The 72,089-nt window shown below is 34.4% G+C and overlaps 1 protein-coding gene across 1 annotated transcript; it reads left to right on the top strand.

Annotated features, from left to right (window-relative positions):
• The first annotated feature begins 28,096 nt into the window (after positions 1–28,096).
• On the top strand, positions 28,097–61,392 carry LOC129226327 (monocarboxylate transporter 13-like). Its single transcript, XM_054860929.1, has 7 exons — positions 28,097–28,234; positions 39,083–39,329; positions 42,536–42,679; positions 44,232–44,496; positions 46,314–46,587; positions 57,159–57,729; positions 60,848–61,392. Exons 2-7 carry the CDS (start codon positions 39,131–39,133, stop codon positions 61,009–61,011), a joined length of 1,617 nt encoding a protein of 538 aa, XP_054716904.1. The 5' UTR covers positions 28,097–28,234; positions 39,083–39,130; the 3' UTR covers positions 61,012–61,392.
• The last annotated feature ends 10,697 nt before the right edge of the window (positions 61,393–72,089 follow it).

Below are 72,089 nucleotides of genomic sequence, written 5' to 3'. Positions count from 1 at the left end.
TCAAAATATAAAAATCGTTTTCATTGCGATTGATTGACGAAGCATTCGCAGAAATATATTTCCAGCATTACTCAATGAGCAAAGAAGAAGCAACCATACGGCTCCTCATGGTATGCCACCAAAACAACTAGTATGTTGTGGCCATCACGAAACTTTCTTCTATATTTTTCTTTTTTTTTTTCTGATCCCTCCCCATGCTTGACGAGGAAGCAATATTCCCAACAAAAACAAAATTACACATGCAAAAACTTGACGACCATCCCAATGTCTGAATTATTGCAAAAGCAAAGCAAAGAGCGAAAATTGAAAGTTATTTTAAAAAGCCTTGCTTGAATTAATTACAAATATTTTATTTGTTAACAAACATAAGATGGCAACAGTTAAAAATTTTAAATCATTGAGATAATATTTCCGATCATTTCCATACAATTAAAATCACGAGAAATACGCAGACGACAATCTATTACGATTTATCTTTCTTATTGTTGCAATAATAAAGCTATTTTTATTCGCAAAAAAAAATAAAAATAAAAAATCAACACCTCTTGAAGCGATTGGCGTCAAAATTGAACCAAAGCCTGTTTACGTATGGATTCACATATATTCCAAATTTCAACCAGAACGTAGCATTACTTCTTGAGATAGGGCACTCACAATGGAAAAAAAGAACGGGCGATTGCGCTACCCCCTTTTTAGCTGTTGACACCAAAATAAAATCAGCTCTTATACCCACTAAGGGCTACTTACCGATAAATTTTTCTTTCATTCCGTTCATTATTTCTTGAGATACAGCAGTCACAATTGAAGACAAAAAAACGTTCTATAGCTCAACCCCCGTTTGAGTTATTGACACCAAAATTGAATCAGCACTTGTTCATGTTAATGGCAACATATGGACCAAATTTTGTTTGATTCCGCCAGTTACTTCCTGAGGAATAGCAAGCACGCGTAACTCAAAAAACGTCCCATTGCTCCACCCCCCTTGGAGGAATTCGCGCCAAAAACCAATGGGCACAAGTTCACATACGGGCACATATGTGTACCAAATTTCGTTCGATTTCATGCGGTAGTTTTTGCTGTAGAGCGGCCACAAAAAACTGGTCACACACAGACGTGACACACATACATACACACACACACACACATACATACATACACACACACACAGACAGACAGACATTTTCCAAAAATAGTCGAAATGAACTCAGCACACCTCAAAACGTTCGAATCCGTCAAAATTCGAAATTCGAAAATTTGCACGAATCCAATACTTTCTTCTATATGTTAGATATAGAAGAAAATAAAAACATACAAACCAGATCAAAACGAAAACAATTTTTACGATTGCTGCCGCATGATTTTCTTAGAGTTCATTATTTCACATTTTTTGTTTTACTTTATTTTTTTCCCATAAAATAAAGTCTCGTTCTGTAAAATATTGTTATCGGCTAGAATACGGGACTTAAGCCGTCCCGCATTGAAGTTCTCCGGGACGCGGGACAGTTTTTCAAAATACGGGAATGTCCCTTTGAAATCCGGGACGTCTGGCAACCCTAGACCCACTATCGTTATAGACTGCTGCTGTGCAGTGGCGGCGATTGGGGTTAATAAGGGGCCGAGGACAAAAAAAAAAAGACAACTAAAAGTCGTGGCACTTTTAGCGGCAGCAAAAAGAGTACAAATTTTGTTCGGACTGGTTTTAAAAGTATTGAAGCTCGAGTGGAAATTGATGTAATTCTAACAACTTAACTCATGTTTTTCTTAAGATTTTGATGAATTTGTACACAATAACTGTGCTTAAATAAACACTTAGACATGAAATAGACTTACATTATTATCGCAAAGTATTTTGAGATATCACAAACACTTGGTAATAATTTCATTAAACAAGTATGGCCTGTATAAGTAAAAGTATTCTCACTTTTTTTTTCATGGGGGAAAAGTGCAAACAAAAATGTTTTTCTAACAAAATAGTTTTTATTTCATAGATAAAAGTATTTTCCATCAAATAGATGAGTAAATAAAAGAATGAATGAGAATATGAACTGATAATAAAATTTTTATGGTTCAAAAACCATATGCGGATGCATAAATAAAATCATTAACCAATTTACGGGAAAAAAGTGAATTAAATAGCGAATTAATAGAAAGTAAGTGAATGAGTGATTAAATAAATGAAGTATTAGATGAAGGAATGAAAATTAGTTGATACATAAATACATAAGTGATTTAATAAGTGATCTAATAAGAAAACTAAATTAACTATTTTGCTTTGTCCCATCCACTTTGCCTCACATGCACTTGACTAATTGTGCGAAATATTTAAAGTAAAAATAAGTCTTATATTAAACAAATAAATACTGAACTGAATACTAGTAGGTCTGAATCAGTATTTAAAATGTTAATAACAAGAACTTTATCATAAAAATAATTTTTGACTCGCTACAAAACATGGTTATGAATATAAACTTTTGAAAATTGCTTGTATAAGCATATGCTTTGATCTTCAGAGATAGATTTTTCCTGGGTGGAATAGACTACATGTGATGCAACATGGTTAAAATATTACCAGATAAGTGGAGCTAAAAACAGAGTAAATATTTCAGCATTTAACTCTTCTCCTTTATTTCACTTTACCCCACATTCCTCAACTATGTTAAACTTGCGAAGGATACGTTTACCATTTGCATTATTATTATTATTATTATTATTATTATTTAGCGCAAGGAACTGCTTCTACCCTAAAATTTTAACATTCTTCTACCCATTTTTACGACAGTTTGACCACGGATTGTATGAAATTGGCAAGCGTCCAGTTAAGACGAGTCTGTCGGAATGAGAGGGAAATGTAAAAATTTTTAATGCGCGTGTTCAGCTTATTTGAATGTGACTCGCCTTAATTTAGAGACTAACATACATCTGCAAAAGCTGGCATCCCTGAAAACTAATAATGCGTCCATTTCCACCTCTAAACCGGACAGTTGCCTTTCTATATAATCGGTGGTCAAACAGTAGCTATTGCATTTTTATTGCCATGTAATTTATCATTCTTGATTTATAATAAAATATTTATTCCAATGTTTGTTTCATTTAGATCTTATACAGGCGAAGCATCTCTGCCGACACCATTCAAACTACCGATCCACTGCAACTATCCGCCTGCAAAGAAATCCGCCAACTCCTCCAAGCTCCCATGTTCTACATGATAAGCCTGTCACTAATCTCATTCATCCTACTCTTCGATCCTTCCATAACCGTCATCATCGACTACGTCATAGACAAAGGGCTTAACGAAAAAACTGGGACTTACTTCATCATCACGATGTCCCTTGCCGACTTCTTCGGCAGACTCTGCTTCGGATGGGTCACTGACGGTGGATATTTGTCCTTGGCGTCCTTCATGGTCCTGGTGCACATCATCCAGGGGCTTTGTTTCATCCTGTTGCCTTTGTTTTTCATCTTCGAAGTACTGATGGCTATTTTCATTGTGTATGGTATAGCGGCAGGTTCAACGCTTGTCATGTACCCCATTCTAGTCGCCAAATACCTGAGCTCTGTTCAGTCATTGGCGATTGGCTGCATTTCTGTCATCGGTGGTGTTTCCGCTCTTTTGATTCTTCCGCTTATAGGTAAGAAAGTAAAGATGGTTACTACGATTTTATGACCATGTAATAACTATCATTGAAGCCCAGTGGTTTAGTAGTAACATTTTTCTCTGCCACTTCGCTGACCCGGGTTCGATTCCCGGATTGAGCATTATCTACTCAAAAGGGCCGTTTCCATGACCACTTTCGACCCCGGAAAAAACCTGCTTTCCACCGCATTCCGGTTATTAGCGGGTTTTATGTGGAATCTTTCTTCTCCTGCTAGCTTCTGGAGTGAAAGCGGTGTTTTTACCCGGAATGCATTACGCGAAATAAGTTCGTCTACTAGCCGCTATAGTACAGTAAAAATAGGGGTCGGACCCAAACATCCAAAAAAAAAAGCTAAACCTGGTGCAAATTGTTTATTACCCTCCCAATAAGAACAGGTAAAAAGTCCCACCCCATTGTGCGTCGGGTTTTGGAATGAAGGGCATCTAAAAATTGCAGTTTTGAGTATTTTTTCAGAATTTTTAGAATAAATTTAAAGTGAGAATATTATGTTATACTAAATTTAAAAGCATAAAATTAAAGGTGTTTGTCCCCCAAGAGGGATGACAAAACCCACAAATGCTACAAAACCCCCCTATCCCCGTAAAGCGAAGCAGTACCCCCCGAAACCCCCTCCATACGTTTCATATGGAAACATTATTTTATGCTAAGAAAATTGTTAGAAATCAAGTGTGTCCATTTTCCAAGAGCGATGGTGCACCTCCTCTCAAAGCTACAACACCCCCCTCCCCTCTGCCGAATAAAATAAATCCTCACAACCCCCCCCCCCCCCCCACCTTTTATTTCAAGTCGAAGTATTATTTCATGCAAATCTAAAATGCATAAATCAGGACTGTTCACCCCATAAGAACAGTAGCTCACGTCCCAAAACGAAATTATGTACTAAAATATTATCCTCCCCCCCCCCACCCCCTCTGATGGTGCACATTTGATTAAATGGCCAGAAAAATAACGCTGAACTGTTTTTTGCTTTCAAATGATTTCTCCTAAGCTTGAAACAAAAAGTCTTTGTTATCAAGATGTTTTTTGGAATCTAGATCCTCAGCAAGATCGTTATTGTTGCAGCTATGTCTAACAAAGTTTGTGCATATAATTGAGCACTTCAGTCTACTTTCAGACTTTTCAAACATTCACTATATCCAATGAACCCCTCAGAGCAAGCACAAGATTTGAGACGCAGAAAGTCTTCTAGAGCAGAAGGCTTAGCTGTTGTAATATGACTTCATTTATATTTCTGTGGTGCTTTCTTTACACCCATCAAAAATGACACTAGCTTTCCCATACTTACAAGTGACCTACACACTGCATTGCTGGCATATTTCCTTGAAACTTACATATCATTACCAAAAATATGTTCAAGCGGGTATCTTCCTTCTATTACATATGAGGCAGTGAGAAGCAAAGGGCAAAATTAAAAATTTGGAGATAACCAGTACAAATGGTTGGTGAACCTCTCCTATATCTTGGGGCAAGAAATGGTCCTAGTAGACCTGGTAGTTGCTTCTATACAGCATGATTTAGAAAAAAAAAACAATGAAAGTCTACCTAGGATCTTATCTTTAAACGCGTTTTATTCAAAACTTGAAAATGTCCACTTACATCCCTTTGCTTCTCACTGCCTCATATATCACACCAGCTGTTCGTTCTGTGATTTTGGATGAACCTTTTGCTTCAGATAATAGTACTTTAACGATACAGGATTTCTTTCCTTCTGAAACCAGATTCATCGAATACTGATGGAGGATCAGCGCATAACTCGTACCAGAAGTTTTTAGCAATTTGTTATTCCATCTTTACTGTTCATACCATTCGGTGTAAAAGATGGTTTGGGATTACACATCTTTACAGATAGTAACTACTCTCGTAACAGAAGCTAAAGACATAACTGCTTACCTCCTTTACAAAGAAATGCCACAAAATTGTTTGACTTCAATATGATTTGATGTTACTACCCGAACGTTAAAGGTCTTATCGCAACTCACCCTATCATCAGCGAGCAATACCCATACCAACTTGAGAGGGAAGAAACTTCTGGGGCTTTAGAAACGGATTGAGATTTCCAAACTGGGAGACAAAAAGGTGTAAATATTTAGCATTCTATTGATGTATTGCTCATTGCTCTCATCAAGACTTGTTCTATCGTTGAATCACTACAGATTCTAGACCACCTGAATTTGTCACTGCGTTAGATCGATGGATAGCTGATGTTTGATGTGATCAAATTTTTTTTATCGCATAATGTACTCAAAAGTTTCAGATAGAGTTGCAAGTATATGTCCGCATATTTAGCAAAATTCACATAACCAGCTGCGTAAAAGAGAGGTAGCTTGGTGTTTGCAAATGAGAACCCCCACCGACTTAGAGGGTGCAGAATTGCAGCATTGCCCGTCTCACTATTGGCAATTCCGGTTTGTCCCACCCTTATGGTGATGGCAAAAGATTGTAGAAAAGTTGAAGTAAGTTAATCAAGAAGAAGTAGGGAAACTTTGGTCAATTTGGACTTTTTTATGCTGCACAGGAATTTTTTTTTCCAGCGCTCTAAACAGTTTAATAACTCCAGTCACAAATAATTTGGTTACTGAGCTCGCTTAGATCTTTTAGAATTATCATTCTGACATTACCATATCATTGTGAGGCATTTTGTACTTCGGAAAAGTTTAAGTCAGGGAAATTTTTTCGTGAACTTCACTGCAAATGTGCACTCACTGTGATTTTGGAATGTAAATTCAGGGTCCCCCCCCTCAAAGCGATGGCGCACCCCTTAAGTGTGACGGAGTACCCATCAAGAATAAAAGTCCTCAATAAAGAAAATACCCCTTGAAAAAACTGCCCTAAAAATTCCAATGACGCAAAGCTGCTCCATGGACACCCCCCCCATTCCCCCCTACCCGCCTGTACACCCCGGTTAATTAGAATTTTTTTATGTGAGAGTTTATTGTTTTACTATTATAGAGTGGTTTCTGCGAGGTTTAAGAATTTTTTTCAAGTAATAGAATTTTTTTTTATTTAAATAGAGGATTATTTCGTCTCCCCCCCCCCTTCCCCCCAAAACCCGACGCGCAAAGTGCTGGGACTTTTTACCCCTTCTTGCTGGAAGGGTAAGAAGTAATTTGCAACAGGTTTCACTTTTTTTTTTTTTTTGGATGTTTGGGTTTGGCCATTTTTTGGCCTAATTTTACTGTACTACTAAGGATGCTGGGTAAAAACCGCTTTCTCTGGTATAATGGGAGAACCTCTTTTTGCATAGAAACGGGGAATTTTTTAACCGGGTTTTTTGCGGAGCCAGAGCGGGGATTTACCGGGTCGAAAAGTAAGTTGTGAAGGCGGCTAACTTTCATCCCTTCAGCGGGTCGATAAAATGAGTGCGAAGCGTGCTTTAGAACTAATGACTAGTATGGATGGGGACTTTTACTATTTATTATAATCTAATCTGGACTTTAGATTTGGTGATAACGTTGTAAAAAAATGGTTGACGCTGATGTGGGCTTTGAGGAACTGACGTCGTTATTCTAATGCAGACTTTTCTCGGTGAACTTATTCACAAGGGAATTTTCTGAAACTTATTGTTCCAATTCTGATGAAGATTAATAGAGAGAATGCTGAATTGCTGATGTTATTTGAAATTTTTACCTCATTCTGAAAGGGATTTTTAGAACTAGTTTCCTTATTCAGATATTTTTAGAGAGATTGTAGGCGTTAGTTGAAAACTACCCCTTATTCTAGGATAGATATTTAGAAGTAGATATCCTTTTTAAAAGAAATAACGAAAGAATAAAAATAATTTTAAGGATTGTTTTTCTTTTCTTAATGCCGAGTTAGGGGGATTAATAGGAGCATTTTGGTGCTATTGTTCTTACTCTGATAGGAATCTTTAAGGACTGTTGTCCTCATACAGTAAAGGATTTTTAGGGACTAGAGACTGTACTGGGGATTTTGGGGAGCTGTTCTTTAAATTTTAATGAGGATTCAAATGGTCTGTTGACACTATTGAGGGACTGTTGCCTTTTTTCAAATAATTCTTTCTATATTTATCCTCATTCATTCGGGTATTATGATTTTCAAGGGAATCTAAATTTTATTAACGAACTTTTCTCATTTAAATGGGAATTTTTAGGGACTAAGGCCCAAATTTTAACGAAATTTTAAAGAACTGTTGCCATTATTCTGACGGGAAATTTTACAGTATATATTTTTTTTCTTTTATTTAACGCTGATTGTTGAACATGCGTCTCTTGACGTAACTTTTATTTTCGAACAGACCGTGCCTTCGAACGGACCTTTTTTTCTTTCTTTTAAAACTTCAATGTTGTTCTATAGAATTAATTTTCACATACATTCGCTAAAAAATCTTTCACATCTTATTATTACCTAAAAATTGAAAACTCTGGTTTTTCTACACAAAATTATTATTATTATTTTTTTTTACGTTTCTTAGTTAACTAGAACATGAGTAATATGCGTTTTTGCCTGATTTTTTGAAGCTTTTAAATTTATATTAGATCAAATAGTAATTTAAAAAACTAACAAATTGTTCCACCACAAGATAAAATGTAAATTAATCCTCAGCACGTCCCTGAGCGTTATATATCTCAAGTCAGGGGTGGCAAATACAGTGGTCGAGAGGGGCCGGTCGCACCCCCAAATTTTTTGAGAGGAGTGATAAAAAACGAGCAAATTCAATAAAACAAATCTTGCTGTTTCTCCGTAATGGTTGAAGAAACTCGACATATTTTCAGACATGAGCAAGTGTTTTCCGTGTTTTCAAATAATTAGAAATTCATCAAGCCTTTACCGACCTTTTCAGAACGGAAAAAACTGATAAAGGATCATGGTTAATTTCAACTAAAGACGTAAACCTCATATAGGCTAAATATTTCATTCTTGTATGCTCTGTGTAACGACGGTTATGAGAGATTCGTGCAGTGGTGTGGCCGCATGATTTTCACTAAATGCCTTGGTATTTTACATTCATTATTACGCTCATATTTTAAGTGTGTCTATTTAATGAGTGTTCATCACTTTATTCTGGTAGAAACACATTTCAACTGCTCATTGCATTTTATACTTTCATAGATACGTATTAAAAATAAAAGCTGTTTTTGAAAAAAATATCTCCCCATCAACAAATATCTTTTCTGTGGGCTCTTCAACAATGCAATCTCAGGGGGACACAAGAAGGTCTTCAAGAGACAATACAAGATGGTTTTCTAAACCTTAAAAACCCTTTTCGATAATTTCAAAGCAGTGGTTTTGGAAAACAACGCTTTCAATAATGAAGAAGTTAATGTCCTTTAACATGTCTTAATATGAATTTTTATTCGTTTTGTTTGTATTGCGGAGAGTTTTTGAACAATGCTTTACTCTATCAAAACATCTTCAATCATAACCTTAATTTTTGGACTGTTCAAGCTTCAGTTTAAGCTACAATTGAAACTATTAATAAATTTCACGTGGATGTGTATTTGAACCAAGCGTTGATCTTTTAAAAAAAAAAAAATCTTACTCCAGAGAATTTTTAATAGGTGCAAAGAATATTCAAATGAATTTAGAAGAGGTGACCAAAATGCACATGATGATGTAAAGTCAAACCTTGATTTAACGTATTGTCTAAAATAATAGATTCAGTTTCTAATGAAATTAACACAAGATTTGATGATAAATAGTTTCCTGTATTGTAGGCTCTGTATTATCTGGATTGGATGTTGAAAACAAAAAATAAATTGTTTTAATTATGTGTAAAATTTATAGCTTGAGGCAAGAAGAATTGTTTAGAGACTAGCCTAGAATAGATCGTTCAATGAAGAAAAATGAAGATCATCATAATTTTTAAAGTTATCTGGGTGATTTTGAAGAGCAAGATGTGAAAGGTGTGTTTTCATACGTAACTTTGCTACTTCAATTATTTTTCAACTATTCCAATCAGTTAGTTCAGTTCGTAGAAAAGAATCATTTTCGTGTTTCAGAAGTTTAGAGAATTATTTTCGAAGCACAATCGGGAAAAAAAACTTAGCTGAAAAAAGAGCATGACACTTGGCATTGCTGGATTAGTAACAAGATTTCCTGTTCTTCCATGTTTTAAAAATCAATCATCAAAACTTTGTCAAAAGGTGAAAACTGTAGTTCCAAAACACTTGGTACGATAACATATTCTAAAACGAACTACAAATTTTGTCATAAAAATTTAAATTGTTTTTGAACACTTATTTTTATTAATTCTAAACCCATATCATGATTACTTGCTGTTAGCCAATGTGTGTTTTGGTTCCATACTGAGGTAATTCATATTTAAGGAACTCGAACCCCCAAATGAAATGCTGAAATGCCGCCCCTGTCTCAAGTGGCCATTTTTCTCGTACTGACCGTTACTTTTCCCTATAAAGCTACATATTACCACCCTACAGTCCAAATAATTATCAACTTTCAAACAGAATTTTTTTTTTACTTGCTTACGTTATCTTTACTGTGCACTTCATTATAAACTACATTGTGTTAAAAAAGTAATTCCCGTTCTATTCTTTTTTTATTTCAGGGTGCTTCAGGGATGGCATTGGATCGTATGACGGAATGTTCTACATAATGGGTGGTCTTTCCGTTTTCACTGGAATTCTATGGATATTTGAACCTTTGATAATCAAATTAAGCAGCAAACACGGGGAAACTGCAAACAATGACTGTTTCTATTGAAAAATATAGCAAAAAAATTTTTACTGAATGAAAAAAAAATTAAAAAAAAAATTAAATTACAATCAGAAAGGCAATGTAAAATGCTTTACAAATTCTATGCTAACGAAGCTACCCTTAAAACTACTTTATGGGTTTTAGATATCTCTTGAAATTCTAAGCAAATTTAGAATTGAAGCTGCTACTGCAAAAGATTACAGGGGGTGCTGAAGCTGGTAATTTTTATTAAAAAAAACCCACCTTTTCATTGTGTACCGTTCTCCAGGAGCAACATGCCAGGTGGATACCATAGATTCTGTACAGATGTAAAGCTTGATTATGGAGAGATAGCGTATAACCTTCGAACGGAAACATCATTTGTAATAGGTTTTTGTTATTATTTTGTAATTGATCAGCGTGAAATATTCTTAGTATTTGGTGCTTTGTAGTTGATTCTACCTAGTACAAAAGATACAAATGACGTTTTCGCTTCAAGGTCATCCAACATCTCTCCGTGGTCAAGCCTTAAATGTTTCGTAATCAGTTCCGACTTGCAGCAAGAAAAGGGAAAGACCTGTATCTTCATCGTGAAAGAATATCTGAAAGCCTCATTTACAGCACCCCCACCTGCGCCCGCAGCGATGACTGATTCGAAATTTCTTCAGCATGTTGTAGCATACAAAGACGGAAATAAAGAAATAGCAACTGTGGTCACAAACAAACTACATTTTTCGTCTCTCAGCGCGCATTTCTCAGCACTAACTATATTTGATTCAGATATTTTAGTGGCAGAAAAGCGAAAGATGGTAAATGCTCTTCATGAAAGAGATAGGAAGGATATATCACTGAACCTCGTAGACTGCAAAAGGAGGAAGGAAATTGAAGTATTGACGACTAAACATTATGCAGTTTTTTTGACGAAAAAGGCAGATAGGTATTTAACTTTCTATGCACCGTGCTACCCGCACGGCTTTGCACGTAGTAGAAAATTAAAAGGTCATTTGGTTCGCCTGTATATTAATGGATGATGAATTTCTCACCAATATGCTTTGTTAATTTAAACCGCCCATGTAATGGGCCTAAGTTATGATTCTTTACTCGTCCTTGTTATGATAATTTAATCTTCCATTTTATGATAATTCGCTCGGTAAAATGTTCTTGAAATTGGAATAGAAAAAGAATAAAATCGAATTTTCGAAAAATCGCTTCAAGGTGTTCACCGCTATGCTACGAACTAATTTTGTGCCAAATTTCATGAAAATCGGCCGAATGGTCGAGGCGCTATGCGCATAACAGAGATCCAGATATCCAGACACAGACTTTATTATTAGTAAAGATTAACCAGAGGTTCCTGCATATTGATCCTGATCGCAAGGAACTTCACAATAGCTATCAGCGCGCCTTCGAAGAGCAAAGGAACTGAGACTTTTGTTCTACAATGCTGAGCACGGAGTGACCTTAAATCAAAGCATTTGCTAAGGGATCGCCAAGGGCAGTATCTTCTTCAAATGGTCCAGGAACATCGAACGAAATGCCGAGCTTACAAGAAAATTACACTAAAAATTTAATTTCAGGTCTAATGCGTGAGTTATAATACATTTTGTAAAGTTGATTTGTTGTTCATATCTTCTTCGGATTTAGTATAAGCTTTTCGTATTTTTCAGTACTTGATTTGTTTTTCATATTTTTCTGGTATTTGACTTGTAAATTCACATGATTTTTGTAATTCCATAATTTCTTTTCCCCAGATACAAAAAAAGAAAATTTAATAACTTTACTATTAAATGTACATTATTGTGCATTTTTGCCAAATGAAGTTTTAATGCCGCTAAGCGGCCTTTCATATTAATATATTTTACTTAAAGTTTACAAATTTTTATTTTATACAGTGGTATTAAAGAATAAAGTAAGATCGACGATTTTTTAAAATGCTTTTCCATAGATTTCTGAAGCACTTTACTGTCTATAAATGTCACACTTGCTTTCAATGTTTTTGAAACCCCGCCCCTCCTTTGTTACAAAGTTTCACACTTCACCAAAAACCCTTCCCCCCTTTGACACATGTCACGCAACTTTTCATAAACATATTCTTATGAAAAAAGGCGTGACGTCACACTTCTTGTTTCCTCCTCTCTCCCCCTTGTCACAAGCTGTCACAGTTATACAAAATGCCTCCTCCCGAAACGTGACACTTGTGGACAACCGGAAGGTTTTCGACTTTGTTGTTTTCAAATGTACTATAGTCGATCCTTGGTAATGATAGGAAGAGAAGAGGGTTGGGGGTGCTCTTCCGTCTATGTTTGGAAATTGAAACGCTAAAAACCTAATTAAAATCAAATGTTTCACAAAGGGCATACACGCCTTTTTAAGATGACCTTTTGGGATGTTACAGGGAGGAGAAATTTGAGGGCGTACTAACTGGAACTCTTGAGACTTTTAGTCCTTAAAAAGCCATCTTTACAATCTTTGGTAATGTTTGCTGGGTAAAGAGGTTCTGAAGCGCTCCCCCGGCCATTCTTTGGAATCGAAATTTTAAAAATGAAATTGTAGAATAAATACGATTACGTTAGGAAAAGGCGAGATGAGGGAACACCGCCGTAATTTTTTTGAATTTGTAGCTGTAAAAACGCAGTTTTGAACGAACTGTTGAAAGAAATTCAGAAGCCTACTACCGAAACAGTTTCGAAGTTGATGTCTCAAAAAGCGTAATTGTAGGCCATATTTGGTACCATTAAGAAGAAGCTCCATAACCCTTATTTTATAACTTTTAAGAGTCTTTTTTTTAAAGCTAGACCAAGTGAATGGAGGCCTGATAGTTGACAGCTTGAATTTTCCTGAAAATTTCAGGATATTTAACCAGTATTGTGATAAGAAAAAGTGAAGCTTCTTTCCTCTCTAATTTGACTTGTTGGCCCTCGAGTGGAGGTCAAAGCTTAAGGTCGTGAGAAAAAAGAGCTAAATTTATGATTGCTTTGCTTCAAAAGCAATAAGTTAAACAAGCCGGTTCTTTTAAATAACGATAATACTTGATACTAGGTACATTCTGGTGTAAATATTTTGGTGAACCACTCTTGAGTCTAAGGGCAAAGGTCAAATGAGGTAATGAAAAGAAAAGGGATGCAAGTAGTAAAATTAAAAATTTGGAGATAACCAGTACAAATGGTAGGTGAACCACTCCTCTGTATTGGGGCAAGAGATAGTACTAGTAGCATTGGTAGGTGCTGCTGTACAGCATGATTTAGAAAACAAGTTCAACGAAAGCCTACCTAGGATCTGATCTTTAAACGCGTTTTACTCAAAACTTGAAAATGTCCACTACATCCCTTTGCATCTCTCTTGCTCAATCTGCCTCATGAGACAACAATCTGCCTCATGAAAACAAACATACAGAGACAGACATGTTGAGACGTAGAAAAACATATGCGAACGCAAAGAGAGACAAATACAAGTATAGACAGACAAACATACAAGAACGTAGCCTGAGACAAAGACAAATATAAGCTGAAAAACTTAAAGGAGAAAGCAAAAACATACAAGGAGGAAACAATGAGACAGGGACAAACATATAGAGACGTAAGCAGAGACACCTAAAGACACAGACAAACATAGAAACACACAGATACACTTAGACATACAGAGACGGACAAAAAGAAACATTGACAAATATATAAAGATGTAAACAGAGAAAAATAAAAACATAGACAGACAAACGAAAAAAAACACAAACACAGACATACAGAGACAGACATATAGAGACGTAGATAAACATATGCAGACGTAGACACACATACACAGACTTAGACAAACATATACAGACGTAAAGAAAAATATAAGAACATTAACAGAGACAAACACAGATATAGACAGACAAACATATATGAACGTAAACATAGGCAGACAAACATGAAAATCGGAAAACAAACATACAGAAGCTGACATATAGAGACGTAGACAAACATATAAAGTCGAAGACAAACATGTAAGAACGCAAGTACATTCAAACACAAACATCGACAGACAAATATATAAGAACACAAATAGAGAAAAACACAAACACAGGCTCACAAATATATAGGGACGGACCCATAGAGACAGGGACAATTATATAGAAACGTAAACAGAGACAACTACAAACATAGACCGACACATATGAAACACAATTGCAAACAGACAAAGACATGTAGCGACGTGGACAAACATATAAAGACGTAAACAGAGACAAAGACAAATATAGACAAAAACAAACATAAAAGGACGTAAACAGAAAGAAACACAAACACAGGCAGACAAACATAAAATACAAAAATACAGAGACAGACAAATAGAGACGTAGACAAACATACATAGACGAAAAGAGAGACAAACACATACACACACTTAGACACACAGAGACGGACATAAAGAAACGTTGACAAATATATAGAGACGTAAACAGAGACAACTACAAGCATAGACAGACACACATATAAAACACAGACAGAGGCAGACATATAGAGACGTGGACAAACATGTAAAGACATAGACAGAGACAAACAAAAACAAAGACAGACAAACATAAAAGAGAAAAGAAAAACATACAGGGACGGACACATTGAGACAGGGACAAACATATAAAGACGTAAACTAAGACAAACACAAACATAGACAGACAAACATAAAAGAGAAAAGAAAAACACACAGGGACGGACACATTGAGACATAGAGACTTAAACAGAGACAACTACAAACATAGACAGACAAACATATAAAACACAAACACAAACAGACAGAGACAGACATATAGAGACGTGGACAAACATGAAAAAACGTAAACAGAGAACAACACAAACATAGACAGACAAACATAAAAACTACAAACACAGACATAAAGAGACAGACATATAGAGACGTAGACAAACATATAGAGACTTAGACAAACATATACAGTCGAAGACAAACATATAAGAACGCAAACAGAGACAAACACAAACAGAGACAGACAAACTAATAAGAACGTAAATAGAGACAAACACAAACATAGACAGACGCACATGAAAAATAAAAAAAAACATACAGAGTCAGACATATAGAGACGTAGACAAACATATAGAGACGTAGACAAACATATAGAGACGTAGATAAACATATAGAGACGTAGACAAACATATAAAGACGTAGACAAACACAGACAAACGCAGACAAACATATACAGACGTAGAAAAACATATGCGAACGCAAACAGAGACAAACACAAACATAGACAGACAAATATATAAAAACGTAAACAGAGGCAAACACAAACATAGACAGACAAACATAAAAGAGAAAACAAAAACATACAGGGACAGACACATTGAGACAGGGACAAATATATAGAGACGCAAACAAAGACAACTACAAACATAGACAGACATACATATAAAATACAAACACAAACAGACAGAGACAGACGAATAGAGACGTGGACAAACATATAGAGACGTAAACAGAGACAACAACAAACATAGACAGACACACATATAAAACACAGACAGAGACAGGCATATAGAGACGTGGAAAAATATATAAAGACATAAAAAGAGACAAAAAAAAAACAAAGACAGACAAACATAAAAGAGAAAAGAAAAACGTACAGGGACGGACACATTGAGACAGGGACAAACACATAGAGACTTAGACAGAGACAACTACAAACATAGACAGACAAGCATATAAAACACAAACAGACAGACATATAGAGACGTGGACAGACATATAAAGACGTAAACACAGACAATGACAAACATAGACAGACAAATATAAAAGAGAAAACAAAAACATACAGGGACGGACACATTGAGACAGGGACAAACATTTAAAGACTTAGACTGAGACAACTACAAACATATAAAACACAAACACAAACAGACAGAGACAGACATATAGAGACGTGGACAAACATATAAAGACATAAACAGAGACAAACAAAAACAAAGACAGACAAACATAAAAGAGAAAACAAAAACATACAGGGACGGACACATTGAGACAGGGACAAACATATAAAAGACTTAGACAGAGACAACTACACACATATAAAACGCAAACACAAACAGACAGAGACAGACATATAGAGACGTTGACAAACATATAAAGACGTAAACAGAGACAAACATAAACAACATGAACATAGACGGACAAACATAAAAGAGAAAACAACATACAGGGACGGACACATTGAGACAGGACAAACATATAGAGACGTAAACAGAGACAACTACAAACATAGACATACACACATGTAAAACACAATTACAAACAGACAGAGACAGACATATAGAGACGTGAACAATTATATAAAGACGTAAACAGTGACAAAGACAAACACAGAGAGACAAACATTAAGTACACAAACACAGATATCAGAGACAGACATATAGAGACGCAGAAAAACAAATACAGACGTAGACATATATATATAAACGTAAACAGAGACAACTACAAACTAGACAGAAAAACATAAAAAAGACAAACAAAAATGTAGCGACAAATTGTGTTGACATTTTCTGCCTGCTGTGTTACACACCCAATTAATTTGATTAAGGAGGTTAAATGTGATTAGAATTTCAACTTTAGGTCAATTTACCAAGCATTATTCCTAAAAATGCAAGAACTGTCTGTATTTTTTTTTTTTTTATCTTAGAAAAATTTATGATTTTTTTAAAAGCAAAATCTCTGTCTGTTATACCCTCTGTTATGCTAAAAAATCTGGAAAAACATTGGGTTGTTTCCTTCAGTCAAAGTTACTACTTTTAGTCACTGAAATCGATAGAATAAGCAAAAAAAAAAAAAAAAAACATGGACCCTGAAAATACTTTCATTTTCCCAACATGAAAGTATATATTATTATTAGTATAGTTATTTTTTAAAATGTCCAATTTTTCAAACAAGGCGTGATCTTTATGACGTCAAAAATGATGCACTTTTGCGCATTTTTCAACTGCATTTACACGTTATGATAATCAAGAAGGGAATTCAATTGCGCTCTACGCTTGCTATTAACCATATCGTGGCCAATACACGTGAGTAAAGATGCGAATTAAATATTTCGCTCAGTTAAATGGTAACAGTGAATGGCATTTCATCATTTTAACGTCATTGGCAGAAGCGTTAATAATGAAAACACACCGATTAAAGTAATTTTTTAAAAATATTAATCTTAAATTATTTTAAAAATGGTCAGATCCTGTGTTTTTAAGCATGCTCTTTTAGAAAAAAATACTTTTAAAATTTTGGAAACGACCCCATTCTCAATTAAGTACAGTACCAGTTGTACCTCTTGGACAAACATTTGAAGCAATGAGTCATTTTATGTTTCTGTGGACGCAACTTCTTTGTTTTCGCAGGTGTAGAAAACTTTTTTTTATTGTATTCTTCACGTGATAACATTTCTAAAACTAACTGCTAATCTAAATCTAACTATTATGAACCATTGTATGAACATTCAAGTAAATTTATGACAATGTTTACATTTTTTTATTAAATTCAAAATTCTTTATTCTTGCGAATTAGCTCTAAAGAAGACGATGGGGCACTTGTAAACACAACATTTATAGGAGCACAAGTGAACAGTTCCCGTAGTCGCTCTCCTTAATATTATTATTATTGTAGGATATTGTAGGTGTTAAAAAATATGTAAATATTTATAATTGTTATTTTCCTACAATCAGTTTGTAAATTGATTGTCAACTGTTTTTAATATTAATAAACATAAAAAAAATAAATATTTATTTTTTTTTTAATTTTTTCCTTACTAAATATTTGATCCATAATTGTGTTATATAATACTTACAGGAAATAAAAAGACACAAAATATTTTCATTTAATTAAAAACTGAAGTTCAAAATCATTTTAAAATACATTATTAAGCAATGTATGAAGTTTAAAAGCAAAATATATGTAGAGTAACCCTTACATAAAAAATTCATTTTTTCTATGTTGTAATATAAATCTTCGTCTAGTCTATTAAGTGATATGAACAGGTTACGAGACCTCAGAATTTGATAGTGCACAGTTATATATTCGGGAAAAATATTTTCTTAGTGAAACAATAACTGTACAATTGAAACTGACGCAGTATAGATTACAAACTAATATACCGTATCATTATTTTATATCGTATCATGATTTCTGCTTTTAGAATTTAAACTTCTTGTTTGGCAACACCTGCAGTAGTTTTGTTAAGCTTCCGTTCTTGTAAATTAAGGTTTATTCTTTTTATCTAGTGTTCGCCAATGTTCGATTCATGAAATAATTTTCAGATAGAGTATTTTATCTTAAGCAGTACTGCGTTATTATTCCACAAGTTATTATACAAACCTTTTTATTTAGGTATATGTTTCATATTGAAGAATTTTAATTTTTTAAAGTATGATGCTTCTACTGCATTTTTTACCTGTGTTCATATGTGCTCCATGCCTGTTCACATGTATTCCCCTCTAGGGGCACATGTGAACAATAGCAGTATTTTTTTTTTTTTTTTAAGATACCATAAAAAAATAATTTTTTTAAAACTTCTCAAAAAAAAAAAAATCCATGACACAAAGAAAAGTGTATTCAATCATTGGGACACTTTGCGTTAAGAAATTGATAATATTTTTTGAAAATCAAAGAAATGAAAAAAATTGTTCACATGTGTCCCCTTTTCCCCTATATATGACATAACGGGACATTAATGGAACTGCCATTCAGGCTCTGATATCAAGCGCAAAAGAAAGTTTCAGAAATTAATCGTATTTAGTGCTTGATAAGATACGTACGTTTAAAATATAACAGGAATTTTAAAATTGGCTTTAGCTTACCTTTAATAAAACTTTCTAAAGCCGATATGATGGAAAAATTCATCAACCAACATTTCCACTTTTTTGCAGAATATTATTGCCAGAGGACTCACTTTATTCCTACTCACTTTTAATAACTTATCTCACCGTTCAATGTATGCTTGTCCAAAAGCTATAAGAATAAAATACATTTCTAAAGGAAAAAATTTACTCGCTTTGGTTTAAGTTTTCATGGATGGCCTAAAAGTAACAAAAAAGAAAAAGATATCCCTGATTATAAAATAGATTTTTGCGAAATTTAAGTTTAGAAAAAACCGTACTAAACAGTTACATTATATTTACCGAAAGTACAAATTTACTAAATGTGAAAGGTGGGGCAGACATTTAATCGATAAAATACTTCAATTATATACAATTTGTCACGCCGGATTTTTTCTTTAAAGCTAAGTATTTTGCGCAGATGATAAGTTAATTCCAATTCCTTTGGCGGACATACTCGGCCCAGAACAAAAACCAACAAATCCTATTACTGACATAACAAGTGGAAAAAGCTTGGAACTACAATGCAAAACTTTTGTATAACCTTACTCCATAAAATCGGTGGCAGTTTAGCTGCCTACACTGCTCTGGAGTAACCTAACTGATATAACTGGTGTAAAGTTACACATTGTTTGTGGAAGGTTACACCATGCTAATATAACTACAGTGTAACGTCTCGCTAACTTCTGCGTAAAGCTTAGGTTTCTTAGGAGCGAATCGCCGATCTTCGACGTCGCTCCTCGCCGTAAAAGTCAAGTGGATTCCGACGTGGCCATTTACGACGTCAATTTAGCTCGGGCGCGCATGCGAAGAAGAATCAAGTTTTCGCCTCAGCGAGGAGCGACGCCGACGCTAGGCGTGTTCACTCCTAGGAAACCAAGACTTAAGGTAAATCCAGAATTTTCTGTATGCCTACAGAGAAATTGCTTGAAAGGTGGTTTCAGATTAGCAAAAATTAAGCTTTCATCTGACTTTCTTGCACGGGGACACATTTTTAATTGTAAGTAGACTTATACTTCAAGTTAACTATTCGATGGTTTAAATTATTCAAACACATTAAGTGATCAAGTATTAATGTCCTTCTATACGTTTCAAATTGAAAGTACAAAAATAAACTAGTAGGTTACAATACTTGAAATTTCGTTATAGCAATATTACAAAAAAATTAAAAGTCATCCTAGAAGCAAACCCCTTCACAGCTCTTTTGCTTTTAACTATTCGTTTATTCAATATTTATTAAGTTCATGCTTTTTCACCAACAAATACACGAATTATTTATTTATTTTAATATACAAACAACGCATTTTTATTGCACTAAGTGAAGAAATAACCTGAGTGGTGTCCGAACATAGACGCCACTCTCACACTCGGGTCGCAAAGCAAGAGCTGTTTACCGCTCGGTCACTAAGGCCGGGTTTCTTCTCGCTAATAAGAGTTTACCTGCTCAGCGCCGATTTTCATTTGCTTCGAATTCTACTGAAGTCATAGCGAAAGGTTCCTCAAAATGATACTACACATTTCAGAATTTGTGCAACGTCACACACATCAATACTGATAACCTTACACATTTTTTATAGTGTTCCTGCTGTGGTTATTCAATAACTATCTCTCTCTCGTGGTGAAAATTATAACTTATGTCTCATAAACTATCGAAAAGAGATTAATAGGAGGGATAGAGAGGAATTGTAACAAAAACCTGTTTCTACGGCTACATAAAATAGTTAGATGTATTATATTTTCAACCATTTTGCCCCTCCCCCTTCCGAAATTATCGTCCAAACTCTGCTATCAAAAATCTACTTCGTGTTGTAAAATGTTGAGTTGATTGTTTGTAAGCTAATAGTTTGTTGAAGAGAGAGTTTTTCAGCATCACTTGTACAAGAAATGCTATCTTTTTCAAGTACACTGTTAAAAGTACAGGTTGCATGTGACTCCTTTCAGGGGTGAAATGCTTGTAGCACCAGCAGCACAAAATAGGGAGCCAAAAGGGCACCTTTAACTAGGGTGAAAAGTTGCTATTTTATGAAGAGAAATAAAATAACGTAGTTTTTAATAGAATCAAAAGTTTTTACTGTAGAGAAATGACAATTTCAATTTTATAGAACACCTCGTCTCTGTCAGCAAAGAACTTAATTAGTGCCGTTTTCTGCCTTGGGAAGATAAATCTGCAATTTTTCTTTTGTCTTTTTTTTTTTTTTTTTTTTTTTTTTGCATGTTTTTCATCTACACAGGCCTCAAACAGTAAAGAAACAACATGGTTTTCGAAGCTTCTATGCTGTTTGTTCACAGACGAGTCCTGATTTACATTGGAGAGTGATTCAGGGCGTCCACTGATGCGGACGGAACAGCGCACTAGGTACTATCAATCCAACACTGTTAAGGACACAGTTATAGAGGTGGTGTAATCACATGGTTTGGGCAGGGATCTCTCGCTCGGTGGCCACACTGACCTGCATGTATTCTATGGGGAAACTCCGACTGGTCTGAGATATCGGGATGATATCCTTGATCCATATGTTTACCCATATGCTGGTGCTATTGGTAATAACTTCATTCTGAAGGATGATAATGCACGACCTCACCGAGCTCGGATTATTGCGGAGTATCTTGAGGATCATGGTTTAGAACGAATAGAATGACCAGCTCAATCTCCAGACCGGAATCCGATAGAACATCTTTGGGACTATCTAGGCAGACTGGTTGCTGCTTTAAATCCTCCTCCAAGGTTTCTATTCTGGTGTCCGACAGCTTAATAAACAGCATGGAAAATTGATGCCGGCAATGCATTAGAGTTAGGGGGGACGCATTCCTTATTAGAATCCATTTTTGTATTGTTTCTATGACATTTTACTACATAACACTGCGATGTGCTGTTTTCCGCAAAGATTGCTTTTTTGTGTTATAAATCGTTTTTGCAATACACTTATGCAAATATCTATGATGCATTCAATAAAAAAGTGTTTAATGCACATATCCTCCAAAAATTTTTTGTTTCTACATTCATTCATTTGCAAATAAGACGCAAAAAACCGGTTGTACCTTGACTTTTTGAGGCCAGTGTATTTCACTTAAACTTCAGACCTCCTACAGAAAAGACAGTTGCATCAACTTTTCGAAAAAGTTGCCTGTCAACGAGTTGACTGACATTTTTCGTTCTGTGTACACGAAAATGTTTAGTTGAATCAACTTTTCGAAAGAAAAGGAAACAAAATAAAAATGATTGCTTGCCTCACACTGCTGTACAAACTCGAATTTATTCGAGCAGCTGCTCTACAACGCTGATGGAACTGAACCTTGTTGATTCCTCAACTAGTTTACCTCATGTGTAGAGTGAACGCTTGGCAATGTCCTTACAGTTGATACTACTCATAGGGATGAGAATAGTAGCGACACATGTGCCAGGCGTATCTGACGAGTTGACTATCGTGTGAAAGATGCCAAGCGATTTCTTCTCTCTTATGGTTGCACTTTCTGATAACCGCTCGTTTAAAAGTTTATTCAACCAAGTTGCCTCGTGTGAAGGGAGCTTTATTGTTCAAACTTGCGTATTTGGTTTGCACTAAAAATAATCGTTCAAGCTTCGTTTCTGCAGAAACTGCCGTTCACCTGCACACGGCAGTTTTGATGTCTACATTTTAAATGGATTTGATAATTATGCTTCCTTAACTATTTACTCAATGACTTTTCAATCGTTTAGAAGTGTTTTATTTATTTATTTTTTCGTTTCATACCAACAAACGCAAGGAAACTAGTGTCGGACCCGCTTAATCGGGTAACGGATAAACGAATACCCCGCTTATATATGACTAAAACATCCCAGAACCAAATACTTCCCCATAGACACAATGTTAAAGATCCCCGCTTAATCGAATAATTTCCCCGGGTAATCGAATAATATCGATCAGCTTTCGCAAATATTTTTGCTGAGAAAAATTTTTAATAAATTAAGTAAGAGCAAAAATCGACGTAAAAATATAAATTAATATTTTTCGCCGACAACGGGCGAGAAAAACATCATTCATATTCCATCAAAGCAATTCCACTAGTCTATAAAATTTCTTTTTTTTTTTTCTTTGCCATTACAAAAAAAAAAAAGACAGCGCAGTTGATAATTAAATTAAATAACACGAAGAAAAATACACATTTTAGACGATAGTAAAGTGATAAATATTAAATGTAAAACACGGTAGAAGAGGAGGAGCAAAAGGGAATCAGAAAAGTGTTCCTAAAATAACCTTGAACAAGGTTATTTTTGAAAAAACAATGTGCTCAAAAAAGCGCCAAAATAAAAATTTCATAACTCTAGTTGTGAGTTACTTTTTATAATTTTCATACGTGCTTGTAATTGTAATATACGTGTAAACTGATTATTAAACTATTTTGTTGTTTATTCAAGTAATTTCAAAAAACTTTTTAGCAATAATATGAAAAGCTTCCTTTGTATAGCTGTTGATTTCGTATTATTACGTTTTAAGACAAATGTCGCTAATTTAGAAAGGTAAGAAATATTTCTCCCCTTAATCAAATACCCCGCTTGATCGAATAATACACTGGTGTGCAAAAACTAAGGACGAAGTCGAAAAATTAGCATATTAGCTGAACGAAGAGGCAGAGCGGACAGAAAGACCAATCAGGAGATTAGTAAGGTGATGTACGGTAGCACATGCGCAGATATGCAGGGGCAGTCGTAATGGCGGAGTGTGAGTTGTATAAAGCATGTTGTCAGTGTAAGATCAGTATTTCTGGCAAAGAGATTGCACACCGTATAGCAGTTAAAATCACACCGAGTTGCTGCCGCAGCGAGAAATGGCGAATGATCAATCTGTTAGACGACATCTGGATGCTTTTACCCGAGGTCGAATCATTGAGAAGTTGGAGGAAGGCCGCAGTGTGACAAGTGTGGCTGCAGAGTTCGGAATTGCTCACAGCATCGTTTCACGACTTTGGAGACAATTCCAAACTACAGGAACAGCTATCCGGGGGTTCAGTAATGGTCGTCCACGAGGAACCACACCCGCAGATGACCGGTATATTGTCTTACAGGCCAGAAGAAACAGGCGACAGACAGCGGGAGAAATCGCTAGACACACGACACAGGCGACTGGACGACCGATATCGCGTTTTACCGTGGCCAGAAGACTGCACGGTGGTGGTCTGTTTGCACGACGCCCTATACGGTGTGTACCTCTAACGCCTGCCCATCGGAGAAGGCGTTCTCTGTGGTGCCGGGGACACCGGAATTGGAGAGACAATGAATGGGGACGAGTACTCTTTACAGATGAGAGCAGATTCAGTCTGAGTAGCGATTTCCATCGCATACTCATCTGGAGAGAGCGGGGAAGCTGCAATCATCCCTCGAACATCATTGAAAGGGACAGGTATGGAGGTCGCGGTGTTCTCGTTTGGGGAGGCATCATGCTTGGCAGTCGTACAGACCTTCACATCTTCGACGCAGGTTCAGTCAACGGGACCCGTTATTGTAACGAGATTCTTCTTCCATATGTGCGTCTTTTTAGAGGCGCTCTGGGTCCGCAGTTCCTTTTCATGGACGACAATGCACCATGTCATCGCACAGTAGCTGCCGAACAGCTCTTAGAGAGTGAGGATATTGAACGTATGGATTCGCCGGCACGATCTCCGGATCTCAATCCCATCGAGCATGTATGGGATTTTCTAGGCAGACGCTTGGCAGCTCGTACCTTACCACCAGCAACGATTCGGGAGCTTCGATTGGCGCTGCAAGACGAATGGGCAGCAGTGCCTCAATAACTCATTGACACCCTCATTCTCAGCATGGGCAGACGCTGTGAAACCTGCCTAGCAGTTGGAGGAGATCATATCCCCTACTAAACACCGGATGTTTCTTGCTGGACACCCATCACAGAGATGTTTCGGCCTTCAGTCGCATTGCGCTCCATGCTACTTTTTCAATAAAGCTTCTTTTTATCCCTCTGATTTCTCTTTTAGTAAGTGTTGCTTACATTACACATGTCCTTACGGATTGGGGATCTAACGGTATTGAATGAGGTTGATTTGGAAAGCTTTTGTACAAAGTTACATTGAAAAAACCGTCTCGTCCTTAATTTTTGCACACCAGTGTATTTCTTGGAACCGACGATATTCGACTAAGCGGGGTCGACAGTATTAGAATATGAGTGAAGCAGTTTAAAATACAAAACATCTGGCTAAAAGTTACACTGAAGCATTATGCTACCAATTAGCCACAATGTCGCAAATTTGGAACCAAATTCAAAAAATGGTTTCTGGAAAACAGATACAAAGTGGGCATTAATAGAATAAACATCAATGATAGAGAAATGATTCTTGGTTGTAGTTTCTTTCTTTTTTTTACATATTTTGCCGTGTTATTTAGGAAAAAATTAAACCTTTAAAATTGCATATGCATTCTGATTGGCCCGAAATAATCTCCTCATTATGAAGTGCAGCCCAAGGGCGTATATAATGGAGGGGTTGAAGGGGCCCGTGCCCCCTCCAAAATCTGGGGAAAAAATTAAATAAAAGAAGTAATTATTTGGTTTTAGTTTGCTCATAAATAATTTCAAGCTTTTAGCTACAAATAAAATAATAATGATAATAATATTAATGATAGAAATAATAATAATTATGATACGTTTTATCAGGGATTTTCGAACTACGTGCCGTAGAAAGAGGTGAGAGGTGTCGCGAAGTGTACATGGTGACAATAACGTGTAATAAAACTAGACTAAGGAGTCGTGAGAAAATTCTAATTCTGAAAAGGGTGCCGCGAATCGTTAAAGTTAAGGAACCCTCTGCGTTAGAGGGCACCAGTCGATGGTGTTCAGAAGAGGTCAGGTGATCCGTACCTCTTTCTCAAAAAAAGAACGTATCTTGGGAAAGCGAAGTTATTAAAAAAAAATCAAATAATGAGGGGGGGGAGAATCTCAATAATTTCAAAAAGAAAACTTTAAATTTGAAATGTTTCACCGATGCATATTATTGCTTAGCAAATTAAATTACCCTCTCTTTCTTTCACTATCATCCCCCCCCCCTCCATTTTTTTTCTAGTCAATCTGAAAATAAGGGTCTTCAAAACGTTTCTCTCTTTAACTCTCGTCCCCTGTAAAAAATTTAAAATAAGTTGCAGTTGTTTGGTTGGAGTAATATTGAAAAAATGATGTCCTAAAAACGCATTTATTTAGCCTTTTTCGGGCATCAATTTCAAAACATACTGGAGGACAGTCCTGCAACCACAATTCTAACTACCAAGAATAGTTTCAAATTGTGCCTTTAAGATTTCAATTTTGAAAAATTTCGGCAGGAGATCCTTATCCACTCTTTACCTCTTAACGTCTCCATTCTCTAAAGAAAACCTGAAATTGCGTTTTACGTTTCGGGGGAGGATTCTCGAACTCTTCCTTTCCAAAGATCGCTTAATGTTGGGGGGGGGGAATCTGAATTGTTTTTGAAAAGAGCCAAATTCAAATGTTAATGACTATTAATCAGGCCATTACGCCCAAGGCCTCTTATTTCTTTTACTCCCCCCCCCCCCAATGTTTTTTATTTTTCCTAGTCGATCTAAGAATAAAAAAAGGTCTTCAAAATGCTACAATTCACAAGCTCCCTCCCCACCCCCCTACCGTCAAAAACCTAAAAGAGCATCTCAAATCTCGTTTTCGGGCTTCAATGTCTAAAATTTTCCAGAGGACAATTATTAAACGCATTTTCTTCTAATAGCATCGAAAATAGTTCGATATTGATTTTTTGGGAGCTTCAATTTTGAAATGGCCGAACCCCTAACGTTACCAAAGATGGTCCACAGTCGCGTTTTTGAGACTTCAATTATGAAAAAACGTCGGACGAGGGCTCGATTGCTTGTGTATGAAATCTGAAAATAAAAAAAAAATACAATATCTAAACATTTAAGGTGGAGATTGTTTAAATCCCACCAGAGTATCACTGAATATCTGTTTAAAACTTCGTTTTTTAAGACTTCAATTTCGAAATAGTTTTGGGGAAAAGCCCCAGAACCGTCCTGCCCTTAACATCATCGAAGTTAATCTGCGTTTTTAGAATTTCAATTTCGAAAAATCGGTCGGAGGGGTGATCGATTTAAAAAAAAAATTGATCGAGGGAAACTTCAAAAAGCCCCATTAATTTCATTTCCCTAACGTCAACAAATACAACGAAAATAGCGTTTTTAAAGTTTAAATTTCAAAAAATTTCCGCAGAAGTCCCCCAGAATTTTTCCTCCCTGTAGCATCAGCAGAGACCACCTAATACTGCATTCTTAGGACTACAATTTCAAAAAACTTCCGGGGGAGAATCCCCCCCCCATCAGAAGCGAGATCTTTGAGCGTTCAATTAAAACTATATTTTGGTTGAGCCACTGGGTGAAGGAATGAAGTCCTTGCCCCACCTCGAAAAAAATGAGAAGATAAGGGCACTGTGTTCCCCCCTCCCCCCCCCCCAAAAAAAAATTGAAATTGCAAAAAGAAAAAGGTGTGAGGCGGGGCTAATATTGGTAATTTGGGCCCCCTCTAAAATAAAAACATATATACGCCACTGGTGCAGCCCGCAGGTAAAAAAGGTTGAACACCACTGGTCTAAGAGTATATTACCCCTTGCTAATTGTTCTTAGCAAGGGGGAATTAACTTCCCCCTTGCTAAGAACAATTAGCAAGGGGTAATAAACTTTACTAATGAACTAAGAACTTCACAGAAATGTTTCCTTCACAAGATAATATTTAAATCTGTCTTTAAATGATTCTGCAGAAAGCGATTTATCTAGAAGGGTTAAACAAATCAAGCTTAAGCCCAGAATTTGTAAGTCATCTAAAATGCTTATCTTTAAAATTTTAATCCCCTTTCTATCTTGTGTCCAAGGTCTCATAATAGATAACTAGGAACAAATTCTGAGAGAAACAGAAAGAATACTTACATTGCTAGTAGGTCGCTAGGTATGTGTTTTAATGTCAGGAGATTTTTCACACAATGGCAGAAGATATTAGTTTAAGAAAGCTTTAAACATAATCGAAAACTAAAAGTAACATATTGTGGAAAGTATTGATCAAGAACTTGAGTGGAATAAATTACTAAAAAAAAGTAAGTACACATGATTTTATTCGACTTTTAATCTTGAAATCTTGCTTGTCGGTTGGCAGTGAAACTAGTGAATTCAAAAGTAAATGTTGTGGTTCAAGGGAAATTGGTGAAAATCATTCCAGTATAAATTAAGTAAATTAAGTTTTGAATATAAGCTAGAGAATATAAAATAATTCGTTGTTTAATTATTTATAAAGAGGAAAAAATTTCGTCGTCATGGTAACGAATCGCTTGAGCCCATTCAAGACTTAACTTAATCAGAGTTTACTCTTAAAAAAGGGGGGGAGGCAGGGTTGAAAATTACGTTTTTTCTGGAAAAATATCAACTTAGAGGATTCTAAAAAGCAAACTTTACCTTAATACAAAATTTTCAAATAGGTTAATAAAAATAATTAAATATTAAAAACGTTATATGTTGTAAATAATATTTATGATAAGTATACTGGTGAATATTGGTCATAAAACCTTCATCTTTTTATTGCCGTATCCTAATCACCATTTCTTTTTAATGAATGTGCCTTGTATTACCTATTAGAGAAAATCACCAGTCATAATATTAAGGGTGCTAACTTCTTGATCATTTCCATCCTATTCCATTTGTAGAAGGGGCATTTCACGGTATTTGTGACATAGATGTCATGTTTTTTTCTTCATTTACTTCATATTATGCGCGCAATCACACTGAAAACATCAAAATACAACTTTTATCGTTACGGACTCTGCATTGAATTTTTCTTTAATAGTCAATTGAACTGAATTTGAAACCAAAGCAGGTGCAAAGAGGACACATAAAGTAAGATCTCTCTTCTCTAACACAGATAATAATTTTAATTTAAAAGTGCGTTCGTTAAAAACTTATAAGTTGTAAAAATTATGATTGTAAAGCCGGTAATAACAATTAGACGAAAAGTATTATCAACATTTTTATTTATGCATTTTATGTCACTAAATTTAATATTTTCTAATCTCACCGAAAGTGTTACACTATTCTAAAATAAATTTCATGATTACTGGAATTCAGTATTTTTTAATTAATTTAATAAATTAGGTTACGGACTTAAAAGGAATTACAACTTACACTTTTAAAAAACTTTGACTTTCAGAAGAATTTCGACTGTCCAAGTGGGGGGGGGGAGAGTAGGGGCATATTGGCTTGCTTCTCTACTTTTCTTTTCTTTATCTCATCATAAAATTAAATAAGCAGTTTTATTTTCTACCATGATTTTCATTAAATATTTCTCTACATTCCAGTAAATGTTCAAATCATTAACTGTTTTAACATTAATATTTTAACAGAACTTTATGAAGTAAATAGAGATGAAAACGGTCGGGAAAAAAGACGGAAAATTTCGGAAAAAAACGAAAAAAAAAAATCCGAAGGGGCTTATTTCCCTTCCGGAAAAATTGAAAAATGAATTTTTTCAACTTTTTAGGAAGTTTTAATTGAAATTTTCAGCAAAAAGTGATTAGAAATTTCTCATACTTAAATTCTGAGGCAATATCTACCCCCCCCCTCCTTGTATTTTAAAATACTGTCAAACTTTGATAATGCAAGTTGTTGTATGATAAAGCAGTTTTATTATGATAATATAGTTTTCATATAGATCAAAAACATTTATTTCTTTTTGCAAAAAAAAAAAAAAAAAAAAAATAAACCAATATCCTTAGTGAAGAATTTATTTTTCTTCTTCATAAAACAAACAAGCATAACCCAACAACTTGGGGCGTAAAGTTCGATTCAAACATTTTTTTTTTTTTTGGTTTTAAACATCTTGGCCAGGACATCCCAGTTACTATAGTTGGGGCAAACCTAACCTAGCAGCATTGTGAAGTGTACCCAGATCCTAAGTACAGCATTACAACGCCGCACAGTGGTTCAAGGGCGGAAAAAAGAGCCATTTTCAAGTTTTAAGATAAAAAATACTTCATGTCTTAATTACTTAGCCCTTGAGTTGTAGTAACTTATTCCAAAACAGTTTTTTGAAAAAAAAAATTCCTTTTTCACAAAAATAAGCCAAGATTGTTGAACAATTATGTTTTTACTTTTTTCGGACGTATGCCTTATACTTCTGTTTTAATTCATTCGTTCAATAAGGAGGACTAAAATTTAATAAAAGTCATTTCTGATTGGTTTTTCACACTTATAGGATGCATATTACATCGTAGTTAAAAATTAAAAATTCATGAAAATTGAAAATTACCTGAAATAAAAAATTTTATTTTCTAAATATTATTTTCTAAAAAATATGATGAAAAATATTGTGGAATATACTTTTATCGGCGGCTTCCGGTGGGCTAAAATTTACATATATCAATAGTTTAATCCTTCCTGTAAATAAACAACAACATTTTAGCTGCGACCACCTGCGACCGCAGTCGTGGCAGATGTTTTGTTTGATTTTCGCTATTTACAAATAGCAATATAATAAGATAGAAAATAACCCGTAACGTTATGACGGGGCTAAATTGCTTTTTTTTTTATCGAAGAAATTGGTCATCAAACTTCACATGCTCCAGACTAACGTATGTCACAGTTTCACTACTTTGCGGGAGAGCCTAAAAACGTTTGTTTACTGTTTCCGAAAGTTGTGGCTCTTGAAACATTCATCAATAAATATAGAGGATTTTTTAAACAGATTTACGTTGTTATGTCATAATGCGGAGCATTTTTCTACATGCAATGAAATGGTACCATGAAAATCGAACCCGTTTCGTATGGCTTTAAAGAAGATACATATGAGAAAGAAATTTTTAAAACTCATACAGAATTCTATATAAAAAAGTTAAATAACAATTATGTTCATAAAACAATGAAATTAGAAAATCAAACGTTTGAAATTTCAGATTTCTTTTTCGAAATCATTCTAGTATAACGCTGTTCTCAGTTTGTCAACATTGCCAGAAAATATTGTTCGAGGGTATCAATTGCAATAAATAAACCTTGCGTGTGGCATACAACCTATTTAATTTATATTTTTCGCTAAAAACAGAAATGAATTTGAACTAAGAGAAACCCCGATTTCACGTCTAAATCACTGGACTAACTGACTGGCCTAAATCAAACATAAAATACATAAAATATGGGAAAACGTCAGTTCAAATTAAAAAAAAAACCCATAAAATATGTGAAAACGTAAAGTATGGGAAATGTATAGAAAGCAAAAATCAGATAAGGAAACAAAAATAATAATAAAAGCTGCTACGATGACGCTTATAAAAAGGTAAAAACGCGATATTTTACGAAAAGAACATTATTGTGCATACCAATTTAGATCATTCTAACACATTAAGTTACGAATCCGGGCGTTTAGGTTGAAAATAGTCAGTAACAAAGAGTCATTGAATTCATCCAGGATTGAAATACTTTGCAAAGTTTTTCCCTGGTCTTTATGATAAAGAAAATAGTCTTTCACTATTAGGAAGCTCTTAAATGCAGTATTGAAAGAAGAGACGAGTTGTGTTTCCTCTTCTTGTTCATCTTCACTGGCGTCTGAAGGGTCCGCAAGGTTGGCTACGGATGGAGCAGTAGCATTTCTGTTTTCATGGATTAACTTTTAACAGAGTGGATTATGTTTAAAAATGCACAGAAGGAAACACGTTGCTTAATTTCAAAACATTTTTTTTTCTTTTTTTTAACTGCCAAGGGAAAGCGTAAAATGCAGGAAATTCATAACCAATAAACTTTCCATCTGGGTTAAATTAATATTATTAGTACACGGAAAAACTGGGACCTGATGATAAAAATCATAAAACGCGGGGAAAACGTTGATTCGGGGGGCGTAAAATCAAGGTTTCGCAGTGAATACGATCAGCCAGCAGGAAGATAAATATTACCGTACAACAATTTTAACAATTTTTCATAGCATTTCTTGAGAATATTCAAAGTTATTGAATTTTTTCCGCTTTTTTGTCGTTTTGAACCACTGTGTGGCGTGTCGACTGATTTAGTAGTTCTAAATTTCAGAAAATTTTCAGGGTGACATTTGAAAAAATTCCATTATTATTTCACACAAAAAAAATCACTTTCACGACAAAATAAAAGAACAAAGTAAGGTACAGTAAAACCTGTGAAGTTGACCACCCTTGTAAGTTGACCACCTGTTTATGTTGACCACTAAAGTAGTGCCCCGCAAGTGGTCAACTTACACAGGTTTCACTGTATGCCATTCAGTACATTAATATTAAGGCCATTAAACGAATAAACACACGTTTTGTACTGTACATGACAAATGCTATATTTAATTAACGAAATATGATTATTTAAACTGGAAATTAACAAAATTTTGTTGCTTAAGAACAGGTATGATTTTTTAAGCAAAAAATTTTACGTTTTTTAATTGAATTAACAGAAAATTTAAGTTACCTTAAAAAACGCAATTTAAAAAGTTGTGGCTTAAAAACATCTCTTCTCCAACATGTCCCTTCTTTCCTCAGGGTTATCCAGAAATTTCGATTTCGTATAGGTTGGTCGGTATTGATTACTTCAGGTAATCAAGGATCGACTGTAAGAGTTAAATCGCTAGTTAATTTTGAATTAAAACGGATCATTTCTGATAACAAATTCAAGACAATGCAAAAAGACAAACTATGAAGACATCAGCATTAGCACACTTGGTCTGTTCCACCAGGAGAGCCATCTTTAATTTAGTTTTTTGCATATACTTACTATGATGAAAAAATAGCAGTAACAGTTGTTTCTATTATTGAAACTATTGAACAATGAAAATTCTATCATTGAAACTACTTAACAATGAGATAGCATTGTTATTGTTTAGATTCCGTAAACAATAATTCAAACAGTAAACTCAAACAATACTCAAACATTGCAAATATGTAGAGTCCGTAACATTCATAAACGTGCAGTTCTTTACTAAATAATTCCTTAAAAAATATTTTTTGCCTTTTAATAATTATTTTGGGGTGTAAATGCATCATATATAAACTGAGACATAGTAGAAAACTTTCATTATGTAAGAATAGTTATTACTTTCACAGAAAATTTGAAGATAGTTTTAAGCAAAAATGTCCATGTCATTTGGTTGTAGAGTCCGTAACGTGCGGTTATCTTCCTGTATTTTTAAAAATTCAAATCAAATCTAAATTTCTTTCAATGCTATGACAGAAGTAGACATAGGACCATAAATTTACAAAAAGTTTAACTTTAATATTTGCACCAATCAGGGAGGCTAAAACAACCTTATGAATTGTAGAGTTCGTAACAGCTAAATGCGTAGTGTGAAATGTCCCAGAAACATGAAACGCAACGAGCAGTGTCCTATCGCAATGGGGTCGATTCCAAAATTTTAAAAGTATTTTTTTCTGAAAGAGCATGCTTAAAAACGTAGAATCTGACCATTTTTAAATCATTTCTTTAAGTTTAATATTATTAAAAAATTACTTAAATCGGTGCTATTTCATCGGTTAACGCTTCTGCCGATGACATCACAAATGATGAAATGCCATTTAGTGTTGCCATTTTCACGGTCTAAAATATTTAATTCGCATCTTTACTACGTGTATTGGCAACGATATGGTTGATAGCAAGCGCAGAGCGCACTTTTAATTCGCTTCTTGATTATCATAACGTGAAAACGCTGTAGAAAAATGCGCCAAAATGCATCATTTGTGACGTCATAAAGATCACGCCTTGTTTGAAGAATCGGACATTTTAAAAAATTAATTAAAAAATAACTATTGGGAGAATGAAAGTATTTTCTGAGTCCATGTTATTATTATTTATTTATTAATTTTATTATTATTTATTTATTTATTTATTTATTTATTTATTTATTTTGCTTATTCTATCAATTTCAGTGACAAAAAGTACTACTTTTGACTGAAGGAAGCAACCCCATTCACGATTGCGAAAAACATAATTTGAATGGGGTCGTTTCATAAATTTTAAAAGTATTTTTTTCTGAAACAGCGTGCTTAAAAATACGGGATTTTACAATTTTTTAAATAATTTGACAAAGTTTAATATTTTTAACACTTGTTTTAAATGGTGCAATTTCATTGTTTACTTTTCTCCTCGTGACATCACAAATGATAAAATGCCATCCACTGGTGCCATTAGCAGAGTGCAATATTTAATTCTCTTCTTGATTATCATAACGTGAAAATGGGGTAGACATATGCGCCAAAGTACATCATTTGTGATGTCATAATGACCACGCGAAATTTTCAAAATCGGACATTTTAAAAAATTAGTTAAAAATGAAGCGTTGGGAAAGTGAACGTTTTTTCACGCTCCATGCTATCTTTTTTTTTATTATTATTATTCTATCAATTTCAATGACTAAAAGTAGTACTTTTGACTGAAGAAAATATCCCCATTCAAGACGTCAAAATTAAAATAAATGCTGAATACGTGGTGTTTTTTTTTTTTTTAAGTGTAAAATATCTATTAATTAAGTTATTAAGTACATAAAAATCAATAAACCTTTCATTACAATTTAAAACAATAACTTAAGGAATTAAGATAAGCCTGTTGTATTAAAAGATCTATTTAAATATATGAAAAATTCAAAAAGATCTGCCAATAGCATTAAGCAGACCATTGAAAAACATCACATATTACACTGAAACGAAACATAACTTTCCAACTAAAGTAAGAATTATAAAAAGTTAAATTACACATTACATTTAGGTTTGAAATAATCCACTAAAAAATAGAAGAAACTAGTCAGTTCAACACAGCTACATTAAAATTGTAATTAAACTACTCAACAATAAAAGCTCCGCTAAAAATACACAACAATTTAAAATCATCAGTCAAGTAAAAATATAAAACAGAAATAAAAATTTTTTTAAAATCATTATAATAATTTTAAAACATAAATACCATATCAAAATTTTAATAATTTGTCAAATAAATTGAAAAAACTACGAAGTAAAGTCAAAAATTCTGTTAAAATGAAAAATAATATTCTAAGTAAGTGATTCAACAGCTCCATTAAAATTAAAATTACCCTACCAAACACATAAAATAGATTCTGAGGAACATTAAGGCGTTCATTTAAATGTAACATAAATTTCTAACAAAATTTAACAATATCAAAAGTTGGATAGAAAAGGACGTTTTGATGTTTGAAAACCCGTCAATTAAATAAAGACATAAAGTACATTTAAAGTTCAATTTAAAGTTAAAATAAACTGCTAAATAAATCAAACCACGTCAAAAGATCCATTCAAAGAACTTGATCATAACAGCAAGTTTGAATTCAAACTTACTAATCAGTTATTGCGATAATTATTAAATTTTAAATTAAAGATGGAGCAGTATAATATGAAGGAATGTATACTTACTGTGAGAAAATCCAAAAGATATAAATAACTAATATTTTTAAATTTATAACTTAAGATAGTAAAGAGTGAAAAACATTCTGTGATACAAAATTTTACAAAATATTCCGAAGTTCCAAAAATTTAATAGACACAACACATGTTGCCAATTTCAAAAAAAAACTTCTTTGAGAAAATTAAAAACATAATTACATGAAATTAAAAAAACATTTATTCAGGCCATCGGTAATTCGCAACTCCAACGAACTATAGGGGGCACTGCAGTCACTGTCTAATGGCGGACGAAAAAACTGAAACAAACGCACGTGGTAACGAAGAAAAGGCTAAAAGTGTTGTGATTTTTGTTCGTATGTATGATTTTTTCGCTTTATTCTTTTTGAATTAATTTTCAAAGTCTTGTGGATATTCTGGCCCACGTAGAAAGAAATGAGAATTCAAGAAGCATTACTATAAACGTCAAAGATTACTGCTAACTACGTAGTTCGTAGTTCTAAGCAGCTATTTCCACGATGCTGAATTCGATATTTATCAATTCTTGATAAAACTAAATAATAATTGTGGCCTGACAAGAATAACAATTAATGCTAGAAGATTCAATATGACATTACAAATTATTATCGAAAGAAGATAATACTTTTTTGCCTTGATTTGGCTAGCGCTTATTGTTTTGCATTTGTAGCTGAGTTATTTCTCTCGAATTCCCGAATCGGATAATTTAAAATTTTTCTGTTTCGATTTTTCTAATTTCTGAGTTACGATTTAATTATGTCATGTTATGCAAATCATCAACAAAATTCTCACGGATATATGGTGGTAGTTTTCTTTTCAGTTTGATTGACCATTATTTCTTTTTACTTATCGAATTCTAAAATCTTACTACCATTTCATTCCACTCATGATAAAAATTAAAAATGGTGGAATGGTAAACATGCGGAATCTCGCCAAGGATACTTTGCTCGTGCAATACTAAAACTATAACCCTAAACAAATTTGGTGAAACCTTTCAGCTGCGAATAAAAGCAATAAAGTTAAGTACCTTTCTCGGTTAAACATTTTTCATTTTGTTCTACGATAATATATTCAAGAAAATATTTTGCATACTGTCCATTCCAACTAAATGCTGCTGTAAAATATGGTTAGTTAAATTAATTTAAGATTTTAAAAAACCCATATTCTTACATATTCACACAAAACAATAAAAAATTTTACCTGGTAAACGTTATCCAAGTTTGTTAATTCAGAGTTTTCGTGTGTTAGCGCTTTCACCATTTTTCAATCAACTCACGTTTTAAAAGGAAATAATGGAAACTAACATTATTTTGAGAAGCTCGAGAATACTACTAAGGGACGAAACAATTTCTGTAGCTGAAAGCAATCTAAGACACATCGATTGAGTTAATAAATACTCAGAACAAACTGCCTGTGTTTACGTCAACAGACACACGTGGAACGCAATGTGGCAATCTTTTAATTTTTTCGGCAGTTTTGTTTCAACACTGTGGCAGAAGATTTTTATGTATTAGTTTTTGAATACCGATTTCGTCACATTTCTGTTACTTTTACATGAAATGTAGAATAGGCAAGAGTTTTTTCAGTTTATGCCCGGCAATTTGTTTTAACTTGTTGGCGGCTATTAGTGTTAGCAGATTGTAGATACAAACCCCAGCATATTCCTTTTTAAATGCGCCTTAGAAATAGAATAGAGTAGTGAATATTCTACCGCAATTTACAAAGTCACATTTTCATTGTCCACCTGACTTCAGAGATTGTATAGCAGGGTTGATTGCTTCAGTCAAAAGTACTACTTTTAGTCACTGAAATTGATAGAATGAGCGAAAAAAAAAAAAAAAACATGGACCCAAAAAATATTTCAATTTTCCCAGCAGTTATTTTTTAATTATTTTTTTTAAATGTCCGATTTTTCAAACAAGTCATGGTTTTTATGACGTCACAAATCGATGCATTTTATCGCGTTTCCACGTTATGATAATCAAAAAGTGAATTAAATATTGCGCTCTACGCTTGCTATCAACCATATCGTTGCCAATACACGTGAGTAAAGTTGCGAATTAAATATTTTAGACCGTGAAAATGGCAACACTAAATGGCATTTCATCATTTGTGATGTCATCGGCAGAAGCGTAAACAATGAAACCGCACCGATTAAAGTATTTTTTTAAAAATATTAAACTTAGTCAAATTATTTTAAAATGGTTAGACCCTATGTTTTTAAGCATGCTCTTTCAGAAAAAAATACCTTTAAAATTTTGGAAACGACCCCATTGTGTTATAGAATTTTAACGAAAGTGTAATGTAAATTTAATGCAATGAAAAACCATACATAAACTAATTTTCACAAAAAAATTGGAACTACTTATGATTGATACAATGTAACATTTTTCTCATTTTTCCTTAAAAATACATACCTTATAATGAATTAATGTATTACAAATAGGATATTAACATAATTCAATTTAGAAGAAATTTTTTCAACTGTTAATAAAACATAACATTTCACTCATTTTTCGTTAAAAGTACTTGCTTTAATCATGATTTATAGTAAACGATTACACATGAATGGTTAAAAAAATTCAACTCAGAATCGTTTTTTTAAAGCAATTGGTATACACATAACATTTGATCCCTTTTCATTAGAACTACTTATTTTAAGTTACATGGAATGAAAAAAAAAATGCTGCAAGTAAATGCGACAACTGGAATAACCTATTTTGAAACTAAAATTAAAATTATGGACGATACCACGCAAATAGTTCAAAAGTTTTCTACTTTCCAAATCGTTGGCAGTTGCTAAAACCTATCCCTCAGAGCCAGAAGGACGTAAGTCACATTATGATAATTTTACAGGAGAAAGAAAAAACTTTTTATGTGGCACATGGGGGGGGGAGACAAAGGATGGGACGCGTGCTCTTTTAACCCTGGTAAAAAATCAAAAATAATTTTTTTTTAAAGAATTAAGTTCACATGTCTCGATGAGGAATAGGCTTCTACATACAATGCACAAATAAACGGAATATTGCAATTTTTGGACTTATTAGTGTGTTCTGTTATATTTAAAGTTAGTTTTAAGTAATTAGTGAGTATGTGTATGTGAGTATCTTTAATAGTGAGTATAAACGACTTTTTACCTCCTTTTTCAAAAAGTGTTAAGAAATGGTGTAAACCTTGTGAAAAGTATGCCAAAAAGACTTAAAATGCTCATCAAGAACAAGGGAATGCATACTAAATATTAGATAATTATTTTACTGTTCGTTAATGTGTCTATAGTTACGTAATCAATAAAGAATTTGCTTTTAAAACAGTCTTAGTCTAATAATTTGGCCAGCACTATATATTCTGTTTTCTTCTCTTCTTCTTCTTCTTCTTTTTTTTAAACCTGATTGTTGAACATGTGTCGCTCGACACAACTTTCAGTTTTGAGGTAGACCGTGCAACGCTGGACAATGAGCTTGTCAATTATAAAATGTATTTTATAGTGTGGAAAATATCAGTTCAATAAATAAAAAAAAAAAAACTTCCCTGCAGATCTTCGAACGATGTCTGTTTCTCCATCGCCCTTCCAATAAATAGACTATGGCTAAGAAAGAAGAAGGGCCCGATCAGGCCAGGGCATGGGCCATTGCTCTGGCGGCTTGTGTGATCAACGCTCTGCTCTCTGGAATCAGCAGAACTACCGGGCTGTTCTATGTGGCGCTCATCGACACCTACGGGGTCTCCAGGCTAGAAGCTAACCTCCCGTTTACACTTAGGAACGTAATTAGAAATTTGGGAGGTAAGAAATAAGTTTTTTTTAAGTACAAATGAAACTTATTCAGTAAGTTACCGTCCTACAGCCAGGGCTAAGGCAGAAATACATGAAATACACCGCCAGTTCAGTCAATTCCAGCCGAGGACTGCAGTTTCGCGCTTATTAGCACTCATCAGCCCGGTATAGGAGTGACCGTGCTGGAGGTGGAAAACCTCTTAAGGAAGCCAAGAGTGCCAAACAAACTGGTAGCTAATGTAGAATTAGCACTGACCAGACTAGTGACCGAAACAATGGTTCGGTTCAACTCGAATATTGAAAGCAAGGCAGGTATATTCAGTAAGTTACCGCCCTACAGCGGTAGAAATACCCGAAATACACCGCCAGCACACAAATGAAACTTTTTCCTGCGAGGGCATAAAAATTCTGATCTGCAACCCTTTTGTGATGGCTGTTTTTTTGTGACGTGACTGTTTTTTAATTGTTGCCAAAAACAATGAAAAAAATAGTATTGCAGAGCCTTAAGGCGTTACTTTTGAAAAATTTAAGGAGTTTTGTTATTTCTTTAATTTTTTTAATTAATTAATTAATGTATTTATTTCTCAATTGTTATTATTATTTCTATAAATTTAGTCTTTCGTTGAAATTCTCTGCGTTTTCACAAACAATCTCTATGGTATTTTTGTCTATAATACTTTGTATTCTTCCTTTTTAAAGTCTAGTTTTATGTTTTTTATTCTGTGTTATTTTACATCAGTTACCTAGTAAATGATATCGGAGATTCTCGTGTATTTTCACGGACAGTTTTTCAACGGCATAGAGGTGTCTCAAAAATCAAGTGACAAACTTTCGGGGTGGTCGATCTCCTCTAAAGCAGTGTTTCTCAACCTTTTTTAACCAGCGGACGGGTAAAAATTTAGAAAAATCTGCGACCAGTGAAGTTTTCTTTCTTTCTTTTTTTTTCCTTCTTTTTTTAACAAAAAAAAAAAAAAAAAAACTTAAAAAACTTTTACATAAGTTAATTGTAAGATTCGTATTATTTATCATTTGCCACAGCGTTGAAATGTAAAATTAATGAGTACGCAACAAAATCCCTGCAAACCTTAGGAACACGTTTGGAACACTTAAATTCAGAAAAACTGTTCCAGATGCCTGAATGTGAACTAAAAAATGTTCCGTTGAAAAGAAAGTGCACTAAAACGTGATCCAAATATGTTCCAAATATTATTCCGAATTCCCAGGGTATTTGTGAAATTTAAGCTTGAGAACGCATTTGAGAACAGATTGGGGGCACATTTGAGAATACCTTTGGCCACAGTTATAAAATCATAGTTTTCTTTGATGGAAATATAATTTTCACAACTTTCTTGAAGTACCATTCAGTAGAATCTCTCTGTATAATATTGCTACACATTTTGTTGCGATGAATCGAAGTCGGTTGGTGACGCTAGCCGTCTCTGTTAGACGACAACCCATTACCCGGCGGTAGTTGTCAGCCGTCTAACAAGATTTTTGTAAAATTCACTGCGAAAACTACAGGTATAATCAAACGAGTGTTCCATATACGTGCCGTAAAAAGTGTGTTACGAAGTGTTTAAAAATTTGACATGCATCAGTGTTCGAAAAAGGTTATGGAATACGTTCCCACAAGCGTTTAGAAAAATGCGATGAACCAAAAAAGGGTTCTCAGAAGTGTTTTGAAAACTGCTCCCAAGAGGGTTTCAAATATTCTAAAAAAGGTGACAAGTGTCCGTGTTCAAAAGGCGTTCAAAACGTATTCAAAAAGTGTTTCTGGATTTTCAGTGTACATATTTTTATTGTGCTGATTTCTGTATCTCAGAGTCAGACTGACGGTAGTCCAAAAACTGCTATTTTTCGTTTATGATTGCATCGTATGTAGAAGTCTATTCCATGTGAACGTAATTCTTAAAAAAAAAAAAAAAATCATTTTCATTTTTTACCAGGGTTGAAAGAGCGCGCTTCCCATCCTTTGCATGCGCCAGAAGAAAGTTTTCTTCTCTCCTGTGAAATTATCATAGTGCGACTTACGTCCTTCTGACTCTAAGGTAGGGGAAAGTCGCTTGTATCTGACAGTGGGTAGTATCGGACAAGGGCTGCTTCTTAATTCCGCCGGCAGGGGCAGCACATACTGGGTCAGCATAGTGTGCCGCATTGGGGAAGATAGCCACAGACGCCGTATTGGTTAAAATCAACCGCTCGTTCTGGTGTGCAAAGCTAGTTGTTTGTTTGTTGAGAGAATTGCAGTGCACAAACTCAACTTCTGGGGCATATATTTACACATAGAGTAAGTTATATTGTTTCATTGTTATACCTTTAGACTGATAGTATATCAATCTAAGTATTATGAGCTATAAAAGTGTCTAGCTTAAGTAATAACCTAGTGGTGGTTAAACAACTGTAGCTTTACAGTCGGGTTGTATCGGACAAAGTTACTGGCACCAAAATAAAATACTGATGGTGTTTTTCTCTGTCCAACAGGTTGAAATGGGAAAAATCACGACATAAATGGGATGAGAAACAAATATAAGAGAAGCCATTGAAAAGTTGGAAGTATAAAATGAATTTGCTTCAGTTAGGCCTAAACCAACCATAGGCTATATTTTTCAACTTTTATAAAAAATTGTTATTTATTTTCATTTTTTGACTTGTACACTATTCTAAGTAACCAACCACTTTGTTCGTTTCATTTTTTTGCACATTAAAATGTTATTTCTGAACTATTTGTTTTTCTTTCAACATTTTAATGTTTTGTCCGATACAACCCTCCAAAATTTAAAATTGGCCAAAAATAGAGTTTGACAAAAATTTGTTTAAAATATACGACTCCATGTTTTTTTAACCAAAGTTTACAATTTATGTTGGGTAACTTAGTACAGCATAATTTGGAGTAAAAACTAATTCTTTACAAATAAAACGAAAAGTGTTATGATTGAAATGGCTTAGGTGTCCGATACTACCCTACCTTCCCCTACAGATTTTATATAATCGAATAAACTTCTGTGTACGAAATATGAAAATGTATGAACACCTTACACTGCTAAATTTACAAGTCATTCAAATGAAGGTTCTTCAACGAAGTCTTGATTTTGAATAAATTTACTATTCCATAAAACAACTACTTAACGAAAATAATCTCTACATTTGATTTTTGTTTATTAGTTGATTCGATAGATACTGTACTGTAGAGTATTAATTCCTGAACTTCTCCGCAGGTCCTCTTGCAGGTGCCATAGGACAGAAATATGGAGTTCGTGAGATCACGATCGTTGGTGGAATTTTCGCTGCTTCTGGAATTATCCTGTGCACTTTTGCTCCTGATGTCATCTGGATCTGTGTTCTGTGGGGAGGAATGCACGGTAATGTAGATTTCTACAAGATTTCAGTCATACCGTCGCTAAAAAGACAAATGGGCGTATCTCAAAAAAAAAAATCGAAAAATGAGTTATGACCACCACAGAAATGTCCAAAGTCGATTTTATAATATGACCAATGGGCGTATCTCTACAATAAAAAGTGTTACGCGTTCGGTGCAACTTCACATTTTCTTTGAATGACGACACAGTTCTTGAGAAAAACACTGATTTATTTACAACTATCTACAAGAAATATCGTTAACAACTGCTAAACTCACTATAGCAATAAAGCAAATATCAATTAACACCGTATACTCAACAATGGCACACATATTTACATCCAAATATGCAAAAACACAGCGAAATGCCTCACAATAAACAGAGCAACGCTCAGACGAATCTCAGACATATAAAAGCATAACTGACTCTCCTTTAAATGCCACTCGGTTTTTTACACTGCTTTGGAAAGTTCGACAAAATTCGAAATGCTTCTCGTATTTTCTTTTTATTCCATTCACAAATCTTATCATTTAGAAATGGGACCGTATACTTCAGTCGAATGTTACTGAGTTGTATGTAAATTACAAGAAGCCATTTACAGGTTACGTTACTAAGATAATTTTAGATGCAAAATAATGGAACAAACGCCTAATTTAGCCAGATTGCGACAAATTAATCTAAAAAATAATTACTATTTACAGAATTTGCAACAATAGTAAAAAGGTTACAGTCCCTCAAACTAGTAGCGGTTCTCAAGCGGTACAGTAAACTGGAAATCTTTAAATTATTTTTCTGCAAAATGTTTAAAAAAGAAATACGTCCATTTGTCTTTTTAGGAACGATACGTAACTTAATTTAAGTATTATGCTGGAAAAGCACGTATCTCGAAAATCAAATTTTGATGCGTGAAGCAAAAGGAGTGAAACAAAAAATAAATAATTTGAATTTTGACATTTTGAATTAAAATTATGTTTTTCGCAATCACGAGCGTGTGTATGTAGGCGTGTGTGTTTGTGTGTGGGGAGTATGTGTATGTGTGCAGGCATGTGTGTTTGTATCTGTGTGCTGACATAAGTGTGTGAGTAGTTGTGTGTATGAATGTGTGTGGGGGGTATGTGTATGTGTGTGTATGGCTTTGTGTGTGCGTATGTGTAGGTGTCTGTATGTATGCATGTGTGTGAGTGTATGTGTTTGTGTATGTGTGTGTAGGTGTATGTGTGTGTAGGTGTATGTGTGCGTATGTGTTAGTGTATGTGTGTGTATGTGTGCGTGTGTGTGTGTAGTTGTGTATGTATGCGCGTGTGTGTAGGACATAGATGCAACCTGGAGACGGCTTTCGCTGTATGTGCAGCATCGTTAGGAGCCGGTCGACGGTGATGGTGCGGAGGGTGGCGGTGGGGAAATAAAATGACAGGACGCCAAAACCAGTCAAATGAAAGCAATAAGCAATCGTGATTGCTCAAAAAAAAAAACATGTTTAAGCCAGTTAAAAAGTAATTAAAGTGAAACTTTTTATGCCATTCAAAAAATCAATCTCAGTTTCATATCTTCACAGGTTTCGGCGTTGCTTTGGGAAACACTCTATTCCAAGTCGTAGTCAACCAGTACTTCTCGAAGTACCGTGCGACTGCTAATGGCTTGGCTCTGTCTGGAGCTTGCGTGGGATCCTTTATATTTCCAGTGGTGCTCGAATACATGTTGGCGCATCTGGGGCTCTCCGGAACCTTCTTGGTTGCAGGTGCTTTCATCCTGCACGTTTTGCCTGCTGGGATAATGATGAAGGAGCCTCCGTGGATTAGAAGACAGATGATAATCAGACGGTAAGAAGGGGAATGCATGTTTTACACGGAAAATAAATTTATAGCTTGCTTGTGACAAAAAAAATAAAGCCAAAAAAATAAATAAATAAATAAATAAATAATAATAATAAATTAATATGAATTCTGATATTTTTAATTCAAATTATGTTTTTCGCAATCACGAGTTGCGACAGGACCCTACTCATTGGAGTTATTGTTTCTAGAAACGGCTCCTGTTTCCCGAACCTTGCCCCTTCTCCTGGGCGGTTACGTGTGTATAGTTGTGTGTGTGTGTGTGTAGGCGCGCATGCATGTGTAGGCTTGTGTGTGCGTTGACTTGTGTATGCACATAGTTGTGTGTGTGCGTATGTATGATCGTCTGTAGGACATGGACGCCTCCGGCCAGGAGAAGCGGGTTTAGGAGGACATTGCCCAGGACCGGAGGAGCTGCGCCTGCAGAGGACGGTGCGCGGGAGTGCTGCAGAGGGCGGCTGGGGGGGGGATAAAATCAGCATAACGTCAAGGGCAATCAAATGAGAACAATAAGCAATCGTGATTACTCAAAAATATTTGTATTTTTACGTTTTGAATTCAATCCATGTATTTCGCTATCACGAATCGCGTTAGGACCCTACTCGTTGGGTTTTTATTTCTACAAATGAAATGGAATGGAAATAGCCAAGAAATTTGCACCCGTCATATTATGACTGGTGATTTTCTAGAATAGGTAATACGAGGCATATCCATTTGTAAAAAAATTTGATTAGGGTATGGTAATAAGAATAGGATTTTATGTCCGATATCCACCAGGACACTTCTTATCATGAAAATTATTTACAGATGATAACGTTATGTATTTTCATTTGTAATCAATCTTAAATGACGGGAATTAGTAATCTGCAACTTTGTATTTAGATGAAGTTTTGCTGTTTGTGTAGGTTTTTGCGTGAAAAAAAAAAGTAACTTTACACAAAAAAAACTTTTTTTTGTTCCTGTTATGTCTGCTTGAGTTAAGCCCTGAATAAAATATGAATAAAATCAAACCACTGAAGATTTGATATTCGACAACGAAAATTTCGCTCTCTAAATACATATTATAAGCAACCGTCGTTATGGTAGTCTGAAAAATCAGACCAACATCAATTTTAGTCAAATGATGATAATAAGCAATTCGTGATTTCTCAATTAAAGCCTGATTATAAACTACGTTATTATTTTCATTTATAAAATCAGTGCAGTCATTTAGGGTAACTTTGAGCTGGAATTTTGGATGCAATTAAATTGAAATTTTTGAACGGACGTAGAAATAATGGGAGTGGAAAATAACCATCAACCCAAAGTTATTAACGTGTAAGAGATAGAATTACACAGAAAACAAAAATGATTGAGTGTTATAGAAACGGATGCAAACGGATTTTGAAATACTTAAAAGAAACGTGCTTGACACGTAAAAATGTAGTAACGGTAATGCGCAAATGTCATTCCTGATACCTAAAGTTCATAGTTTTGCTATCTTTAATAATAGAATAGATTAAAGCAATAGAATATTTTTTTTCTATTATTATTATGATTTTTAAATATAATTTTTCGTTTTTGCGCAGAAAACGCCAATATAGCACTTTTGAAGCTGCTTGCAACAGATTTTTTGTGTTTGGCGCTATTCGGCACAATTGGCGCAGGAATGTGATCCCTGGACTAATAAAATTAGCGAATGAAAAATTATCCAATCAGCCCCTGTCAGACGTTTGTTTGCTAGGTACAAACCAAACACCTGTTTAACTACTATTTAATGACTGATATTTTCTTCTGTATACTATATTATATTCCCATATTTTCAGAGATTTGGAAAAATCAGCACCAAAAGTACCACCGTTACAAAAGAGAGAAAAAATTGTTTCAACGGTGCAGTCAATGTCAGTAATTAGTGAAGGAAAAGTAACAGATGAAGAACTGACCAACATGACTTGGCGAAAGATATCGTCTGAGGTACCACCAAACACAAAACAGGATTCTAAGGAAAATGGAGAGCTTGTAATAAAAGCTTCTATTGGGAGAGATAATCCAGCGTTTGTTGGGTCAAGTCTGGACTTGAATGAAAAGAAGCCAAATAAGGTAGAGGCATTTTTCACGATTTTGTTTCTTCTACTACAACCGTTATAAAACATCATTTCTCATTTTCGTTTTTGAGACTGTCCATTAATGACGTCACACTTTTTTCCACATATTCGATCGCAACCTCTTTGTCACAAAATGTCACACTTCAATTTACCTTCTTCCATCCCAGGGATTCCCACGGGGGGGGGGGGGGGGGGGGATTATGGCGCAAGTTGCGCCATCAACATTTTTAGGAGGAATTTTTTAATTTTTTAAAAAATTTTTAAATGTTGTTTTAGATTTTTTTTAATTTGATTTTTTTAAATTCATTTTATTTGTTTGTTTATTTTATGTGTATATGTCATTGGTGTAGCACAGAACTTTTATTTAAAAATAATAACAATAAATCTATATAAATGAAACAAAGAATATATTTATATGTGTGTGTGTGTATGCTCCCGATTCAAATCCACAGTTTCCGTCGCATCTGAACCAAATTTGGCAGGGAGGTCCTTGGGCATCCGAGAAGCATGGGCGGATTTATGGGGGGTCAGAGGGGGGCAATGCCCCCCCAGTTTTGGGAGGACTTTATGTAATAACAACACATCTTCCGAAAATTTAAAAAAAAAATTATTTTTTCGTGTTTGAATAGTTCAGAAGAGCATGGGTGGATTTATAGGGGGGGGGGGCAAAGAGGACAATGCTCCCTAGTTTTGGGAGGAGTTTATATAATAACAACTTATCTTTCAAAACCTTATAACAAAAAAAAATCATTATTTTTTTGTTTTTTGAATAGGAAATTAAAGTTTATTTTTTCTTTTAAACTTAAAATAGCCGTTTCTTACAAAGTTTGAACAATACTGTACAAGTGTATAATCTACTACTCAATTTCAGAGACTAGAAAGTGCAAATTATTAATAGGTTCTAAAATCCCTGAAAAGAATTGGCGCAGTCTAGCCTACAAGTGCTCTTGAACCAAAAACCCAATCTAACCAACCAAACCTTGAAAATAATTAGACATGTCTTTGAAACTCCTAAGCAAAGTGTGCTTCAATTTTATTTCTTATCAAGTGTATACAGTGGCTCCCAAAAGTGTTCGTACACCTTGAGATTTTGTAGTAAAACCAAAATAACGCAAAACTGAATTCGAATATGAAGTCCAATTTCTTTTCGCACCATTCCTATGCCATTCTGAATAAAACCCAGTAGTTTTTTTTTTTTTCAAAACATTGCCACATTTTATTTTTGAAATTTGTCAAAAAACAAAGAGACAGAGAAAAAATACGCCACAAAAGTCATCGTACACTGAAATATTTTTGAATAAATTCATGATTAAAATTATCATATGTCGTTTTTTCATTATTTTTGCATTGTATTGACCCTTCAAAGTCATTTGGCTTTATTTTTTTGTTTATTTATTCATTAATATTCTGCTTATTATTTTTAAATGGCTGGTATGCGTAGAAAACAACAAACACGATTCGAAATTTGTTTTTTTTTCTCACAGTAGACATAAATTGGTTTAAAATATCTGTAAATTAGTTAATTTATACCATTCTATAGTGAAGTGCTTGATAAAATGCTTTTAAGACAAGAATCGGATCGAAAACAAGGTAAGAAAAGGTCAACTGGCAAAGTTAACAAAGCGTGATCGGAGGTTTACAGTTAAAGAAATTATGAAAAATACGCATTTGAGTGCTGAAAAAGTTTCTGCATAGCTGAATGAAACATTTTACGTTTAATTTTCACCTAAAACTATTTGCCAAGTTCTCTTATAAGTTGTATTAAAGGGGACCTCTTCCCGCAGAAATTTTCTTGTTCATGCGAAAAACACTAAGCTCACGCTTTCCGTCATAAAATAAATGATAAATAAGCTCAAAACGTTTTGGAACAACGTCTTACTTATAGAGGAAAATAAATTTGGGTTAAATTGTTGTAAAATTGTCAATAGGAGGAAAAATGAGGAATTTAATCTTAGGAACTTAGCTGGATCAGTTAATCAGGACGGTGAGGTGTTCTTGGGTGAGGGTGCATAACTGTAGCAGGACTTGGAAATTTTGAGTTTTTTGATGAAATAATGAATCATGCCGTTCATTTAAATATTTTAAAAAACAATTTTAAACTATTAGCCGAAAATTTGGTAAACGGAAACAACTATGTTTTTTTTAAATCAAAATAACGATAAGAAGTACACGTTTGCGTTTGGAGCCGCAAAAATTGTCCTTAAAGTTAGAAATATCTCCTCAGTCGCCAGATTTAAACTTAATGGAACATATTTGGAAACATCTGGTGGCTAGATTACGAAAATACACCATTGAAACGAAAAGCGAACTAGAAACAGTAAGACTCAAAGTGCGGCTGAATACTTACTCAGAAATTGCAGAAAAAAAGAAAGAAAAAACAATGAAATCTATTCCCAGACGTTTAAAAACTGTTGTTGATACTCCATGATTCTCTACTAAATAATAATTTTGTAAAAAGTTAAGATTATTTACTATTTTTTTGACATTTTTTCAAAGTGTACGAAGACTTTTGTGAAATAAAATTTCCGGCACTTTTTGGTTTTTGATTTTTAAAAAATTAAGGTTTAATGTTTTTTTTTTTTTTATGTTTCGTGTAGTTTTGTTAAAAATAGATCATAGATCTTGTAATTAAATACCTATTCCAAAATATTAATTCTAACCAATGCATAGGGGCCTATTTCATTGAAAGTCGAACACTTTTGGGAGCCACTGCAAATTAAGAATTGTTCAAATGGGTAGCCATGTTACTCTCTTGATACCTATTCTCTAAATCTGTGCACCATTTCTTTTAAAGTATTAACTCGCATCACAAAGCACTTTTAAAGCGTAAAACTTAAAAAAAATTATTTGCCTATTATTTCCAATTAACCCTTATAAGACTTCAAAATTTAGAATTTTATATCCATTTTAGATAATTTCCTCCGGGGGAGTAACCCCCGGGCCCCCTAAAACTGGAGATATTCTATATCTCACTTAAAAGGGAGCACTGCGTTACTCTCTTAATACCAGCCCCCTCTCTTTTAAGGTCAATTTAAAAAGGACAGCATGATTACACACAGTAATGAAAATGACATAAAAAAGTAAAGAATGGCCTTACGCATCACAGAAAACAGACAACATGGGAGGGGGAGGGCAATTAAAAATGTCGCTCAAAAAAAAAAAAAAAAAAATCCTGCCCCCCCAGGAACTCAGTCCTAAATCCGCCTATGCCGAGAAGGAACGTAGGGGAGGGGGGGGGGGTCGAAAGTCAAAAAAGAAGCGAAGCATTCGACTTTTAATTTTAGGGCCCGAAAAAGGCTCTTTCTACCCGAAATAATTATCCGATCAGTTCGATTTTGGCGCCATTCGAAAGCGTGCGAAAAACACCTGTGAAGTTCATTCATTTCCTTCGAATTTCCAAATAAAACAGGCTGTAAAATCACCGGGAATAAGCCTAATGGAACAGAAATTTTAAATCGGAAAATTATCGTTTTCGCGATCTCATTTTAAATTTGCGTTCAAAAGGTTGTCACTTTTTTTTTCTCGGTTGTGACTAAATAAAATTTTGTTTTTGTTTTGAGTTAAAAATTTTCCTTTTTGATTATCATTTGGCGATTTATCTGATTTCTTTTTTTTTTTAGGATTTTAGTTGTATTTATGGAGGGTTGCGTAAAATTTTTTCGGAAACTTTTGATTTGCCGTTTTTTTTCTTTCAGAATGATTATTTTGACGGGAAATTTTGTAGTATTTTTTTCTCTAATTGAAGCCTGATTGTTGAAAATACGTCACTTGACAAAACTTTTATTTTCGAGGTAGACCGTGCAAAGCCGGGTAATGCAGCTAGTAAATAAATAAATTAAAAATATTTTTTTTAATAAATAAAATAAGAATGAGGCCTGAAAATAAAAAATATAAAAGGGCATAAGGGTTGAAAAAATAGGGGGGGAGGGGTGATTTGCGTCACTGAGCTTGGGGGGATGGGCACCCCTGCTCCTTCCCCCTGTGACATGTCACGTCACAAGGGGTGACAAAGGTCTGACTAATCTTTGTTTCTTCATATACCTGCAGGTATATGAAGTTCTATTGTACTACGCAAGCACATCGTTTTAAAAAAACTTTTATTTCAACCAGAATGTGTGACGTCACAATTCCTGTTACCCCCCTTCGCACAAACTGTCTCCATTTCACGAAACTCCCATCAAAATGAGACGTCATTTGTTGACGGCCCCTACTCAAATCCTTGAAACATTAAAGTTTACGACCATACTCAATTACTGGTTGAAGGAACCGAACGTCGTGACTGAACCTTTTCACCATCTTTAAAATGAAATATACAGTCGAGTTCCGACTTACGCGAGGGATGCGTCCCAAGACTCCTCGCGTAAGTCGAAATTTCGTTTTTCGACTTACATTTTTTAGAAACATACCAAATTTTTTAGACATTTGCAAGCACCCGTCAAATTGCTTTAAAGCATTCCTCAACTATACATTACAGTTTCTGACATAAAGAACTTAACTTTTACTGTATTTAAAAAATAAAAAAGCTGTCTTATTCAACATAAAATAGTTAAAATGCACAAAAAGAATGATTGATAAAATAAAACAACACGGTACATACAGTGTGTAGTGATAATAGAATGCTGCACTATAATAGTACTATACAGTAGATACAGTAGTAATAATTATGAGTTAAAAAATGAAGGTGATGAAGATTTATGCTGCATGATCAGATCGTTATTTTTTATTAAATACATTTTAAAATACGATTGCTTCACCTTTTCTTTTATAACGTTTCCATTTATGGCAACAAGCCCCTCTTCCCAATCTCTTTAATCCACAATGCAAGAGAGCAGCTTCCATTTTCATATACTTTACTCAAACTCTGCAAGCTTTAACATTGAAACTAAGTTCTGAACTTATACGGATATCATTTTGTTTTGACTTTTAACTGTACGTATGGAAGATTCACTCATACTTATTGCGTTGCTACCGTCAACGTTTGGTAGTTGTCCAAGCATATCGAGAATCTTAATCTTCTTTTTATTGTCAGAAACTTTATTTTTCCCTCCATCTTCATAAACTTTATATGAAACAGCTCACTAAGGTGCCATTATATTTCATCAACTTTAATGTTTAGAACGAAAAAAAAGAAAAATGCTGAGCGGTTTTTTTTATGTACTAACAACTTGATGCTTAGACTAGTTTGATGTGGGAACTTTCGATGGTCAGTGGGATGCCAATGGGATGTAATAACATTCACAAAATATATATTTAGTTGTCAATAACGAAGCCGATACTTCCTTCTAAAAAAATTCGTGTTGTGGACGAGGAATTCGCTCGCGTCAGTTCTAAAATTCGTTACTCGTGGAAAATTCGCGTTATAGCCATTTCGCGTAAGTTGAATCGCGTTGTAGCGGGAGTCGACTGTAAATCTTTTGTCTTTTTCACTTTAACAGTATTTTCTGATGAATGCTTCCCGATTAGATTTCGCTTCAGATCTTAGGAGCATGAAATCACTTCAGTCAAATGCATCTTAATTACGCAGTTAAAAATATCCTGGAGTGGTAGGGTTTGATAATAATAAATGCGACGTGTGAAACTCGCGATGTCTTGTTCATTTCTTTACTTCCAGCTTCGGTGAACATAACACGTTTTAAACGTCTTTCAAAGAAACATCGGTTAAAAAGTTGGAATATTGTCAACAGTGATATCTTTGTTTCTCCGTGTATCTGTTTCGCCAAGTTCTATTTTGAAAAAAGAGCTTACTCTGCAAAGAGACGGTTTCTTTTCTTTTCTTTTTTTTTTTTCTTTTTTGTAGAGAACTCATTTTTTTTTACGTGTTTGGCAATTAGCTGCTTCTTGCAACAGTTAACTGACCTCTACACGATGGAGACATTACGTAATTACTTTTTATTAAGAAATGTGTACTCTACTAGAGTTAAAAGGGTTTTTAATTTCGTTTCGTTAATTTTTTTTACCCTTGTAGATTCGTTGTCGGAAAAAAAGAAGAAACGCATTACATCTTTATACATAAAGGGGTAATCTCTGTCCGGATGTCCGGGGTGAACTTCAAAACAACTAGAGGGATTTTAACCATTTTTTCACCATAGATAGCTACATAATCGGGGAACAACTTAGGCTACAATTTATTGCTAAAAAACTCAGTTTAAGAACGTCGTGATCGAAAACAGTAAATGTCATGTAATTTCCACATCAAATGATTAAAGATTAAACCCATTGTTTCGAATATTCGTTGCCTAACAACAGCAACATTAAAAGTAATCATAATGTAAATTTTGAATCAAGGCTTCTCCGGAGCAAACATGAGTCTAAAGTCATTTAAACATTTGGAAACTTACTTTTTGCACACTTAGGTAAACATAGTAGAGAGCATTTTTACTTTTTTTTTTGTGTGTTTGTACTATTTAAGTAAATAAAGCGCACATTTTTTTTAGTTATCTTTGTTTTTGTTAGATATATTTTGGAAATTCTTCAAATTTTTATATGCTTCACTTTGCGCTTTCGTTTCTAAATGAATACTCTTTCGTTCTTTATATTTATTGCTGTTTTACTTTTATGGATAAGGATGAAGCTCAATTTTTAATGACGTCAAAGCGGTGTGTTTTGAGTTCTTTCAGTTAAAACAGAAAACAAAAGAAAGTAGCAATTGTTTCTCACAATTATTACTGACCCAGGCAACGCCGGGTATTTTTGCTAGTATTTAAATAAATGATGTCCAGAAAGTCATTGACACTTAAAATAAAATTATTGCAGTGAAAATATTCATATTTTCATTCCAGTTTCAAAAGGTTTTGTTAGCGGGTTTCTTATTGTTGTACAAAGAGGGCCGTGTCTCTCAACAAAAATTATCCCGAATCTCATCGAGCAAATCGTTCGCTTAAAGGACTTTATTGAAGATTTTTTTAAAGAGAAAACACACATTTTTCACAAAAATGTAGTCCGTTTTATACTCAAAAGAGAAATATGAGACTCCAAACTCTTTATGGATGAAATTTTAAATTTTTTCTTGGCATGTTAACGTACTATACTTTGCTGAATGGTTTATTTGTATCACCTTAATTATTACTGTTTTTTGATGATCCTTCTTATACCTTTGTTATCTTCATTAGATTGTCCCTTTTGAGCTAGCTCTAAATTTTTAGAAATCAACATGACACGGAATAATCTTTAGAGTTCTTTTTGTTTTTTGGAAGTTCAAAAGACATTGAAAAAAAAAAAAAAAAACATGAATTTGGTTTGTTCATTACTCTTTTTGATCCTCGACACTACTTGGAAGAGGGTTATGAGTTTGACGTGTCCGTCTATCTGTCTGTGGTTCTGTAGCTCCTTAACATATGAACAGATTTTGATAATTATCTACTTTTTTGTTTTTCGAAAAGAGATTTGAGCTAGAGTGTTCTTAGCTAGGTCTTGTTTTTGTATGATTTTAACTGCCGAAGATATTAATTAAAAATTTCGAAAAAAAGATAGCTTTTTTCGCTAATTTAGCAGTTGAAACGAAAAGAGATTTGAGCTATAGTGTTCTTAGCTAGGTCTTGTCTTTGTATGACTTTAATTACCAAAGATATTAATTAAAAATCTCGAAAAAAAAAAAAGCTTTTTTCGCTAACTTAGAAGTTGAAACATGCTCGCACGTTTCAAATAAATACTGGTACTAAACGAAAGAGCGAATTTTTCTGCATATGGTGGAATTTGTTTGGTACTTCCAAGTTACATAGGACTGTAATTATATAACCATTCTTACTAAATTTTAAGTATAATTCTAAGCTTTTATTCACGCGATTGGCAATGCTGTCATTATTGTAGTTGAGAAAGCTCAGTGATTTAAAAATTTCGTCTAAATTGCCAGTTTCTACTTGTAAACAAATAAAATATTTGTCAGGATTTTAGTATTTGGCTCTTAAAAAGATTTTCAATTTTTCCTCTTGATTCTGCTTTTGAGACTAGCAAATTTTACTATTTGTGATTTTCTATCCTTTGCCATGTTTCCCATATCATCTAGAAAACAATTAAATGTATTTAATTTTTATATGTGTTCTGATCTGTAAAGTTCATTTTAATATGAAGTCGGCAAATCAGGGTGGGGGGTAGTGTGGTTCTTAAAAACTTTTTTTCAGCTAGAGTCCAGGACATCCCCTAGTTATTTTTGCACTTACTAATAGTATTATGCTGTAAAAGTTTTAGCTTCTTACTCAAATTTTAAGAGGGTGCTCAATGACAACTCAATTTAACATAAGCCGTAGCATAGAAAATGTCACACATTTAAAAACATTAAATTTTCCCAACTGTTTTTTTTTTTTTTTTTGTAAATAATTATTTTATTGCAATGTATATGCATATTACTCGTGTATATTATAGTATGTAGCATTGTTTTTTCAGTTCAATGTATTTTCTAACCCCCTTCGCCATACTTTCGATGTTTGGGGGAGGGGGTTGAGCACTCAGTGTAAATACGAAGCTAAAATTCTTCCAGCATATTACTATCCACAGGTGTAAAAATATTGAGGGGTGTCTTGTTATCTAGGATAGTGCTTCTCAACCGGTGTGCCTCGGCACAATAGTGTGCCGCGACAAGGTCCTTAGTGTGCCGCGGGATTTTCGGAGTTGCAGAATAAGGAAGAACACCTTTTTTTTCCTGGGCAAGAAATCACTATGATGTTCCGAGTTTCATCAATTATTACTAGTTTCATTCAATTAATACCAACGGTATGAACATTTATTTTACCAAAAGCAACATGTAAAGAAATCATATGCGGAACGATAGGTTCCGATGCAATGAAAGAAGTGGTTGAAGTGCCAATTCCAGATGATGTTATCAGGCGACTAATTAATGACATGACGGAGGACATTAAAAACAATGGTTGATAAACTACAAGCAGCTGAATGTTTTCTATATTTCAAGTTGATGGGGTGCACTATTCCTGCTGATGAGGACACGGCATTCAAGATCATTTTATTTTCAGCAAAGAACTTTCTCATCATGCAGACAGGTGATGAAATATTCTGCGTTAAAGTTAAATTTAATGAAAAGCAACGGGATCCAGTGTTACAACTGCACAGTGATGGAGCAGTTGCAAAGATGGGAAATATCGAAGGGTTCATGTTGAATGCGAAAAATCAAAATCCAAGTGTTTAAATCGGTTTCCTCCATCGTAAACCTCTCCTGGCAAACAAAACAACATATGAGCTGAAGTTAGCCACGATTTGGGCAGTAAAAACCGTCAACTTCATACAATTAAAGTCAATAAATTCTCATACTTTTATTGTACTTTCGGAAGACGTGGGGGCAGATTATTACTCCCTGCTTCTTCCCACGGTGGTTCGCTGTTTTTTGAAATGCAAGGTTCATCCAAAAATTCTTGAATTGGGGGACGAGATACAAATTTTTGATGTTTCACGACGAAACGAAACATACCAGTTTATTTCAGGACAAATATTTTTTGGGAAAGCAAGCGTAAGCTGCTGATATGTTTTAGAATCTTAACGAACTAAATCGAAGAATTAATGGACGCGGTGAGTATCGTGTTCATATGTATGCACAATTAAACGGATTCAAAACCAAACATTCAGCCGTGGAGGGAGGAATTCAATCGTGGCCCACTGGACATGTATAAACGGACCAAGTATAGTTGGGGCAAAAATAGCCTGGCAGCATTATGAAGGCTACGCAGATTCCAATTATGTTATTACGATGCTGCCTGGTTAGATTTGCCCCAACTGTCTATACACCTTGAAAGAAAAGCTTCAAATGGTGGTAGAACATTTCGCCAGGATTCAGAACAAAGTTTAGGCACTATTTCAAGTTGACTGGCATAGAACAATATGACTGGGTTAGTGATCCGTTGACGCATCAGCAAGTAATTTTCTTCATAAGAAAAATTTATTGATCTCAGGAGTGACCGCTTCTTAAAACTGGGGTTTAGCGTCTTTGGACGTATATTGGCTGAAAGTGAAAAGAGTAACCTAAAAATTTCTGATCAAATCATTCATGAACTGTTACTGTTACCAATTCTTAGCATTGACACTTTTCAAGAGCAACAACATATTGTGGCTAGATCCTTGATTTAAAAACTTCCTGTAGCTCTTCTCATCATAGAGCTGAACAAAAACTTCACTTTCCACTTCATCACTGACTGCTTCATCACTGACAGGCATAATTTTCTCAGTCGTGTAAAGAGAAAGTTTGGGACTTTCTGGTCGTAATAATCACTAAAATTCATGATGAGCTTTAATTCAATTTCTAAAGAAGCTGAAATACATTTAAAAGATTAAATGTTAAATATCCATAGGAAATGCTGTTTTTTTCCCCTTCCTTGCGTCGATTAGTTAATGATGAAAACATTGTCCATATTGATATATGAAATTTGGTCCAGTGTGCCGCAAGAATCGAGCCAACTATCAAGTGTGCCGTAAAGTAAAAAAGGTTGAGAAGCACTGATCTAGGAGAAACTTTTTTTACGTGTATTTTTCAACCACCCTAGTGGGGGGCTTTGCAATTTCTATTTTAAATTTGTATACTCGTTAATAACGATAAAAAAAAATAACGATCTTTTTCCACTTTTGCAGATATCTTCTGACTTAGAAACTCAAGTTCGCATGCGAACAATTTCCATTGGAGAATCGAGCATCGTCGTCGTGACCCCCGACAACCAACAAGAAACTTCCATCCAGAAAGGAATCATCAAAGTCGTCAAAGACCCCATGTTCCACATGATAAGCCTCTCTCTGGCAGCTTTCGCCATGCTCTTCGATCCCACAATAACAGTCATCATCGACTACGTAAAGGACAAAGGCTTGGACTCGGAATCTGCGAAATATTTCATCAGTTTGATGTCTTTGGGGGACCTCCTGGGTAGACTCTGCTTCGGTTGGGTAACGGATAAAAATTACCTGTCCATTCCACGTTTTATGCTGTTGCTGCATATTCTGCAAGGGGGTTGCTTCCTGCTCTTACCTATGTTTTACCGGTTTGACGTCTTGATGGCCCTCATATTTGTGTACGGAGCGGCTTCTGGAGCGAATCTGGTCATGTTTCCGATTTTGGTCGCGAAATATCTGGTTTCTGTGCAGTCACTTGCTATTGGGTTCATCTCAGTAGTCTCAGGAATAATGTCGTTTGGAATACCTCCTCTCATTGGTACGAAAATTTTACAGCTATAGGTCGCTCAAGTTGTTTGCAAGGAACTGCAGATACGTGTTTCGGGATTATAAGGAACCTCTTTTCAATGCCAAGAGATGAGTTTATCGATGAAGAGCCATCCGACTAAACACTGAAGGATATACCCCGCCAACTCAGTCATTTCCAGCCGAGGACTGCAGTTTCGTGCTTATTAGCACTCATCAGCCCGGCATAGGAAAGTGACTGAGCTGGAGATGGAAAACCTCTTAAGGAAGCCTAAGTAATTCTAGGAAGCCTAGTAGTAATTCTAGGAAGCCTAGTAAGCCAGTATTTCTGCTTTAGCCCTGGCTAATGGGCGGTAATTTACTGAATATACTGAAGGATATGTTTTGTCGGATCTCTCTTCATCAATAAACTCATCTCTTTTGCATTGAAAAAGAGCTTCGTTATAATCCCGAAACACGTACGCCCCACCTAAGCAGAAATTTTGTTTTAAAAACATAAAATGACGAAAACTAAAAAATAATACCTCCGGTCTCTTTTAATACAGCTCCAGATAATGTATAAAATTTATTATGACTAAACACTGCGAGTTAAATTTTTTATTGCAAAAAAACAAAATTGCTACTTTGGGGCATATTACCTTGACAGTCAGACAATTCGCCCCACTACATCAGGTTAAATGTCCCACTTGAGGCAACATTACCAAACTTCGTATAACAAGCAAAAAGTATTAACAGTTAACTACAGCGTCTCCCAAAAGTGTCCGTACACTTGCGATTTTCAATGAAATACGCCCCTATCCATTCGTTAAAATTAATATTTTGGAATGGGTATTTAATTATGAGATTTATGATCTATTTTCCAAAAAACTACATGAAAATTGTTAATAACATTATAAAACTTGATTTTTAAGAAATAAATAATTAAAAAGTGCCTAAAACTTTATTTGACAAATTCTTCGCACACTTTGAAAAAATATAAAAAAATTAGTAAATAATCTACTTTTTACTAAGTTACTGTTTAATAGGGTATCATGCAGTATCAACAACAGCTTTTAAACGTCTGGGAATAGATTTCATTGTTTCTTTTTTTTTCTTTTTTTCTTTTTTTTTTTTTTTTTTTTTTTTTTTGTAAATTTCTGAGTAAGTGTTCAGCTACACTTCGAGTCTTACTGTTTATAGTTCTCTTTTCCTTTCAGTGGTGTATTTTCGTAATCTAGCCACCAGATATCTCCAAATATGTTCCATTAAGTTTAAATCTGGCGATTGAGGAGATATTTCTAAGTTTAAGAACACTTTTTGAGGCACCAAACGCAAACGTTGAATGTTTTGTGCTTCTTATCGTTAACTTGATTTTAAAAAAAAAGAAAGTTGTTTCAAAAAACCAAATTTTGGGCTAATAGTTCTAAATTGTTTTTTTAAATGTTTAAATGAACAGCATGATTCATTACTTCATCAAAAAATGCCAAACTACCAAGTCCTAAAGCTGATATGCACCCGCACACAAGAACACCTTCACCGTCTTGATTGACTGATCCAACTAAGTTCTTAAGATTAAATTCCTCATCTTTTCTTATATTTACAATTATACAACAATTTAAACAAAAATGTTGAATTTATTTTCATCTCTGAGTAAGACGTTATTCCAAAATGTTTTCAGCTTATTTATCATTGATTTTACGACGGAAAGCGTAAGTTTACTGTTTTTCGCACGAACAAGAAAATTTCTGCGAGAAGAGGTCCCATCTAATCCAGCTAATCATATAATTTTGCGAACAATTTTAGGTGAAAATTAAACGTAAAATATTTTATTAAATTCTACAGAAACTTTTACAGCACTTAAACGTGTATTTTTCATAATTTTTTTAACTGAATCTCCGATCACGCTTAGTTAACTTTGCCAGTTGACCTATTCTTACCTTGTTTTCGATCCGATTCCTTTCTTTGACGCATATTATCAAGCACTTGACAATAGAATGATATAAATTAACTAATTTAGAGACATTTTAAACAAATTTACCGCTACTGTGAGGGGAAAAAATCAAATTTCGAATGGTGTTTGTCGTTTTTTATGAATGCCAGCCATTTTACAAATACAAATACAAATACAAATGTGACGATCAGCAACAGGCTCTTGGCCCAGCTAGGCTGGTCCTAGTCAATTAATAAGTCCCCAATGAAGATCAATGGCCCTCTTAAAGCTATCCATTCCCTTGCTCATTACCGCCTCTTCCGGTAAGCTATTCCAAGTGCCCACGACCCTGCTAAAGTAGTAGTTTTTCCTGATTTCCAAGTTAGCCTGAGATTTAAATAGCTTAAAACAATGACCCCTTGTCCTGCTTTCCCCGCAAAAATTTAATCCATTTACATCATTCATTTTGATAAATTTAAACAACTGAATCATGTCTTCTCTGACTCTCCTTTGCTCCAGGCTGTACATATTAAGCTTATTAAGATTGGTATCATAACCTAAATCCGAAAGCCTCCTTACTAGTCCAGTTACCCTTCTTTGAACCCTTTTCAATACACAAACATCTTTCCTCAGATAAGGCGATCAAAACTGCACAGCATATGGGGTCTTACTAAACTCCTATATAAAAGCAGAAGAACCTTCTTAGATTTGTTTGAAATAGATCTATTGATAAACCCAAGTATTCTGTTGGCTTTGTTACTTGCAATGCTGCACTGTTGACTGAACTTGAAGTCCTGATTTATTAAGATAAAGTTTTAGACACGTTTATGGGATTTGTTTTCTTTTAGTTTGGAGAGTTTATATGTGTTGGTGTGTGTATATGTTTGTGTGTGTATGTGTAGGTGTATGTGTGAATGTGTATGTGTGTGTGTGTGTTTGTGTATAGTTGTGTATGTATGCGCGTGTGTTGCGGACACATGGATGCAACCTGGAGACGGCTTTCGCTATAGGAGCAGCATCGTGAGAAGCCGGTCGACGGTGATGGTGCGGAGGGTTGCGGTGGGAAAATAAAATGATAGGACGCCAAAAACAGTCAAATGAAAGCAATAAGCAATCGTGATTGCTCAAAAAAAAAAAAAAAAAAATATGTATATATGTTATTTTCTTTTACAGATAATTAGGCAATTTTTATGTTCTTGATACAATTAATATTGAATTTCAGGTTACTTCCGGGACGAAATCGGATCCTATAACGGCATGTTCTACATAACTGGTTGGTTATCTGTGGTAGTTGGCTGCCTCTGGTTAACAGAACCTCTTTTAGTAAGACTAAGAGCTCGGTTGGACAAAACTCACAGAAGTGCTTCTGTAACGATCAACCCTTGAATCTCAAAAAAGCTTCTAAGAACAAGACTTACAGCGTTTTTTCACACCAAGTTTTATTCTGAAGTGAAAAAAGATTTTTAAAAAAGGAACAGCTCTGCAAACGTATTTGGATTATTTTTAATGCAATCTATTTGTATGTTAAAAAAATCAAATAAGCAAGAAACTTAAAATAAATAAATAAGTTCTCGTGCTAAGTATTGCCACGAAAAAGTATTTTCGAAACTTTTTCTGACTTATTTTTGGTTTTCTTGTGAGTAAATAATGAACCAAAGACTTGTGTATAATGAATGAAATTTTGTTTGGTGCATTTGTTATGACGAACTGTTTTAGTGTTGCAATTTTTATTCTTCCATTTAAGAAGTATTAAACTACATTTTAAATCCAATTTTTAACTAGTATGTTGTAGCCATCACGAAACCTTTTTCTATATGTCTTTTTTTTTTTTTCTGATCCCTCCCCATGCTTGACGAGGAAGCAATATTCCCAAAAAAAACAAAATTACACATGCAAAAATTTGACGACCATCCCAATGTCTGAATTATTGCGAAAGCAAAGCAAAGAGCGAAAATTGAAAGTTATTTTAAAAGCCTTGCTTGAACTAATAATAAATATTTTATTTGTTAACAAACATAAGATGGCTACAGTTAAAAATTTTAAATCATAGAGGTAATATTTCCGATCATTTCCATACAATTAAAATCACGAGAAATACGCAGACGACAATCTATTACGATTTATCTTTCTTATTGTTGCATTAATAAAGCTATTTTTATTCACAAAAAAAAAAAAAAAAAATCAACACCTCTTGGGGCGATTGGCGTCAAAATTGAACCAAAGCCTGTTTAAATATGGATTTACATATATTCCAAATTCAACCAGAACTTAGCATTACTTCTTGAGATAGGGCACTCACAATGGAAAAAAAGAACGGGCGATTGCGCTACCCCCTTTTTAACTGTTGACACCAAAATAAAATCAGCTCTTATACCCACTAAGGGCTACTTGCCGATAAATTTTTCTTTCATTCCGTTCATTATTTCTTGAGATACAGCAGTCACAATTGACGACAAAAAACGTTCTATAGCTCAACCCCCGTTGGAGTTATTGACACCAAAATTGAATCAGCACCTGTTCCTATTAATGGCAACATATGGACCAAATTTTGTTTGATTCCGCCACTTACGTCCTGAGGAATAGCAAGCACGTGTAACTCAAAAAACGTCCCATTGCTCCACTCCCCTTGGAGGAATTCGCGCCAAAAACCAATGGGCACAAGTTCACATAGGGGCACATATGTGTACCAAGAGTCGTTCGATTTCATGCGGTAGTTTTTGCTGTAGAGCGGCCACAAAACGACTGGTCACACACAGACGTGACACACACACATACTCACACACACACATACACACAGACAGACAGACATTTTCCAAAAATAGTGACACACACATACACACAGACAGACAGACATTTTCTAAAAATAGTGACACACACACATACACACAGACAGACAGACATTTTCCAAAAATGGTCGAAATGGACTCAGCACACCTCAAAACGTTCGAATCCGTCAAAATTAGAAATTCGAAAATTTGCACGAATCCAATACTTTCTTCTATATATTAGATATAGCAGAAAGTAAAAATTATGAGTTCCGCTAACCGAAAAACGCTTATAACTTTTTTTCTTGTGGATTGAGGTTATTAGACCTTGGGCGCCTTGACAAAAAACTTTGTTTGTGGTATTTTTAAAATAAACCTTTAAAATCATATCAAATTCAAGAAAATTGGACCATCCATTCGGTCTAATTGAATTAATTCGAACTAAATAGAATACTTTAAAAAAGAAAGACAACCAACTAGATCAAAGAACGCAGTCGATATGATAGCAGTGAGCGAAAAGAAAGGACAAGTCGGAACTGGCAGAGTATGTGCGACGTGCAGGCTTAATGCACATCTGAAGGCCATTTCGCAATTGTGTTAGTAATCCAACTAACTACGCATTAAGTATTTATTTCTCTCGAGTTTAATTTCCGCTCTTCGTGGTTTAAAATGTGAAGTAATTTTGTTTTATCATTCCGTTTTTGCCAGTTTAGTGTAAAATCAGGCTAAATATTTAAAATTGAACGTCAAACAGGCAATTAAAGATGTAATTTGATTTAGCTGAAATTTGGTACGAGAAATTGGCTTGGTAAGAGGCAACTTTTTCATATAGGCGTTACATATTTCTCAATTCAGTGTTTTTTTTTTTTTTTACTCCACCCTAGAGATGTAAAATTTCCGGAAATTTTGAAGTGTTGGAAAAAAAAACCGTTTTTTTACCGGGTTTTTTCTAATTGGAAAAAATGGAAAATTTGATTTTTTTATGAATGAAAATAGGGTTTCTAAATAGCTCTCTATTTCTTGTAAGATATAAAGGGTTAAGCTTTAAAAAATATATGCAATCCACACATCTTCTTTTTCTGCTTGACAGAAATACACATAAAGGTAAGTTTACTTAGGGGAAAAAACGTTTTGTTTTATAACTGAGAGCTTTCTTGGTTAAACACCAGAAATAAGTCAAGTCGTCGTTCAAACAATAATATTGGGTAAGGTTAATGTGTGTTTTATCATAACAATTACATTTTCTATTTTAGATTACCTTTAAAACTTAAAATAATTATTGTAATTATTGAATTTCAAACATGATTGATATTGTTTGAAAGAAAAATAAGTATGATTTCCCTTCCTTACAATGTAACTTGACTGTCTAAAAATGAAAGCTATTGAGTTTTGATTTTTTCCAATAAAGTCTAAGTCGAAATCAATACTAAATTAGTTTCTCTTTTTCTTGCCAACAGAAACCCCAAAACAAACTGCGTTATGATTTCTAAAGCTGAACCATAACTTAAACTGGAGTTTCAGTTTTTTCATACGGTCGTGCTAAGCACAGTAGTAAAAGTAGTAGGGATCGACCGATGGCATTTTTTGGCCGATGGGCCGATGCCGATTGTTGGCCGATTGTTCAAAGATGGCCGATGGCCGATGGCCGATTGTTTTCCTCCAAATGGCCGATTGCCGATGGCCGATGGCCGATGCCGTTGGCCGATGGCAAAAAAAAATAAATAAATAAATAAATAAAATCAAACAGAAATAAATTGATAAGATTGTCAGGGGTTTAAAGGATCATTGACTCATTTCACTTTACTTCCTTTTTACGAATAAGGAATTGCAATCACCAAAAAAAAAAAATCAGATTTCGACCTAAATTTCTATTTTACGATCATCTAATTTATACTAAACAAGTTTTTTCGGCACATCTGTACATGCGTATGTACCTTAGAACATATAGATGACCGAAATATCCATTTTGAACGCCTACTCAGTAATTGGGGTCGTTTCCAAAATTTTAAAAGTATTTTTTTCTGAAAGAGCGTGCTTAAAAACAAAGGATCTGATCATTTTTTAAATAATTTGTTTGAGTTTTTTTTTTTTTTTTTTTAATTACTTAAATCGGTGCGCTTTCATTGTTTACGTTTCTGTCCGATGACATCAAAAATGATGAAATGCCATTCAGTGTTGCCATTCACAGCACAAAATATTTAATTCGCATCTTTACTCACGTGTATTGGCAACGATATGGTTGACAGCAAGCGTAGAGCGCAATTTTAATTCGCTTCTTGATAATCATAACTTGGAAACGTGGTAGAAAAATGCGCCAAAGAGCATCATTTGTGATGTCATCAAGACCACGCCTTGTTTGAAAAATCCAACATTAAAAAAAATTAATTAAAAAATAACTGTTGGGAAAATGAAAGTATTTTCTGGGTCAATGATTTTTTTTTTGCTCATTCTATCAATCTCAGTGACAAAAAGTACTACTTTTGACTGAAGAAAACAACCCCATTATCGTAAATTCTCTTGTGATGTCTTCATGCGCGTAAACTTGCGTCACTCCAAAACGTTATGAAATAGTAAGTTGAAAACTGATACGTACGTAGTATGATCTAAAAGTTCGAGGACAAGTTGTATAAAACCTTACCCTGAATAGTTCACATTACCGAAGCACATCTATTTACAAAATAGTCACCTTGAACGATTATGCACACTGCCAACGTTCGTATAGCTTTTAGAAGCTCTCCTGGAAGACATTTTTCGCAACCTCCTGTAAACACCTCTTACGCTGAAACTTTAACTTCATCGTGAGGAAGAAGGCGACTTTCATGTTGAGGACGCACGGTTCGATTGGTCAATACTCTGATATGACAAACAAATAACATAACGTTTCGTCTGATTTAGCTCCGTGTGACTTTTTCCTGTTCCCAGCAAAAAAACATTTGCATGGACGCCGCTTTCTTCAGTCAGGAGAAGATAAAGCTGCATCACAGAAGGTAGCGAAAAAGTGGCTTCCAGGAGTGTTTCCAAAAGTTATATGAACACTGGCAAAAGTACATAGTCCCTCAAGGTGATCTTTTGAAGGTGGATGTGCTTAGGTAATGTGAACTATTCTGGGTAAGGTCCATTCTGGGTAAAGCTTGTCCGTGAACTTTTGGATCGTATTACGTACAATCTGTATAGGGTGTAGTTATGTTTCTCCTTTTTTGACTGCTGTATGATGAAAGAGAAAGAACAACAGTCCCCCTCTCCCCCCCCCCAAAATAAAAGAGGAAGAAGGAAAAAACGAAGAAAATCGAAGAGACTGTTTAATAACCAATTGATTTTTTTTTTAAATTTGAACATATAACTAAGGTTTCAGTAATATTGTAATAATGTATGGATTTAGATACACTAAACATGGTTAAAAAACATTAAATTATGTTGTTTAATCATTCAAAAAAAAAGAATAAAACAATGAAACGTCAACAAATTACGCAATTAAAGTGGAAAGATTGCACGTAGACATTTTTTAGTCATCAAATTAAACAAAAAAGGTAACAGATAATTACAACATTAAATCAAAATAGGAATATTTTTATACTTATTTAAAATGTATGAATAGAAAAGTTTGCATTTCTCATAAAAGCTATAACAGTGACATAACTTTTGCTGAAAAAAGAAATAAATAGCCATGAAAAGAGCGAGGTTCTTAAAACGCAGCTTTAATAAACAAACTCAATATTTACACCAAGTTAATAACTGAATACATATACTACTTCATCTGATGTTTGCACACATAATATTGAGCAATTTGATTGTTTAATCTCTTATGAAGCTTTACAAACAAGTTCAAAATAATTTTTTCAATTTAACAACAATTTTCTGAAAAATAAAAAAATGCATAATAGAAAATTCTTGAAACTTTCGTATAAAAAATGAAAATAACTTATTCATTGATTTTATACAAATACAGTCGACTCCCGCTACAGCGCGATCCGACCTACGCGAAATGGCTGTAACGCGAATTTTTCACGAATAACTAATTTTAGAGCTAACGCGAATTTTTCGCCCACAACATGATTTTTTTTAGAAGGAAGTATCAGCTTCGTTATTGACTACTAAATATTGATTTCATTTGAATTTTATTACATCTCTTTAAGCATCACTGACAGTCAAACATCACACACCAAACTAGTCTAGTCATCGTTATGTTAGTGCATCAAATAACCACTCTGCATCTTTCATTTATTATTTTTTTTTTCATTCTCAATATTAAAGTTGATGAAATACAATGGTACCTTGGTGGCACTTTTATCTAAAGTTTGTGATGATGGGAAAAAAAGAAAGTTTCTGATTAAAAAAAAAAAAAAAGCTAAGATTCTCGATGACTGACTACAAAATGTCGACGGTAGCACGACAATGAGTATGAGTGAATCTTCCATGCGTACAATTAAAAGTCAAAACAAAAAGATATTCGTAAGAGTTCAGAACTTGGTTTCAATATTGAAGCTTGCAGAGCAGTCTAGCAAAGTAAATATTATGAAAATGGAAGCTGCTCTTGTAATGTGTGCATTAATAAAGAGGTCAGGAAGAGGAGATGTTGCCACAAATTGAAACGTTATGAAAGAAAAGGCGAAGCAACCGTATTTAAAAATGTACTAGATAGGAATAACGATTTGATCATGGAGCATAAATCATTACCATCTTCATTTTTTAATTCTTAAATAGTGTTACTGTATCTTACTGCACAGTACTGTTATACTGCATCGTTTTAGTATTACTACATACTGCGCGTACCGTGTTGTTTTAACCTCCGTGTGTCTTTCCCTCCTATTGGTCATTTTATTTTGTACATCTTAAAGTATTTCATGTTGAATAAAACAATTTTTTATTTTTTAAATACAGTAAATGTTCAGTTCTGTATGCAAAAAAATGCAGTATATAGTTGAGGAATGCTTTAGAGCAGTTTAAGGGGTGTTTATAAGTGTCTAAAAGAATTTGGCATGCTTTGAAAAATTTGTATGGATATATATATTTCTCCACAACGCGAAATTTCGACTTACGCGAGGAGTCTTGGAATGCATCCCTCGCGTAAGTTGGGACTCGACTGTACATAAAAATAGTTACTTACAACAGAAAAGAAATCAATCGCTATTAATGATGCAAAAAAGATGGAGCATTACGAAATATAGATGAAACAAGTATGAGAAATACGCAAAATGACATTTCTTAACCAAAATAAATAATCGCTAGATATTTAAGAAATGCTTGAAACGACGAGGGAGGGTTAGGGGAGGTCACCCTCTGATTTTGTAGTGACTCACACTTCGCGGTCTTAACCTCGGCCTCATTTTTTTAGTACAGAACCGCTACCACCAACGCCTCGGAAAAGTTTCTGGATCTACTTTAGCACTTCTGGAGAAAAAATTCAAAACTCTCCTTGATTTCCGAATTATGTCACCATTCAAAACGTCTTTAATCAATTTCTTACATTAATGCTCTGAATTCTTTCTAAACAATAGATAAAGTTTGAAAAAAAAATCTCTAATTTTATGAATGGTGTTAGTTTTAAGCAACTCAGAAGTACAACTAGAGTTTGATTTCAGAAATTGAGGGAGTGGGAGGAGGGGCACGCAAGTGTTCTCGGAAATTCAAAATATAGTCGTAAAAATAGAGTTCAAAATAATCATAAACATTGAGCAGAAAAATCCTTTCAAAACCCTCACTCGAGTTTGTTTTGACGTGCAGTGGCAGGTTTAAAATATAGCAAATGCTGCAATTGCGCGAGACGCCCCATAATCTTAGGGGCACCGTAGGAGTTACAAAAATGCTTATGATAAATGTTTTACAACTTCTGTGATAGAGAAATAGGGCCCCAAAATGTATTTCGACCGGCCTCAAACTTGTAACTCCGCCGAAGCGATACAGAAAGACTGCATTACTGTGATTCATATTACAAGTATCGAAAAATATAAAATTACCGTCGGTTCAACGGGAATCTAATAAAATGACACAAAAAATGGTATCGCCATCTCAAATTTGTTTCCATGGTCTCAAATTTTTCAATATACGTACGCACACCCCACATGCGAAAATTTATCCGTCTACAAATTACAATTTTTGAGTTATGAATTATAAGAGATACATACGTACATCCTGCTGCAAGAAACAACGTAAAAATTAACTTGTTTGGTACCTGAATGCAGTATTGAGAACTCTTTCAGGGGTGATTAAAATAGAAATTCATACTGAAATTTAAGTAAACAATTTTATATGAGAACAATAACTCCCTTTTCTTAGTATTAAAAAGTAAAACAGCAAAGGTCCTTTTTTTTTCGAAAACATCGGCCTATTCCATCGGCTTTTCGATGTTTTTTAAGGCCGATGGGCCGATGTTTTCTCCAAGTTAACATCGGCCGCCGATGCCGATGCCGATGGCTAAATTGTTGAACCATCGGCGCCGATGCATCGGCCAGGCCGATGCATCGGTCGAGTCCTAAAAAGTAGTCATACCTGCACTTTTGAACAAAACTGAGTTTTTATAACCAAGTTGTTCTCTATTTTGTATTTTAATGTTTTAAAGTGATTTGACCAGGAACTATTTTTTAAAAAAATTCTGAAAACAAAAATGACATTTGAATCAAATATATGGAAGAGCTAAACTTTAAAACACAATATCTCAGCTTCAGCTCAACTGCAGAATCCTCTTTTGTAGTTAGCACGGCAATATACAGGGTGTGACGAAAAAAAAAACCTAGGACATCATCGAATAGAGGTAAAGAAATTTATTTTAATGAGTGTCTTCTTTATTTTTGTTTCTCACTTTATTAGAAAACTATTTACAATATATCTCCTAGTTTATGGATTGTTTTTCGGTTTTCTTACAATTTTAAGCAAAAGACTTGCTATTTTAAAATGTTGTTTAGCCAAGTAAAACGACAATTCGTTTGCTTAATATGCCTCGGGGTACAGTATTTGGGGCGGTATGAAGATTCAAGTGGCTTGGAAATGATAGCCGATGTCCGGAAAGTGTACAAAAACGAACAGTGAACATTTCAGTTACTTGTCAGGTTATTCAAAAGTGAGTTCAATAAAATCCTTCGGCTTCTACGAAAGAAGTTGATCGTAAGATGAGGGAATTCGTGACTGATAAGTGCGATTAAGGGCAAAAACAGGTCAAACAAATGTTTTACGAGTCTCAAAAAGTTAAGGCATTTGTATGATTCCAAAGATGCCAGAAACGCTTGAGACGGGTCACAAGTCCATGCTGGAACACTAAAAAAATTCCGAAACGTTACTGGTTATTTCCATGGGGAATGCTTCGGGATTTCAGAGGTTTTTACGTATTTCCCCATTTACCCAAGTACTTTCCAAAAAAGTTTCCTGAATTGCTAAAAAAATGCTCGAATGCAAACTTTTCACTGGTGTGAAAAATATTTTTTGCTTCCAGTTTAAAGATTGACTGAGCGTGTTTATTAAGTTTACCGACTTTATCTTTCTCATGGCCCGTCTGGTTTGACTAAGCTCCCAATGAGAGCAAATAAGTTACTGGGTAGCTGCAGCTTCGCGAGGCAAGAATTGCAGGCAAGGAGTATGCGTGGTTCCTGCTTACGATTTTCGCGTAGCTTTGGCCATGGTAGCTCTAATGCTTTAAGAGCTTTCGTGGTAAACCAGGAAGCTTCTAATCAATTACATTAAACCTACTAAATTTTTCTTGAAGGTTCCGAGACATGACTGGCTTTAACAGGGGAAATTTCCCAATATTTCAGAAAATTTCAAGGATAATTTCAGAGAGGTTACTGAGTTTTATCGGAAAACGTTCCTGGTTTTTGCAAGATATGTTACTGGCTGAAATTGGGCAAATCAGCTGCCTATTATTTCCAGGAACGTTTCTGAATCGTTTTTACAGTGATAAGATACCTTTCATTGATTTACCGTTCATAGGCGGATTTAGGACTGAGTTCCTGGGGGGGCAGGAATTTTTTTAGCAACATATTTATTGCCCCCCACTCCCATGTTTTTGTCTGTTTCGTTTGATGCATAAGTCCATGCTTAAACTTTTTTGTGTATCGTTTTCATTAATGTGTGTTTTCATGCTGTCCTTTTTGAATTAACCTTAAGAGAAGGAGGTGGTATCAAGAGAGTGACGCAGGGCTCCCTTTTAAGTGGGAAATAGAATATCTCCTATTTTAGGGAGCCAAGGGTTTCCCCCCCCCCCCCAGAGGAAATTTTGTAAAATGGATATAAAATTCTGCATTTTGAAGTCGTATAAAGGTTGACTTGACAGACATAGAAATCGAGAACTAGATTATACAGTTGTACAGTATTATTCAAACTTTGTAAGAAACAGCTATTTTAAGTTTGAAAGAAAAAAACTGGAGATTTCTCATTACCTTTTTTTAATTATAAGTAGTGCACAGGGGCGGCATTTCAACATTTCATTCGGGGGGTCGAGTTTTTTGAATCTGAGTTCCCTTGAGAATGAAATAAAATGCATACTGGTGTACAGGAAAAAATAGAAGGTTATTCAAAGAATTCAAATTTTAATTACTATAGTTTTAACTTATTTTGTAATAAATCATATCACAAAATATTTTAATACTAGAATTTTTACCTTTTAGAAAGTTTTAATGTATGGTTTTCAGAGTCCGGAAATCTTGTTACTTGATTCCATTAATGTGCAGTGTGGTACTTTTTTGCCAATACAATTGAAGATGAAAGTTTTTTATCCCATTGTGCTCGGAAGGTAATTTTCTAACCTCCTAACACACAAAAAACTTTCACAACTTGCTGAGCTAATTGGAATAATTCAAAAACAGTTCAAGCAACACAGTTATGATAGAAAACACATCGCCAAGATTTTTCTCCTTAAAACAACGCCAGCCACTTTGAAAATTGTGCTAGTCTTCGTTTTTCATCATTGTACAGTATAGTCGCTATTTGCAAAACAATTCCTCTTGCTTTTGTGCTATAACTTTCACTTATAATTGTAATATTTTATTTCTCTTTTTCAATAAAATATCAATATAAATATTGAACTTATTGGACAGCAACACAGATAAAAAAATTTATCATAAGATCTGGTTTTAATTTCGTCAGAAACTGAATCTATTATCTTATACAAAATATTAATTCAATTTTATGACTTTATATCATCATGTAGATTTTTGACACCTCTTCTAAATTCATTTGGATTTTTTTTTTTAAAGATTGGTCCGCAGTAAGATTTTTTTTTTTCATTTCACTCTTGGTTAAAATATACATCAGCCTAAAAAAATTCCAAATTGTTTCAATTTTAGATTAAGCTGAAGCTTGGACTGTCCGAAAATTCAGGCTAGTGGATTAAAGATGTTTTGATAGAGTAAAGCATTTTTCAAAAAATCTTCACAGTACAAACAAAGCGAATAAAAACTCAAACAAAGTCATACATATACATGTTAAAGGGCATCAGCTTTACCACCATTGAAAGAGCCGCTTTCAAATGTTCAGATTTAACAAGGAGGGCTTTTACAGCTTTAACTCTTAGAGACCATCTTGTATCACTCAGAGATGACCAAGTTAAAGAGCACCCAGAAAATGAATTTGTTGATGTGCGACTTTTTTAAAAATAAAGCATGTCTTTTGTAAGAGTTTTCTATGAAAGTATACAATGTATTGCGTTGGTGAAATGTGTTTTTAATAGAAGAAATTGGTGTTCACTCACTAACTTGACATACATTCGAAATA

Source organism: Uloborus diversus, chromosome 7, assembly GCF_026930045.1.
Source record: "Uloborus diversus isolate 005 chromosome 7, Udiv.v.3.1, whole genome shotgun sequence".
NCBI lineage: Eukaryota > Metazoa > Arthropoda > Arachnida > Araneae > Uloboridae > Uloborus > Uloborus diversus.
This window is presented reverse-complemented; position numbering and strand designations above follow the sequence as displayed.

Excerpts from the sequence above, each read along its gene's own strand:
- LOC129226327 (XM_054860929.1), top strand. The coding sequence starts at position 39,131 with ATGGCTAAGAAAGAAGAAGGGCCCGATCAGGCCAGGGCATGGGCCATT. Across the intron at positions 42,680-44,231 it reads TCTGTGGGGAGGAATGCACG|GTTTCGGCGTTGCTTTGGGA; the intron begins GTAATGTAGATT and ends ATATCTTCACAG. Across the intron at positions 44,497-46,313 it reads AGACAGATGATAATCAGACG|AGATTTGGAAAAATCAGCAC; the intron begins GTAAGAAGGGGA and ends CCATATTTTCAG.